General features: G+C 42.0%; 1 protein-coding gene across 1 annotated transcript; it reads right to left on the reverse strand.

Annotated features, from left to right (window-relative positions):
• Positions 1-11,750: 11,750 nt before the first annotated feature.
• ELOVL7 (ELOVL fatty acid elongase 7) lies at positions 11,751-29,539 on the reverse strand. The gene is made up of 7 exons (XM_065406713.1): positions 29,476-29,539; positions 24,608-24,798; positions 21,489-21,569; positions 20,628-20,684; positions 17,183-17,288; positions 13,559-13,695; positions 11,751-11,960 (listed from the first exon to the last, which is right to left on the reverse strand). Exons 1-7 carry the CDS (start codon positions 29,537-29,539, stop codon positions 11,751-11,753), a joined length of 846 nt encoding a protein of 281 aa, XP_065262785.1.
• Positions 29,540-72,089: the final 42,550 nt, after the last annotated feature.

The raw sequence follows: 72,089 nt of genomic DNA on the forward strand, positions 1-72,089 counted from the left end.
CTGAGGAAATGATAAAGCTTGCCAGAAGTGTAAATGCCATTCTGACTTGTGAACCTCTCACAGTTGACAAGGTGCTGGAAATCTATGGGAAGATCATAGCAATCAATGCCAGTTTAGCAAAATCTGATATGTAGATTGCACATACTGATACTGAATCTCATGGACAAGGTGTAATGTTAGAAAAATCTGAGATCCAAGCTAACAGCCTCAGCGTACCCCAATTTCTGTAAACTGGTTCAGTTAGCTCTTCTGTCTGTTGGCTAAGTCAAGTCTCAAACATCCTTCTCAGCAATGCAGCGAATTAAAACATACTTGAGAACAGTGAGCCAGAAAAGGTTTTCAGCTTTGGCTATCCTGAACATTGAATCTGACATCACTAAAAACATTGATTCTTCAGAAGCTGTGAAAATGTATGCTTCCAAGGGAAACAGACAACTTCTACTGGAATCAGAAGGTAAGAGCAAGGTTTTTATTTGTGTTCTTGCTGAATGTGTTTTATTACCGATGTAAGTGGACTAACACAAGATAAATAGATTGGCCACTGGGTTGTGATCTAATGTTGTATACAGTAAACAAGCAATGTTTCTATTTGCAGCTTGAATATAATACACTATTATCAGGGCCGGCTCCAGCATTTCTGCTGCCCCAAGCAAAAAAAAAAAAAAAAAAAAGCCGCGATTGGCGGCGGCAGTTCGGCGGCAGGTCCTTCGCTCCTAGAGGGAGTGAGGGACCTGCCGCCCCCGAATTGCCGCACGTGCCGCCCCTCTCCCTTGGCCGCCCCAAGCACCTGCTTGTTAAGCTGGTGCCTGGAGCCGGCCCTGACTATTATACACCAAAACCACTGCTGTTTGAATCACACAATTCTGAATGTCACATGTTCCTGAGCACAGTTGCTATTAAGTTTCATTCAGTTCCCCCAAAGAACATTTTCACCAGTCACCTATGCTGGCTGGAATGTGAGACTTTGTTCTCCTCTCCCCACCAAGTTTCCTTCCCCCCACCCCCCTTATTTCTTCTTCTATCTTATCCCTCTCCTTTTTCCTTCTGTCTAATAAAAGTCTGGCTCAGCCAGCCAGCACTACATATTTTAAAATACTGCTGTGAGCCTGTGACCAGAAAGCCAAGCAAAACATTGCTCTACACAGCCCCATGCTGGAACAAGTTTGCCAGGTTTTGGAGAGGCTGATAAGGCTGAAAGGCTGTGCCTGTGTTTTTCCAGCAGAGAGGTTGCAAGTGAAAGTCAACACCAGAGACGAAAGCTTCATTTGCTAGGTTTACTGTTCTTTTCTTTCCCCTTTTGTATGTGTTTGTCCTGTTTTGTCTTCTAGGAAGAAACAGCTTCAGCCAGGGCCGGCTCCAGGGTTTTGGCCGCCCCAAGCAGCCAAAAAAAGTGCGCCGCGATCGTGATCTGCGGCGGCAATTTGGCGGAAGGTCCTTCACTCCGAGCGGGAGTGAGGGACCGTCCGCCGAATTGCAGCTGAATAGCTGGACCTGCCGCCTCTCTCTGGAGTGGCCGCCCCAAGCACCTGCTTGCCAAGCTGGTGCCTGGAGCCGGCCCTGGCTTCAGCCCATGTTAACTCTTTCCCCCAGTTATTACCTGTGATGTACTGCTAAATTTTAATAGTACAGGAGCCCTGCAGAAATGATCTCACACTGGTAATTCTGTGACACGAGAGAGAGATTTTTGGAAACTATCTTGTGTGTGACATCACCATAAAGTACCCATATTCAAAACTTAACATTTTACCAGTACATTTTATCTAACTGAAAATCTGTGCCACAGCAATTATGAGACTTCACACGTTAGTAATACATACACATCTCATCAATATAAAAAACACACAACTCAGCTTTTATATACTAAACAGTTAACTAAGTAGCAAGGCACTTCCAAAGCACATGTGCATTTAGTCAAAAAGCTCTTTGGCGACACATGTAATATACTGGTTTTACAATATTAATATTCTCTACAAACTTCAAATAAAGCATTTAAGTTTCCAAAAGAGTAATTTACACTGATCTCAAACTTTACATGGATTTTAAGTTTCGAGTCTGCAAATTTGAAATGGTATCAGGTGATTTACTTTATGATTAAAGATGATACACTTCTCTCCTAGAGCAGGATTATGAACAAAGGTGCACAGTGAGACGTTTTCAGTCTGCTTAATGTCAGAGAGCTAATAATGAGAATTATCACTTTTCCTTAATTAATTTCACAAATGTTCATGGGCCTCTGCCATGTGAGTTTATGCTCAAATGGCTGAATTTTAAAAAGGTTCTCACCCAAGTCCTTGAGTCACCATCGTGTTACTTCAGTTTCAAGTTGGTGTAACTCTATTAGAACTAAATGAATGGAGTTACACCCCTGTGAAAGGAGAGTAATTCAACAGAGAATCAGAACCCAAAATTTATATCTGAACCCAAAATTTTGCCCTTGGAAAAACTTGTAATTTGAGCACAAACAGCATTTGTTTGTCATTCCCCAGTCATGTAGCTGGGCACCAAATGCAAACAAGTGGTCATCACAAATATATATCCTGTTTTTGAAAATGTGCTCTGTGTCACAGAAATCAGACACTAGGATCCATATTGCCATGCAATTTAAAAAAAAAAAAAAAAACAACTAACAACTAACCAAAAAACCAAAAGTTCCACGGTCGAACCTTACTTTATGCTTAATCAGTCTGAATTGTTCATGGAATGCTGAGAGAACTAGGAACACTTGTATTTGGTTTAAATTAGGGCTGTCAATTAATTGCAGTTAACTCACACGGTTAACTCAAAAAAATTAATCGCTATTAATCACACGTGTAACAATAGAATACCAATTGAAATTTATTAAATTTTTTGGAAGGTATTTACGTGCCAGATATGCTAAACATTCGTATGCCCCTTCCATGCTTCGGCCACCATTCCAGAGGACATGCTTCCATGCTGATGATGCTCGTTAAAAAAAAATGCGTTAATTAAATTTGTGACTGTAGTCCTTGGGGGGAGAATTGTATGTCTCCTGCTCTGTTTTATCTGCATATATTTCGTGTTATAGCCATCTTGGATGAAGACCCAGCACATGTTCATTTTAAAAACACTTTCACAGCAGATTTGACAAAAACGCAAAGAAGGTACTGATGAGAGATTTCTAAAAAATAGCTACAGCACTTAACCCAAGGTTTAAGAATCTGAAGTGCCATCCAAAATTTGAGAGGGACAAGGTGTGGAGCACGCTTTTAGAAGTCTTAAAAGAGTAACACACTGATGCGGAAGCTACAGAACCCAAACCACCAAGAAAGAACAGCAACCTTCTGCTGGTGACATCTGACTCAGATGATGAAAATGAGTCAGTCCACACTGATTTGGATCGTTATCAAGCAGAACCCATCATCAGCATGGAAGCATGTCCTCTGGAATGGTGGTTGAAGCATGAAGGGACATATGAATCTTTAGCACATCTGGCACGTAAATAACTTGCCACGCCAGCTACAACAGTGCCATGCAAACGCCTGGTCTCACTTTCAGGTGTCATTGTAAACAAGCAGCAGACAGCATCATCTCCTGCAAATTGTAACCAACCTTGTTTGTCTGAGTGATTGGCTGACCAAGAAGTAGGACTGAGTGGACTTGCAGGCTCTAAAGTTTTACATTGTTTTATGTTTGAAAGCAGGTTTTTTTTTACATAAGTCTACATTTGTAAGTTCAACTTTCATGATAAAGAGATTGCACTACAGTACTTTTATGAGGTGAACTGAAAAATAATTTTTTTTTGTTCTTTACTGTGCAAATATTTGTAATCAAAAATATAAAGTGAGCACTGTACACTTTGTATTCTGTGTTGTAATTTAAATTAATATATTTGAAAATGTAGTAAAGATCCAAAAATATTTAAAATAAATGGTATTCTATTGTTAACAGCACAATTAATCGCAATTAATTTTTTTATCACTTGACAGCCATAGTTTAAATGTGTCATATTTTCATCATTTTTAGATAGACCTTTGCCTCCTATGGTGCATCTCAGGAGAACAGAGGGTTGTGAGCCCTTAGCATCAGGAAGTCTTTTCTGTGCCTGCTACGAAGCAGCTCCCGGAATCCACCAGCCTCTGGCAACACAAGCACTACCTTGCAGACCTCCACAAGCCTTGTTCTCTCTGTACAGGTTGCAATGGGCACACACCAACCTCCAAGACTTACAAGCTTCCCTATGGAGTGCCCCACTCCTGCTTCATTGAATACTCAGATCTACTACTCCTGAAGGAATAGTGCCCCCTGCTTGCAAGATTCAACTCAGGATCCCCAGTCTACTTAATACACACCAGTTAGAGAGGCCCACTAGCAGCTTATCACACATTGAAGCGTGTACCTCTATACCCCTTAATTTATACCCACAAAGGTTCATTGTCCTTATTTCAAACAGGGCTCTCCCTTGTTTTCTTCTTGTCAATTTCCTCTCTTTGAGGATTTCACAATCCTTCATTACCAATCCACTCAAATGCTAAATAGCTGCCCCTTCTGAACCATACAATACCTAATTTACATGGAAACAGACAGATGGATAAACATTTGTTGCCTGAAAGAAAGCCTGCTTTTTTTAAACTTATCTGATGATCAGTCCCTAGTCACAGAATTTAAGAACCTAATTTTCAGTAGTGTGACAAAGCTCTGTCCTTGTCTCCGTGGGTCCTACATTTCCTGGTGGATTTCGCTAGCCTCAGAGGCCCACTATGACCCTCCACTTAACCCTTCTCTCTCTCTAGAGACAAGGGTCATAGTCTACTGAGCCATTTTCATCATAAGCCAGCAAGGAAGGTGAGGAGAAGCTATCCTCCTTTGCACAGTCTCAGTTGTCTCCCAGTCTCAGTGATTAATCAGGGGGCAAAGAGGGGGGGGGGGAGAAGAGCCCAGGCCCACCCTCTACTCCAGGTTCCAGCCCAGGGACCCTAATAGTATCAGCTATGGTAGCTGACCTTTTAGGAACAGGACACATACAATTCCCTGGGCTACTTCCCCACAGCAGCCCCCACTTCCTCAAGCGCCACTTCACCCTTACCTCAGGGCCTCCTTCCTTGTGCCTAGTATGGTGTGTACAGCTCAGTCTCTCCAACAGCACAGCTTCCTCTCACACCTCCTGACATGCACACCCACCTGACTCACTGGGAGGCTTTTAACTAGTTTCAGCCAGCCCCTGATTGGCTTCAGGCTACAGGTGTCCCAATCAACCTAGCATCCTCCCTGCCATCTGGAAAGCTCTTAACTGGCCCCAGGTGTCTTAATTGACCTGGAGCAGCTGCCATTTACTTATCCTGGTACCAGGGATTTGTTTAACCAGGGGCTAATATATCTATCTCCCACTACTATTCTATAGCCATCTGGCCTTGCCCTGTCACAGTAGATATACATAATTCCTTACACAATACCCATACATATATTTTGCAGTGATTATGATGACAGGTGTGACACAGACTTTAAGTAGAGACCTTACAAGATGTTCCTTTGGTGAACTCAGGGGATCCCTGTACCCCTATCTACCCCTGTGCCCTCTACCACTTGGCATTCAGAAGTTCTTGGCTCACATGTCCCAAATCTATTCATTTTAATTATCCAGTCAATTTGTAATTAGACACCACATCTTCCATTCTGTAGATACTGGGCTGAAGAGGTTTAAGTTCTTTGAAATGTAGCACAAACTTCTGGCCATGCCAAAGGTAAAGTATTGAAATCAATTCTTTTTTTCATGGCACCAATAAAAGTACATGTTTTCTTGCTCTGTTGAGTGTTTCATTCCCTAAAGCTAGCATCTGTGCAGGATTCTTACTCCGGGATCCTAATAGTAAGACTAGTGGAACTCTCCTAGTTTGCTGCCTCCCCCAGACCCAGAGGCTGCCCTACCTATAGGCAGTTGAACAGGGTAGCAGATTTCTGGGAGAAGGGGCACTGCAGATGGGGGTGTGAATTGCAGAGCACTCTAACATGTAGTACTCTACAGATGCTGTGTAGACCCTGCTGGCATGAACTAAAAGGTACCTTTGTGTGTGGGTTGATACAGTCCTTCACCTGTGGTTAGAACCAGCAGCCTAGAGAAGTGTCTTTATCTAAAAGAAGTAGTTACAGAAAGAGGCCAGGCTCTGAGGCACCTAGAGTTCATGAGAGGTATTTACAATGCTGGTTCTAGCTAGAACTAGCATTGTAAATATCACTATCACTGCCAAGCTTCGTGCAGCTCCATGTGACATTTTATGCAAATGATTTGCAAATATGCAAATTGGCTCATCATCAAATTTGTATAGGATCATAAACTTCAGCTTCAAGTCAATACACTTTTCTCCAAGCAGGGCCAGGGGTAGGGCAAGGAACAGCACAAAATGTGGCAGCTGCTGTTGGTGAGTGAGTGCCAAAGGGTATTTTAGGAGCAGCTGCAAGGCTATCAAGGGCAAGAACCAGGGTAGCTGGGTTTGGGGGAGTGTCTGAGTAGAACTAATGATAACTGAGGGATGGTGGAGGGGCTGGCAGAGGATAGGTAAGGGAAACCAAGGGGAAAAGATGTGGAGGGATATGGAGATATGTGGGTGTAGGAGTATGTCCATAGGTGGTTAGCTGAATGGCTGTGTATAGCTGTTGCTTCTACTTTCTACTGGTTGCTGTCTCCAGGCCATCTGCTTAGCAAGCCCTACCTAACATGTGAATCATTTGCAGGAACCTGGAAACTTGCCTCCAGTGAAGGCTAACCCCAGTAAGGCCCAGATCCACAGAGGTACCTACACTCCTAAGTCCCAGTTTTAGGCACCACTGTGATCCACAAAACACCATGCAGCTGCTGCCTACCACTATAGATGCGTAAACTCACTCAGCACCTAAATTTCTACTGTAAAAGTTCCCTAGGTGCCTATGGCTACATCTACACAGCAAGCAGAAAACCTGAGCAGCGAGTCTCAGAGCCTAGGTCTACGGACTTGGGCTTGAAGGGCTCACGCTATGGCACTCAAAATAGCTGTGTAGATGTTCAGGCTCAGAAGCCTCAGATGGGGATGGAGTTCACAGCCTGAGCTCAAACCTCCACACAGCCATTTTTAGCACCATAGCATGAGCCAAGTCTGTAGACCTGGTCGATGAGACTCTACCATCGTTTTTTGATTGCTGTGTTGAGATACCCTAGGTTTCTGCCCCTGGGCATGTGCACTGCTTACTCATTCTGGGCATCCAGATGTCTATCTCACACCTAAGTCCTTGTGTTATCCACGAACCCAGGCAAGATAGGCCAAGGAGCACCTAGCTCGCCTGTGAGACCCAGTGCAGTAGGTGTGCTCAGGAAGCTGCTTTCAGGCCTGGGTCTCAATCAGAAGCTGGCTGCCAGAGGAGGCAGAGGTGCTACTGCCATCTCTCTTATAACTTTTAGCTCAGTGGTTAGAGCAGTCGTCTGGATTGTAGGAGACCCAGGTTCAATTTCCCCCTCTGCCTGCTACTGGGGAGAAAGGGTTTGAACATGGGTCTCCCACACATCTCAGTTGAGTGCTCTAATCACTGAACTATGGGCTGTTCTGATGCACAGCTCCCACAGCGTCCCCTGTTGAAGCTGTTCCCATGTGTATAACTAAATCGAGTCACTGGACTAGGGGGACTGGACCTGGCCTGTATCACCTTCTGCCAGGAGTTATTCTCTCTGACACAATGACTACTTAAATATTTATACAGGAGTGCTCCTTGATACTATTTTTCCTCACTCAGTAATGCTGACAAACAGGAAATTTTACTGACATTTTAGTTACTACAATATTTGTACCTTCAAGTAGTACATGTCCAAATCTCATTGGTAACAGCAGTATATGTCTGTGAAGAAAGGGTAGTATATGGCTCTAATGTTATAGGCATGGCTTACGGACCAAAATTTAAAATTGAATTTGGCTCTCACAAGGGAATGACTTATAGACTAGTGCCTGCGGGGGCTTTTTTGTTTGTTTTCCCAGCCAGAAGAGTAGTAACTTTTTTCTTAATGATACATTAAAATTCTCTGCTGCTACTTTAAGAAAATTAATGGGTGCACACACCCTAGAGCCACTTTTGAGCTACCGCTGCTGCACTCTATATTAGAGAATTTTCAGTCTTGTGAAAAGTTTGCTACATCTGATAATCTTGGCAATGGGAAACTGATTGTTTAAGGATAACATGGCATCTACAAATTCTTGCTGATTTCTCCCCCGCCCATCTTTTCAATCAAATATTTTTCTTGGTCACTTTTTCCTAACACTTCTATTACAAGTAGCCAGCTCTGGCATCCCAGACATCCACCTTTCTACCCCAGAGCTGTCCAAAATAATTTCCCCTCACCAGCCATTCAAACTCCTTTCAATGATTTTCTCCCCATTGTCTGAGTCATATTTAAACTAGGCCTAATTTACTGCCCTCTATGCCTTCACCCTCTCTTCTAAATTGCTCTCAGTAACACCTTTCTTCCAGGAGGCCAATAAACCCTAAAACTTGCCTTGCTTAGCTTCACTAATGAACAGTATTGTTTTACTTGTTCTCTCTCTCTCACTTCCCTATTTGGATGTTATCTAGATAAGTTTGTAAACGCTTCAGCATCGGAGCTTGATCTTCATATGTCTCGAAAGCGCCCTTCCCAATAAAACATTAATCCTGCTTTGTGAACTGATTTTAGCCACTATTTTATAAAGTGAAGGTGTCATGTACACTATGTAATACAGACAGTGAGCACTGAGTTTTCAGGAAACTCCTAAAGTTAGAGTTTCATCCAGCAGAGGGCTCTAATACCTCAGCTAAACCTCTGAAACGAGACTCAAACCAATTTCCCTCAGTATCCGTAGACACCCATTCATACGGATTGTTCCATTTTCTCTACCCACTTATTCTGACCTAAAACATAAGAGAGAGTGGGTCTGAGTTTTTCCAAGCATGGTTTGGGCACAGAGACAAACGGATTCATTTTATACAAAAATGTATTGGCCTTAGGGAGAAGCCTCTAGTTATTAAAGAGGAGTGACTAAAAGTGCTACATTAGGCTCTGTGGTTTTGAGTGGCCAAAGGGTTTTGTGCAAGGTAGTGAATTTGAGAATAATTTGGAGGTACTTAAACTATTACAACATACTACACATGCATACAAACCCTACAGGATGAATCAGGACCACCCCTCTGAAAGGATAAGTTCCCCCTCAACTGTTACCAACTCAGATGTTTACTTTCAACAACCTTGAGGTGGAGAGAAGTAGGTCAAAGGACTTGGGAAACTAAAGTTGCTCCTTCTCTTGCCTGGGGGTGAGTCAGGCGTGTATACTATGATGGAGATAAAACAATTCTATACATCACTACTCACCTTTAAGAAAAGAGTGTTGCTGACCTGTTTCTGGATGTCTACCTATTCTTTTGTTTGCTGGTTAAATAAGGCTTCATGGGGCAAAGAGGGCTGACTACAAAGTCTGGCCTGGCCACATAAGATGTGGAAAAATAATCCAGTATGTGAATAAGGAATTACTGAAGTAGGGAATGTTTGCTCTTCAGGGGTCTGTTAGAACAGCAGTGCTTTTACAGTAAGAAAACTAAGCAGTAGCAGCCTCTCCTCAGCACACCTACACAGAAGGAAAACGTAGCTTTATTTCCCTTTCCCCACCTCCATCACCTCCCGAAAATGTTTTCTAGAAATTACCAGGCATGAGGAGTAATTTTTGGAAACCTAGTATTCCATGTAAATAGTGACTGTACATACATTACTCTCATAGAAAGATGGGCAGTGCTAGCACAAGTGTGTATCTTGGTCTTCTCCAAGATTTGTTTGCCAATTCATCTAAAAAAAAAAAAAAAATCCACCAAAACAGTAAATCAAACTTCACTCACCCAGCAAGTTTGGAAATACGAGTTATAAAACACTCATTTAAGAGATTAATAATTACATTCTGGAAGATAGGTATAAATCTTAGTTCTTTAATATCTTATTACAGTATTTCAAAACAACTTCGATGGAGTTTTTTCATCATGTTATTAAAAAACAACTCATTGGGGGTATTCAGTCCTTTACACAGATTAAGATAAAATTAATAAAGAAATTCAAACTAAGCATTGCAGCATTGTGATCTATTTTGTTACAAGAAAACAGTATTAGAAATATATGTCTAATAGTCTTCAAGTAGCAACTAAGTCCCCATATACCACTTTAACATTTAACAAGGCAGAAAAACAAGAATCAAATCTATGTTTATTTGTTCAATAAGGAAGACTCAGATATGTTATTTTATAAGAAGTCACTTGCAACACTATTCTGGTAATCCTGTACATATAACAACAAAACATGCCTTTTTGGAGTTCTTCAACCACTAATACAAACAGGTGGGTCAGAAGACACATTTTAGAGAACATCACAACTCCAGCAGATCAGAGCAGAGTACAAGATAGATTTCAGCCCATCACTAGTGAGAGTTGTCACAAAAACAAAATCAATCAATGCTGTATGGTGTGCATCTCAAGGCAGAATATAATTTAGCTTAGTTCTGCATAATAGTCATCCCTTGACCATCTCACAGAAGTAGAGGGACACTATCTGCATATAGCTCTAGGTCCTATAAATTGCTACTAAGCCAGCTGACATGTCCCTTTGACCAGTCCCTTATCAGTTCATTCTGCATAGTTTGGAGTTAACTAGTACACAATCATCTGCCCCTTCTCCGTCTCCATAAATCTGTGTAGTCTGCAATCTCTTTGAACAGTTCATTTAGTACCTCGAGGCAAAAACGAGGCACTTCTGCTATTAACAGAGAAACTTAGCCATGAATTTTACAAAACAATTTCTCATTAGGCACCATTCATTTCCACAGGCAGTGGAAAGGAGAAAGAATACAGCAAAATAAAGTAATGAAACTGCCATTTGTATTTTACACAAAACCTATTCTAAAAATGTAATACGGTTTTGGCTGTTGAATTGCATGATATTTTTTCCAGTAAACATTCCTGTTTGCTGATATCAAAATACAGCTACAGACAATTTTGAATAGTATGAGGTAAGATTGTTATTCTACTTCAATGAATCAATCACTTTTTTTTTGACTGTATGTTAAATCAAAAGAGTTTTTATGTTCAATTAAGTAAAAACAAACATTTTAAAAAGTTCATTAACTTAAATCATTTTAGTAAAAGACTTTATAATCCAAAAATCTATCTTTTTTTTTTAAAAAACACACTAATCTGCCAAGGTTTTATTTAACTTACATTCTTTAATATGGTACAGTTTGTACAAAAAATATGAATGTTTACAGGTATTAACTATATTAACAATGTGTTTTAGTCTCTATAAATTATGCATGTAACAATGATTTTTCATGGTTATTTCAATAAAATTAAACTACAGTTTCAACAGCTTATGATATCAGTTAAAATGAATGCTCTTTATACCTTTTCTTAGTGCTCAAAGTATTCTGTACTTATCATACACATTTTCTTAAAGAAGATCTTTTTATTTATATGCATCTCACCTGTAAGAATGCAATTAAATATTCATTTCTTCTAGGCAAAAAGAGAAAATTTCTCTAGATATGTGCAGCAAGTCACTGAAAACCTGCAAATCTTTAATCAGAAAATTACCCCTCCCCCCACCCCGCAACATCAGAAACCCAAATAACTTATTGTAAAAATACAAGCTCTGTTTTGGAAAAACATGTAAAATGTACACAGTGTAGTGCGCACCTAAATATCTTGATTGTCAAGTAGTACAAGTTACTGGTCTGAGATGTACACATTTATATAGATGAGACATGGCTTCAGTGATCTTTGCTTTTGCTGATTCCGTTTTTCATAGTCTTTGGTGGTCTCTGCCCTCTGGTGTAAGCATGATACCAGAAGTGGAGAAACAGGAGTAAAAACATAGAGCCATAGAGCCAAATAATGAATATAAAAACTGGATACTGGTATGGACAATCATCCATAAAGTAGATTTGTCCTATGTGAACTGTAACCATAAGAAATTGAACCTGGAGGAAACAGACAAGGAAAAATATGCTCAGTTATGCATTATGATTTTTTAAAAATGTAAAAAGATCACAGAATATCAGGGTTGGAAGGGACCTCAGGAGGTCATCTAGTCCAACCCCCTGCTCAAAGCAGGACCAATTCCCAACTAAATCATCCCAGCCAGGGCTTTGTCAAGCCTGACCTTAAAAACCTCTAAGGAAGGAGATTCCACCACCTCCCTAGGTAACCCATTCCAGTGCTTCACCACCCTCCTAGTGAAAACGTTTTTCCTAATATCCAATAAAGATATACTAGAGAGAAGTTTAAATAGCTGTCAGCATAACGTGCGCACACACAAAAAGAGAAGGTTGATGAGAAATAGAATTTGTGTAGTCCTGCAAAACTCCACTCTCCTACTTGGCCAGGGAGAGGTGTTTTTTTTTTATGAAGTAACTTTTTTTTGTTTTAAAGTTATAAACATCATCATGGTACAAGGATAGGGGAGCAGATCTATATCAGGGAGACCAGGGAAGGAACTCTTCCTACCAGTCAGAAGGAAAGGCCTGGCTGGAGCTATTTTCAAGGTGGCACATTCTCAGAGGGATTGATTTTGCCACCCCTTAAAGTTGACTAGTCCCATTGACTACTTGCATAATAATGTGGTAAACTAGAAGTATTAGGCCATTGAGCAGAGGCATAAACAAACTTCTCTTCCTATAGAAGATTTTAATAGTTAGGGATTACATCTGATTAGTTTAAAGAGGAAACAAAAATGGTAGCATGTCTAAAGCATATAAAATGGAACAGAAGGTCACAGGGGTACTCTTGTTTAGTGCAAGAACAAAATGGCAGCCAAAGAAATTTAAAAGGTAATCAAGTTGATAATGGTAAAAAAAAAAAAAAAAGTTTCTTTTGTTTCCCCTTTCCACACTATGATTTATTTGGAGAACTCAGGGCCACACAATATTGAGGCACAGAATTTAGAAGGGTTTTTTAAGAAAGATTGTCAGATGAAAATCGTAATGCTCAATTACAATAGCTATGATAAAAATGCTTCAGACAATTCAGTTATTTCTTAATAAGGCCAAATCCAAATTAAAGAGATATCATCAACTTCTGTAGACCCAAATGTTTACCTTACTTTAAAGGAAGATAAATCCTAAGAAATAGTCCTTGTAACCTTCCTTTTTAAAAAAATGTAAATTGTTAGCCTATTTAATATTGTTTTGCAAATTTCTTTAAAAACAAAAAACAAAAAACAACAACACACTTTGTTCCTAGTGAGAGTTCATACTCCAACAGTTCTTAAATGGACAAATAGTTCTTTATCAATACACTTAGAGTGCAAAGCAATTAAATACACTGAGTACCTACAACTCCCACTGACTTCAAAGATAACTGTGGGTTCTCAGAACCTCCGGAAATCAGGTCAACAGATTTTATTTACACAGTTGACTGGTCTCAGGATTTCTGCTGAACTCAGTTGAAAAGTGAAGGTAAAACTCTTTTGTGCCATTGTAAAAATAATTCTTAACCACGTTCATAGAAGTGACATTAAGAACTCACTCACATACAACTTGACTGACTGCAAAAAGTCTGGCTCAGACACAATACTCACAAGCTGTATAGATGTCATGTGTTTTTTCCACCACAAGTATTTATAATAGGCTGGTCCCAGTGAACAGAGTCCATAGTAGCTGTACATGATGACGTGCACAACACAGTTTAACAGAGCATGGAATGTTCCTAACCCACCTGTAGAACAATAAAAATAGTCCAAGATTGTTACACCAGCAATCCTAAAAAAACAATCCTGTGTCTAGCTACCAAGCAAGGTTTTTGCCTTGTGTTAGTTAAGTAGAAAACTAGATAAAAGCATGAGGCTCTGTGTGGAGGGGTCTCAGACTTTCACTAGCACATAAAACACAAAGATTCAAGTTAAGCTCTGTAGTCACCAACTCTGAAAGATTTCAGCAGTTTCCTTTCTTCTCAGCAAATGCTTATGTAACTATTTTAGCCAATACAAACATTGCAGCATTTTACTAGGGTAAGTCAATTTTCCAAAGCTGTAATAAAAGTGTAATTAGTCTAACTGAATGCAAATAAGTTTTTTGTTAGTGTGTTACATGAAGGGGGCTCAAACACCTCTGCGACATCACCCCTCCTGCTCTACCTCTTTTCTAGATCCCTTGATTGGCTTTTCATAAGTCCAGGGGCTGAAACCATATAGCAATCCTAGCTCTATAGAGGTTCCCAGTAAAGGTACTACAGCTCAAGGCTCTACTCTCTATTCTTTTGAGTCACTCTCTGGGGACAGCTCCAGAGGATCCATGTTCCCAGGACCAGGGAAGACCCAAGGGGCAGAGGTGTGGGACCTCAAGATATGTGACCTCAGCTGCCCATGCAACCCTCAAGTTTGGGACCAAACCCATTAAATGGAATGATAATGAAGGAACTCGTCATTGAGGGGATCCATGCAGATATTTCCTTCTCCAGAACCCTCTCTCCTGCTCAGTTTCCAAAAGGGTTAAATTATCTTGGCCATAGTAGTAATATTTAAGAAGTGAATTGAGTTTTAAATATAGCTGGTCAAAAAATGGTTTATAGAGAGACTGAGAGAAAAGCATTTTGATTATTTGGTGGAAATTCAAATACAAAACATTCTACATTTCCAGGTGAGAAATCCATGAAAAAACTTTTAGCAAAAAAATAATTTGGTTGAAAGCCCAATTATGTATCAAAAACAGTTTCAACTAGCCCTAATTTTAAAAATAAATGTTTCCTTTATTAATGATTAGAGAAGTTAGTGGAGCTTTCCCCCTACACAGATGACCATCATCAGTTTTAATTGAAAATTCTCTCTGAAATGTTGTGTTTCTAGGTCACATATTCCCAAACAATTTGACTGCTTTTCTGAGACTAAATTGATTTACTTTTTTAGGCTGCATAGTGAAAATTCATGGAAGAAGCCTCAAAATGAGTTACCGTACATTAGAAAAAAGCTACCAAGGCAACATTACAAAAATACTGTTACAGAAGAAAGTCGCTGCACTGCATAAAAATGGTTTTCAATTCGCTTTGTCAGGTCATAAGAAGGAGAAGATCCTCATCTCGTCAAAAAATCATTTGGATGATTTGGACTAAGAACAAGGTCAGAGGGCTGGGCAGTAGACAGCATAATGCTATTATTTAAAGGAAAGAAACAACTAGGAAATGAAATACAAGATAAACATCAGTTGTACTGAAATTCTTGGAAATTATTTTAAGGCATCAAAGAGAACATTTGGAAAGATTAGTTTAAAAGATAGGCAATAAAGCTTTGAGAAAGAAACAATATTCCAAAGATTACATAAGGGAATATTACTGACAAGTCAAAATGGATCTCTCACGCTTTGTGGAAAGCATTTGCCAGATTACCACATAGGAGATTTAAGTCTGAGATGCCTTGTCATGGAACAAGTGCACAGCTGGTATACCATTCTGAAGTCCAGCCAGTATGGGTAATGTAATCTTTTTTGGGGGGGGTACTGTTAAGTGCAGGGCATACCAGATTAATGTGTTTTATATTAACAGATCTAAAATGGTCTGATTTGTAAACGGAGGAAGGTAACTCCAATTTTAGTACTACAGTACCACTGATTTGGGGAAAAGGATGCAGTTCAAAACATGAGAGTTTCTTTATATATTAGAAATTGGACTCAAACACAGTGAAAATATAGCAGTGTCCTTCATTAGCTAACTGCACATTAGACAACTTTCCATGGAATCCACGCAAAGCTTTTGTACCTCTTTCAGGACATATTTTTGTATGCATGCAACTAATATACACAGGAGGGATTAGGTAGGCAAAGGTTCTCTCCTTCAATTAAGCATCAAAGCTGTGGAAAAAAACAATGTCAAGGAAGATGGGTGAAATGTTACAGAAAAGGAAACTATGCCCAGACAAGTACTTCTGTTGTCTCCACTGATTTTTCAACTAGTAACCCCTTCCAGACACACCACCCCTAGGAATAAAATCCCCCACCAGGGGTTCCAACGGGCTTGCATTCTCTCTGCAGGTTTCAAGCTGTATGCTCTTTTTAGGCTATGTCTATACTACAAGCAAGGGCTATGATTCCCCAGCTCACGTACACATTTGCAGTAGCTTGATGAGAGCTGGCATGAGTATAAATAGTAGCATCACTGTGGTACAATGGGCAGCAGCACAACTTAGCTAGTATGTACCTACTATTTTCAGGATGCTTATACTCTTCATGGCAAGCCATGCCCGACACTGCATGTCTGGCCATAGTAAGGTTACTATTTATATGTGCACTAGCGCTCATCAAGCTACTGCAGGTATACGTATGTGAGCTGGAGAATCATGCTTCTAGCTCAAGATGCAGCCTTAAGTCTGTTACACTGTAAAGCCCCAGGTTAGAAAGACCATGTATTCTACAAGTTTCTGATGCAAGGATCGCTGGATTTTTGTCATTTCTGCTCTGTGGAGAGACTGTTGAGGCGAGCGGACGGATTTATAAGGTTAGGGTAACAAGAGAGTATAAAGACCGAGTGTGAGGGAAAAACAGCAGGTGGTTTTCCCAGTTCCCAAACATTTGGATGCTATCTGGCTGAATTTCCAAATCTTTTAAGTTGCTGGCCCTCCACAAACAGATATCACTGTATCTAACTAGCTCTGGAAAAGTTACAGCCTTATCTTTGGCTACAGTTCTGCTCCCAAAGGCCAGTCAGAAATAGTTGCAACAAAAACTAGAATAATTTCTAAATAAAATTAAGGCTATAGAGAGAAAGAATGATGAGAAAACACTCTCCCCTCTGATTAGATTTGTGTGTTCCAAGGGACAATGTCAACATGAAATCTACTCAATTATTTTTTTAAATAGTTTCAATAATAAAGTACCTGCCCCATAATTCCCCCGCTGGGTTTTACAAACCACAACCTCCCCATTGGTATGCCACCCCTTCTGCCCCTAGCTGCCCCCCACCTCCACCCCCAGCAACAGGGGGAAATGACTATACACAATGTGTTGTCAAATGAGCCAACTGGAAGATTTCTCCCTCCCTTATAATCTAGTTCAGGTACAGTAATCATTGGGCATTGCTTGTAACTCTAGTAGATACAAATTATGACCAAGTAATTTTTTTTTTTAATTGACAGTGTCCATTTGAACATGTTTTTCATTTATAGAGTATGGAGGTTTTACTACGACACATATAGCATAATTTTAGCTCTCTTGACTACCTGCAGCAAATTTGACTCCGAACCACCAGGTCCACGGCATGATTGAGTGATGCAAGACATGCAGGAATGTAATTTGGCCCTCTTTCTTTCGCAGAACAAAAAAGATCTGAAATAGTTTTAAGAATAAGAGATTAGAAAAGTAACACGTAAAAGTAGTTTGCAGTTGTACGCACAGACGTAGGTTGCTCAACACAGTACATTAAAATTCTTTGCACTTATGCTCATTTTATGTATGTGGAAATTGAGTGACAGACTGAGGGGCTGATTTTCAAAGGCACTGAATAATCTAAACTTCTATTACAAATAATGCTGCAGAAGATCAGCATTTCTGATCAGTTCAGATGTCTCAACTCCTAGCTCCATGCTCAAGCCACTAGACCACAACCACCTCTCCTTCTAGGACTCTTCATCCACAGTACAGTAACTCCACACTTAAAGTCGTCCCGGTTAACGTTGTTACGTTGCTAAACAATTAAGAAACACGCTCATTTAAAGTTGTGCAATGCTCCACTATTACGTTGTTTGGCTGCCTGCTTTCTCCACAGCTGGCAGCCTCCCTACGATATTCCCCTCCCCACCCCCGCACGCCTCCCACCCCCCACCCCCGGCAGACCCCGCAGATCAGTGCCTTCCCCCTCCTCCCCGCACCTCCTGCCCGCGGCAATCAGCTGGCTTGTGGCATTTAGGAGGCAGGAGGGAGGGGGGAGGAGTGAGGACTCGGCACGCAGGTTCTCCCTCCCTCCCTTGCCTCCTGAACACCGCAAGCCAGCTGATTGCCCCGAGCAGGAGGCATGCGGGGGAGGGGGGGGGAGCCTTGCGCGCCAAGTCCTAGCTTCTCCCACCTCCCTCCTGCCTCCTAAACGCTGCAAGCCAGCTGATTGCCCCAGGCAGGAGCGAGGACTCGGTGCGCCTCCCCCCTCCCTCCCCTGCCTCCTGCCTGCGACAATCAGCTGGCAAGCTGGCTTGCAGCGTTCAGAAATGAGAGGAGGGAGGGGGGGGAGGAGCAAGGATGTAATGTGCGAAGTAAAGGGGGAGGAGGTGGGAGGAGAGAAGAGGCGGGTCCAGGGTGGGAGCTTGGGGGAAGGGGTGGAGTGGATGGGCTGAGGGTTGAGCCTCCTGCTCCCGGCAAAGTCAGTGCCTGTGCTTGCAAGAACAGCAAGAGGAGCAGCCGGACAATCCATCCTCTTCCACTCTCTGACTCCACCACCTCAACCAAGCTTCATACTCAGCAGTGATGATTGTAGTATTAAATTGTTCCTTTAAAATAGTTTAAAACTTATACAGTACCTGTATTAAATTGCTTGTTTAAAATGGTTTAAAATGCCTTTTGTCTGGCAAAAAAAAAAAAAAAAAAGTTTCCCTGGAACCTAGCACCCCCTATTTACATTAATTCTTATGGGGAAATTGGATTTGCTTAACATAGTTTCACTTAAATTCGCATTTTTCAGGAACATAACTATAACATTAAGTGAGGAGTTACTGTATTACAAAACTGTCTATATAAGATATTGCAAAAAAAAATATTCATACTGGTTCAGTGTTTCGTCATTGTAGTGAGGGTCTGGAAAATCAGGCCCGGGTACCCCTCCATGCTTCAATTTCTGATATGTATAAGGGTTATAATGGTACTTCACCTTTTTAAAGCTCTTGAGATCTATGACTAAAACATTAAGTCAAAATTGAACTGATGTGAAGCACGTAGGCAAGGTTTAGAAAGAATTGAAAGCAAGAGAAGTGTGGTTTTCAACATATTTAGTGAGGAAGTCAATTCCAGATGCAGCAATCTAAATGAAAGTGACACCCATTTTATGGTGGCCAATTACTGAGAAGTAACTTAAGAGGCGAAGACCGGAGAATGAGAGTGTGCAGGATGAAGAGGTGGATATGAAATCAGAGGGTTGAATGAAATAAATCCACAGAGTCCTGAAAGCCAGAAAGGCACTTTTAATACATTCAGGGATGGCTATGAAGCCAGTGAAAGTAATGGAGGATGCAGGAAAGATGGCCCCAATTCTAGGACTGAACTGTCCAGCCAGAGTATTTTAGACCTCTTGAAGTTCTGAGTATAACAAGTTGAGAAGAGTATCGGAGGCAAATGAAAAGACAGGATTTTTTAAAGATCTGACTTTAAGGCACAGAAGAGGTACACAGAAGGCAGAAAAGATTAGTTACACAATGGTTCTGATTCAAAGACAGACTATCTAGCACTTGACATGTTAAGAGCACTGCAGAGACAATAACTGCCCAAAGATGTGAAAAGGAAGGTGGGATAATATTGAGAGGGTTGAATGTGGATATTCTCTATGGACATAGTGCTGCCATAGTAAATGTCCATCAATCTGCCAAGGAAAACTGTTAAGGGAGCAAAGGGCAAAAACATTCTAAAAGTAGAATACAATAGATGGGAATGAATGAAGAAAGAAAGAAAGAAAGAAAGAAAGAAAGAAAGAAAGAAAGAAAGAAAGAAAGAAAGAAAGAAAGAAAGAAAGAAAGAAAGAAAGAAAGAAAGAAAGAAAGAAAGAAAGAAAGAAAGAAAGTAGAGTCGGATGGCAAGAGCAGGTAGAAGATGGCACCCAGAAAGAGGAGAATAGAGTGGTCAGATGTGACAGAGAAAACATACATACAAGACTGTTTTCATAAGGCTAGAAATAGTAAAGTAAGCAGCACAATAGTAACACATTAGTATGTTGCCAAAGTTTCAAGCAATTAAACTTTCACAATCAAACTAAAAAGAAGCGAAGATATAGATACCTAAATAAACGAGAAGGCACAAGGGCAAGTATACAACTAGAAGGATTCAGATGAAGAAAATAACTTTTCAGGTCCAGGACTAATTCAAGATCACCAGTCAGTAGATAGAGAAGAGAGGGAGGTCACTCAACTTCCATTTCCAGCATTCCTGGTCCCTCCAACAGGAGATCTGAGCTCTAGTTAGTTGGGCCTTAGAAACAGTCCAGAGTGTCAGGTTAACATTGTGTTACTACACATGACTGCCAGGATGGGTACTTTAAATTGAGGCAGGTGGGTACAGTTGGCTGTGCCAGACCCCCAACTGCCAATGTTTGCGAAACGTGAGGGAAAGTTGTTGGGGAGGAAGTGGAGGAAGACTTAAAGCATAACCAGCTCTTGTTTCCAGCCCATCTACCCTAACGGAGTACTTCCCAGGACAGTTTAAAAGAGCCATACCATGCTATCATTTTTAGAGACTTCCCATTGTAACTAATGAGGAGATAGGCTTAAAAGTTTATGGTACAGAAATGCCTGAAATGTTTCTCCACTCTCACTGTTATTCTTTACTAACAGATTCTGTTGATTGAATATATGAGGTCTGATTAGTGAGCAAACAGAGTACAGCTACTGTACGATCCAACTGCTATAAACTCCAATGTCCTTTTTTCTCTATGGAGATCACAGTATTTACCAGGTTGTGTCACTACATACTTACAGTGTCTAATAATTCAATGAATTTGGAGAAGTAGTACAGCCAACAAGTCCGAACCATCTAAAAAAATCCAAAAAATACACAGGGTCAAGTCTACTGAAGTCATTAGAACATCAGTATAATTTTTGTTGGTTTTCTTTAAAAACAAGGAAGCAAAACAAATGCCTTTTCAGCCTCAGGGAACTTTAAAATGTTGAACTAAATAAGCAAACACTGGATAAATTATTTAATTTTTTTTAAAAAAAATAAACCATTTTAATGAAATCTGAATATCACATAAGATATGTCAAGTCTACACTTTATATAATTTCTTAAAACATTTGAATAAAAAATAAATACGCTGAATCCATGAGTCTCTATCAAAACCTTTGAGTTAAAAGCTGCTTTTCCATAAAAAGAAACAATCTGGGGGAAAACATTTGATTTTGAGGTCAAGCTTTATAAATATAGCACAATATATCACGTATTGTATTAAGGGCTTGTTTGGTTTACAAACATATGTACTCCTAGGTAGAAAAAGATATACCAAATCTAGCATAAAGGTTCTATCTATTTAGTTGTAAATCAACGTTTGAAGGGCTATATGAAGCAATGAAAATGTACCTTTCTTTAGAAAAGAACTGAAGAACAAATAGAAAAGTTGATTAATATTGAAGATTTAAATCAAGGTTTCCACTTGGTGATTTGAGTCACTGATTTAGATCAATCCACCCTGCTAGCACATGTTGCCTCCAACATCCCTTTCATCACCCTTTATAGTCACTTATGTGCTCTTCATTATGCATCAAGGCATTTTCATTAAAAGCATTCCAAAAATATAAAAAGTTAATGTAGCATAACAATTAGCTTCATTTGGTTACTTACTCTCAGAGCTGTAGGTGACCTGGAGTAGTCAACAAGGTCACATCGGAATGAATAACCTGTGGCCCAACCAGACATAAGAAACTGTAACAAGGAGAAGGGGGAAAGGAAAGATTTACTTTATCACTTGAGAAAATTCATTAATTTCAGTTGACCTTAATAATCACATAATGATTAAAAAAGCCTGTGCAGTCAGTCAGCTTGTCAGCTGTTATCTACCTCAAATGTGGGATGGCAACACTATTAAACTCGGCTGCTGTAGCACTGTAGAGATTTGAATCTCATAACTTGACAATATGGATGAGAACCCCAACTATACCCACGTCAGTGTACCTAAGCCTCAGTGCCACAAGAGAAGAAATAGCTGCTCCCCCGAACAGACATTAGATCAGTGTCTCTCTTCTCACTAGGGGAAGCAGGTGATTGAAACAAATAAACCATCCCCCAAAAAAGTGAGTATTGGTATTGAATCCAGGCATTTTGATACATAAGATACTTTTAAAGAGTCAAGTACTAACACAGAACCACATTTTTATTATTTAGAAGTTAAGTAACTCAATTCTTCACAGATTTTCTACAAATGGAAATACAGTACATGCAGGACCAGGGAATTCAGCTAATTAAGTCTTTGTATTACAATGTAGCCTGTTCAGCATGTATTTGTGACTGGCCAACAGTGTAATAAAATAATATCACACCATGATGAGGAAATCCTAGTAACAAGAATTAACATCCAAAAGTTACTATGTCCACATAGAATTGGAACTGCAATTTGTACATTTGTCAGATGTCCCCTATGCACTTAATGATTTTGGCCAATTCACATGCTAGGTTGAACTGCACATAGTTTCATAGATCTATTTGCAAAAAGTCCATAATAGGGGACCCAAAAAAAAAAAAAAAAAATCCAAAAAAAGTTTTTACCAAAGTAAATAATGTTCTGCCATGGGTTCCCCTCTCCCCCCCCCATTTACAACATCCAGCTGAACTTCAGTTTATACACATACAACCTGTTTCAGCAACTGTTTTAGTGAGTTTGGTTGTCTGTAGCCAACAGAAGGGGTTTGAGGCTAGAGAAGAATCAGCACTGGACTTCTTTTATTTGGTACCACAAGTATCTCGAGTTCTTGTCAAAAATATTTACTTTGTGATACAAGTTAGACTATAACGGTCAGAAGATATGGGGAGCTGTCTTGAGATCACATGCAGATGTACAGTATCAATGTAACAGGTGTCGCATCTAATACTCCTTCTATTATTATATTAAAACTCAGCCAAGAGCAACACTGTAAATATTACACTTTGTGTCTTCTCTCTTCCTCACCCCCTGAATCCCAGCCAATACTATAAAAACTCCACTTGTGTTGAATGAATATTCATTAATTAATCATAATTATCCATGCATGTATGTATAATAGGAAACCAAGTTTTCCTGGTAGGTGAAGAGTTGTAGTTTCAATCAAACATCACTTGAATAAGATAAGTAAAAGATTACCCATTTAACAAAGCAGACACTGAAACCAACAGAATTTCAAACATTGTAAGTGAACTGAATACCAAACACACCCACAAATGGCTTATAGCCAATGAGGAAAAGAATTAATTATATCTGGCATACGGTATCTATGCATTCTTTTGTGACATTTTAAATAAAGGCTTAATGATAGGCAAATCAAATATCACGTTAGCGTCAAAAGTGAAAGAGGCAAGTGTTTATTTTTTTAATACTCCTAAAAACAGCACAACCCTAACAAGATCTGTGGAAGCAGGAAATGCAAAAGGAAAGCATGCTTTTCAACCTTCTTTGCATTTATGGTATTTGGCACAACAATTATTAGCCAACGTATCCGTTTTTTTTAAAAGACAAATGTAAAGACTTTGGAGCACTGTTTTTAAAAGCAAAAGCTCAGTCTAACACATTATGAAGGTTATGGGAACTGGGTTAACTGAAGTACAGCCAATTTGGCAGCAATATCTGAAAAATTCCCTAACCAGTATGCCAAAGATGAAAATAGCTACCACAATAGTGTTGTTTCAGCTGGCCAGTTGTAGAAAACTATCAGGCAGCTGCTTGTAGTATTGCTGTACTAGTAGCCACACTGTTTATTGTCCCAATTTAGTCTCTTTAAACTAGCATTTCTTTAAGTGTGTAAGAGTTAACTCTAAATGATTATTTGTAGGTGCACACCATGCACATACAGAAATTTATTTTCTTGGTCATTAAACCCAATGCATCTCACTTGATCACGGTCTAGTAAAAATGTTCTTTTCTCCTAAAAAGCCTAGCTTTTTGTTGAGCCACAAGTCAAATACCCCAGAACTCTTCTAGGAAAGGTTTTATTAATTATTCTAGAAACCTTGTTTTATATGGATTGAGACCCTAGACTAAATTTTGTAAATAAAAGGATCATTTACAACATTACAAAAGTGCGATTGTGCAATTTAAAAACCAAAAACTAATTGAAGAGGATTTTGCACTTAAACATTCCCTGTGCGGTGTGGAAAATCTCAACTTATTCTATCATGTGGCAGCCACAAAAAGTAAAAGACTATAAACAAAGCATGCAACCTGCCAGTCTAGTTTAACCTTCCTCGCCCAAAGAAGTTCAAAAACTAAAAATCTAAATATTTTCCAGGTTTTAAAGCAGGGGTTCTCAAACTGGGGGTTCAGGACCCCTCGGGGGTCACGAGGTTATTACATGGGGGGTCGTGAGATGTCAGCCTCCACTCCAAACCCTGCTTTGCCTCCAGCATTTATATTGGTGTTAAATATATTTTTTTAAGTGTTTTTAATTTATAAAGGGGGGGTATCACACTCACAGGCTTGCTATGTAAACGGGGTTACCAGTACAAAAGTTTGAGGACCACTGTTTTAAAGTGTTCTATTATGGTCTAATATAAAATATACAATCACCCTCTTGACTGTGTTTAACTTTCATTTACAGTCATTGTTAAATTTCTATACTTTGTCCTAAGAAAAATGCCAAATGATTTTTCTCGGGGAGGTTCTCTCTCATCAATTATGCTAATTGTCACAATTACGGTATCCAAAAAAATTACATAATAGTAGCTGAGCTAGCTGAAGAAAAAAGTTAAACAAGTAATTATAAAGAAATACTTACTTCATAAGTCATATACACTGAAAGGGCTACCACACCAAAATTGTAAAATGCCATTATCTGCCTGAGTTCAAAAGGTTTTCGGTTTTCCATGAGTTTTGGTCCCAAAGAAGTGACAAAATAAATATAGGCTCCAATGATAATAGTCTGTGGCACAGGTGAAGACATGAGTAGGAAGCCTTCCACTCTTGGATCTAGAAGAGAGAAAAAAAAATCCACAGGTTTTTCATAATGCTTTTTACATCTACATTAACTTAACAATGAGGATATTCTTTTGTTAAATTCTTGATTAAATTCTTTTCTTAAATTGTTTCTGCTTTCACTGCTCAGGTTTTAGAATCACTTATTAGCTTTGGGTTTTTATAACTTGCTTTAACAAGATTTAGTACCTCCAGGGTTGTTAGCCTCTTCATAAACCAATATTGGTCCTTGCCAGATTCTTTGGAATACCAATCAAGGTAAGTGATTAAAGCCACTGCTGCCCTTGACCACATAATCTCTGCAGACCAGAGGTCAGTTTCTTTCCATTCATCACCTGGCAGTGATTTATTCTCAGTTTAAGTCTTCACATTTAAGTCAAATTAAAAAGGCCATTTTATTGGCAATGTAGAGAAAAACGTTAATATATACTCAGCTATACTAATACACCTCTACCCTGATATAACGCTGTCCTCGGGAGCCAAAAAAATCTTACCGCGTTATAGGTGAAACCACATTATATCGAACTTGCTTTGATCCACCAGAGCGCGCAGCCCCGCCCCCCGGAGCGCTGCTTTACCGCGTTATATCCGAATTCGTGTTATATCAGGTCGTGTTATATTGGGGTAGAGGTATACTATAAATTGCACCACTAACCAGGCACAAAAATCTTACATTTAAAGTTACACATGTGCTTGCTTTTATTGCACACCACATCATCCTCAGGTACAATTGGCTGTTCTGTCCCACACACAAATAGTACAAATAGTCATTAAAGGATATTGCCTAATTCCCCACTTCCAATCTCATATGCACTGTCAGGCAATTCTCTGTCCACACCTTGAAGAAAATTCTGGGCATGCTGGCTAAGCAAACCTTTCCCGACAGACTCATATGTAATTCTAAAGCTATTTGCCCAGATAGAGTCATCCTTCACATACTCCTCCCTCGCCATGATAAAAACCAACAGAAATCTATTAACAGGTATACTTTGCAGATTTATTCATCCATAGATGGTAAGGAGAGTTCACGCTCCCTCTCCCCCTTGGTCTATGGCAGGGGTCGGCAACGTTTGGCACGCGGCTCGCCAGGGTAAGCACCCTAGCGGGCCGGGCCAGTTTATTTACCTGCTGACGCGGCAGGTTCGGCCGATCGCGGCCCCCACTGGCCGCGGTTCGCCGTCCCGGGCCAATGGGGGCGGCGGGAAGCCGCGGCCAGCACATCCCTCGCCTGCGCCGCTTCTCGCCGCCCCCATTGGCCCGGGACGGCGAACCGCGGCCAGTGGGGGCCGCGATCGGCCGAACCTGCCGCGTCAGCAGGTAAATAAACTGGCCCGGCCCGCCAGGGTGCTTACCCTGGCAAGCCGCGTGCCAAATGTTGCCGACCCCTGGTTTATGGAGTTTGTTTCACTCAAATTACCCCTTAAACTCATCTGGCACTGAGAGTTAGGTCCGCTGCACATACGATGACATTTGTAGCGTTCCTCCTAAGACATTTTTGATGCCCACTATTGGTGCGACTGAGTCTTCCCAGCAAAGGTTTTGGTTAGTGGGAGTCTGCAGGGCTTCCAATTAATCTGGCTATGGAGTGACTTTCAAGGTTGTTTGCTGGATGTCTTTGGGATGAAAACTCCAGTTATTGGATGCCGTCAATTGGAGCCCAAGTTTTGACAAAAACTTTGGAAGCAGGGTTTCCACACTGAGAAAAGTGTGTGTCACATCATCACTCTCCTCCAACATCCATTCACACACATGTCCTAGATTGGATCTGACTCCCACCCCTTGCATCAATCTCCACTCCATGGAAAGTATGCATTGTCACAAGACAACGTAGTTCAAAAGCAAAAAGAGGAAGAGGTCTTGCAAGCAACTGATCCAGGCTGCGTATGAGTGACATTAAACTCTTTTGGGAAAATGTGAATATTCTTAAAGAACTTCAAATTGTAAATTGGGAAAAGCCCCTATTTTTAAGAACTTTGTCCTTTCTTGTGTTTAATCATACTTGGTTTACTAGTTTGGAGAATGGCTTTAAACCTGGAAGTTTTAACCAGATGATTTGACCCACTACCTACCACCTGTAGAGCCATAACACAGTGCCTGTTAAATCTTGCAATTCCTGAAAGTTGTCCCCACCCCTCTCTCAGAAATATCTGGTTTTGTGCAGGGATTGGTAGGTCCAGAGTTGAGTCGGCACGGTAAACAGGGAGAATTCACATTAAAATTATCCATATGGAGAAAATGCTGTGAATCCCTCCCCATGTAGCTTACAAAAGGTGTTAAGTACTGTGTCTAAAGTTGCTCATTACAAGTCCCGTTTCCCTCATTGACATCGGTTGGAGCTACATTCAAGCTTTTGACAGTGACATCATCATCTTTTTTAATTCTGGATCATCATGGGGATCTGGAAGGCTTGACTATTTCTTCTTCACTGGGAAGTATAGTGACCTGATTAGTTGTTTTGGACCCCTGCTTTTACCAATTACCTTTTGGGGGGGTTGTTAGGTTTTTGAACAATACCAACATGGCTTTTGAATTAGTATTCTGCTGCTTTTGTGGCTTGCTGTCATATTACTGGGGTGAAGTCATGAATCCAGTCCTTCAACTTACTGTTGCAATGTTTTAAAAGAACTGCTCAATTCTCTAATTTATTTGCTCACATTTACAAAGCATTAGTCAAGTGCTCTAGGCACTATAAACAAACAAACACACACACACACACACACACACACCCACACACACACACACACACGGCAAGTAATCAGAACTGTAAGAGGATCGCCACGCCCTCACAACAAGCCACTCCCTTTCACCGACTCCATCAGCTCCTTCCCAATAATCCCTCTGCCTGTGCCTGGGAGAACAAATGTCTTCATCACATCATGATGCAAGACACCATATCCAAGCTCTGGCAGGCTATGGGGTGAGCAACTCAATTCCAGAGTCAAGGATTCTTCAGCAAGAGTGCCCTACCACCAGATCCATTCCATTTTAACCGAAGAGCTGTTATCTTGAGTACTTATCTGATCCTAACTGCTATGATGCTGCTCAAGGAGAGAAGTGGCTTTCAGGTAATCTGTCCAAAACCCAACTGTAGTGTGTTTATGGGTCAAAAATAGCACCTCAATTAAATGCAACTCCTCCTGGGATCAATTAACTCCTTAGTGTACCCCTATTCCAGTGATGGGCAGCAGAACAAAACCCTAACACAAGCAGCATACAACATTAGCATGGAGACCCTGTCTCTCATCTCCTTCTGGGACCCATACAACCACTTGTTAAATGGCTCAAGTTTTAATTCAAGTATTTTATTTGTCTTGTTGCCTAACAAAGCAGTTTTAAATTTCAATACACACAATCAGAACCTGATAAACCGTATACACTCTTAAAACCTTACTACTCAAAAGAGAATTAGAAGTCTCCACTAACCCACCCAAAATCCTGCATAAGGCTGCCATCTTAACACTGCAGAAGTCAGAGTGTTAGATGAGAAGCTTCCATGTTAGTTTACGAGGCTATTAGGTTCTCTTGGTGCAGTATTTGCATCTTCACTTCATGGTGTATTTTTAGGCTGAAGAAGAACTCACTATGACACCCCTGGCTCCAAATGAAGTTTCTCCCACTCCAGGTCTGTAGTCTTACAGCTGCTCTGCCTACATTGTCCTTATCAACTTCTTGTTCTCATCCTCATCATCTGCTTCTGGAGATTCATCCTCCTCCTCTGGTCCATCAGAGTTATCCTCTGGGCTAGCACCTCCATTCACTTTCAGCTTGCCCCCTGGCACCAGCTGTGCCCAATTCCCACTGATGATGGGGAAAAAGCTTTCAGCTATGGTACTAATCTGAACTCATTCGTCCCAGTCCCAGATATACAGCATCTTTCAGCCATTCATATTTACAGTGAATTTCTGTTCAGATTTCGCCTTATTTGTCCAGTTCAAGGCAACATATGCTCTACAGCCATGGTATTTTCCATTGCCTGCATCTAATTCCATAGCTATAGAATTATGAAAAGCCAGGACATTCAACACATACAAGTTCAGAAATGGAACTAAGCAAATATACAGCACTATAAAACATTCACGGTAAACCACAGAATGATTTATATACTTATTCCTGAACTTTGAGAGAGTATGAATACTCCCTTTCAAAACAGGAACTTGATGCAGTGAATCACTTACAGGAGTTTTCAACATACAACGATAAATTATCAAGGTTTACATTTTCTTTCACTTGCTACTTTAGTACCAGGAAGAGCAAAATACATCACTTTGTAACAGAATACTTTAAAATCGGTTAACTAAGAAAATGTAACTCCATTTATAATTAAATAAAATTAAAGTTTTAGACTGTCCCAGTACAATTTCAAAATGTAAAGTGCAATTCTGCTGATAGTAGAGATTTTTTTAGGAAAGCCATTCTGTACACACACTGTCTGAAGTTTTAAATCCTTAGCAAATCAACTTTTGTAATTGCGAAAGTTACACCTCTAAAGTCTGCATGACATTATACTACTTTTCTTTACAGTTAGACATGTGAACATTTAGCTTGACAACTTAGGTGTAATTAGAGAAAGACAATGCTATTTTAAGTTAGCAATACAAAATTATGCTTAACACAACTCCACATCTGTTAAAAAGCCTTAAAGTTAGTGGACATTAGGATTTAATGACTCACCAGCATGTTTAATCCATTCATCATAAAGCAGTGCAGCTTTTGATGTCAAATTGCTAAAGGCCATTTTCACTGGGATAAGTGGATATTAGGACTTCTCCTGCAAAAACACAAACAAAAACTTTTTTTTAAATCTATCGAGTATTCTTGGTGGAAGATTTTCAAAAGCAGCCCTGAAAAGAATATAACAGGGAAGGTCAGCAGTACACTGAATATTAATTAGACTAGTAAGCATAATAACTGTATTATATTCTGCTTGATGCAACTTGTAACCTAGGGTTACCATATTTTGAGTGTCCAAAAAGAGGACACTCCACGGGGCCCCGGCCCCGCCCCCGCCCATGCCCCAACTCCACCCCTTCCCCAAAGTCCCCGCCCCAACTCCGCCCCCTCCCCTGCTTCCCGCGAATATTTGATTCGCAGGAAGCCTGAAGCAGGCAGCAGGTAAGCTGGGGGGGGGAGGGAGGAGGCGCGGCCCAGTCTGGCCCCCCCAACCGAGCGGCTCCCTCCGGCGGCCGGCCCCGACGTCTCCAGCCTGGCTCGGCTCGGGCCCTGGAGTGCCGGCCCCGGGCCAGCCCCCGGCCGAGCACCCCCGGGCCAGCACCCCCGGCCCGGCCCCCGGCTGAGCACCCCCAGGCCAGCACCCCCGGCCCAGCACTGCCGGCCCCCGGGCCCAGCACCCCCGGGCCCCGGGCCAGCCCCTGGCCGAGCACCGCCGGCCCCTCCCTATTTTCCCGGACATGTTCGGCTTTTTGGGATTTCCCCCCGGACGGGGATTTGAGGCCCAAAGAGCCGGACATGTCCGGGAAAATCCAGACGTATGGTAACCCTATGTAACCTATTCAGCTAGTACAACCATATTATTTGTTAATCTCCACATACCGAAGTGTTACAATACCACAAGGCTCTACAGTTGAAGAAGCCATGTGGTGGTTAATCATTACAGGTAAGAGAATAATAAGGAGCAGGTGATCTTACTCACACTTATCACAGTCTTCATTTTAAAATCCAACACAATGATGCTATGAGAGCAGAGTTGCAAAATTACTCCCATACATTTGCCAGCTGGAAAATGAAGATGTAAGACATGGCAGGAGAGGAGCTCGTACCTCCCCACACTTCATTTAGATGTGCATTTATAACTAGTATGTAAATTACAGTCTGCCAATGCAGATTTAATCACTGTTTTTACTGCAAAATTCTGTCCTGGGATTAGCACCATTAAAACATGCTACTTACCCAGTCAGAATGAGGCAGGAGGATCATTCACACACAAACTATATTAATTTAAAATGTTAGACTATAGATAGATTTCTACACAGCTGGAGAAAGGCAGTGTGCAAATACCCATCCAAACCAGGGTACATGAAAATTATATATATATATATATATATCAATGATTTTTTTTCTGGGCGGGGAGGAAAAGGAATCTGATTTTATTTAAAATTGGAGTTTTTTTATTCTGTTAGTTAAATTATAAAAAGTGTTCCTTTAAAAAAAATAAACCTGTTTAAAAAGAAATCTGAATTTACTACAAAATATGCTAAGACCTAAATTTATAAGCAGCTCTTAAAACATTTAAATAAAAATAAATATGCTGAATCCATAAGCCTCTAACAAAATACTGAATTAAAGACTGCTTTTCTATATAAAGAAATAATCAGGGGAAAAACATCTAACTTCAGAGGTCAAATTTTCTAAATATGGTACTATAGATCATATACTGTATTAAGGGCTTGATCCTGTGGGGGATCTAGGGGCTGTGTATTGGGTGCAACAGTCTGGCAAATTCATCACAGTTGTTGGAACCAGGCCTCTGCTTCCAGAAGATACCATCAGCTATCTCATCAGGATCATCTATTGAGCCCACCTGGGTAGGATGACCACGTTTTCAAAATGCAAGAACAGGACACATGCAGGAGCCCTGCCCCCATCTGTGATCCCACTCCTGTTTCTCCTTCTTCCCCCTGGGGGAAGGAGGAGGAGCAGGAGGTGGGGCCTCTTGTCTAGGCGTGCTAAGGCCCATCTCAACCCCCCTGACCAGGAAGAGATTGCTGCCACCCCGAGCACGGGCAGGCGCAGAGCGGTGCCAAAGGGAATCCAAGACAAATGCTATTCTGGAGTCATTCAGCCTGAGACCAGGACTTTAAATGTACATTTTGGAACTGTCCCACCCAATTAGGGATGGGTGGTCACCCTACACCTGGGTGGTCTCATACCCCTATTCTCTAGCTTCTTCCTACAGGAGCTCTGATTGGCACAGTTCTGAAATTATGAATATTTATGAATCCATCCACTATGGAAACTTACTCTCCAGCTCATGGGAAAAAACAATGATCTGTCCAGTAACTACCAGCTCTTGCTTTTGGATGGTTCTGGGCACTTCAGGTAAATGGCCTTGCTCTGTCTCCTTGCATGTATACACAGACAGATACAAACAAACAGAAATCCATTAGTTTCTGAACTGCTTCCCTCTGTCTCCAAACAAATAAAATACTGCAGTGCAAAAGGCTTGTGGGTTACATGGGCAGAAGTCTTGCATTGTTGTAAGGTCTTTTGTTTTTCTGGGGGTTGAGTTCTGTAACAAGGGAGAAGGAGCAGAGCATGCAACCAGAAAGGAGCAATACTGGTATCAAAGCAGAGCACTATGGGAAGAAGGGACAACATTTTTCAGAGTGCAATGTGTAGGTTTGATTTCAACACTTGGGAACTGGAGAAAAAACTGGTTTCAGCTCATAAAAAGACCCTATTTGGGAATAATTTTCAAGAAATTGCTATACCTCTGGTAAAAATGGAACGCGTGCCAAATATAAACAATGTAAAGAGATGCAAGGCCTGATTGTCAGAATGAAACATTACATAAAGTGCTCCTCAGAAGGCAATGTTTTTCATGATGATGTGAACATGTCTGAACAATGTGGATCAAATGGTTAGTAAAATTATTTTCCCACCATTCTTATGGACTGACTACCATGTCCTATTATGCTAATTATGATCACTTAGATTGTCATCAATCTGTGTTTTGGGTGGTTTACTTATGAATTTCAAAATATAATTGGTATGTTAGTTTGTTGTGGGAGTACACCTCTACCCAGATATAACCCGGTCCTTGGGAGCCAAAAAAAATCTCACTGCCTTATAGGTGAGACCGTGTTATATCGGGTTCGGTCCGGTCCGGTGTACCGGCAAGAGCCGGTATGCCATACTGGACTGAACCAGCTTCCCCGGCGGTGATTTAAAGGGCCCGGTGCTCCAGCCACTGCGGGGAGCCCCGGGCCCTTTAAATCACCACCGGAGCTCTGGCAGCGGGGCTCAGGCGGGTATTTAAAGGGCCCGGGGCTCCCCGCAGTGGCCAGAGCCTCTGGCCCTTTAAATCACTGCCTGAGCCCGACTGCCAGAGCCCTGGGGCTCCGGCAGCCAGGCTCGGGCGGTGATTCAAAGGGCCCGGGGCTCCACACGAATTCGGATATAACGCGGTAAAGCAGCGGGGCTTGGGTGGCGCTTTAAAGGGCCCGGGGCTCCCCGCTGCTTTACCGCGTTATATCCGAATTTGTGTTATATCGGGTCATGTTCTATCGGGATAGAGGTGTATTTATCAATTATATTTTTACTACTTGTGCTGGACTTCTGTCAATTTTTTATTGACCAATATAATAAAACATTCTAGGCAAAGATTTCCTGTTTAAAAGTAAAGTTTAATTACACATTTACAAATTTTAAATATTTTTTTAAAAAATTTCCAAGCTATATGTTGCTAAAGATAAGCATTTAAATAGATTCAGATAATCCTATATTCCCTATAAAACTGGGTTTAGAATAAATTATATCATTTCAACAGTGGTACAATGAGCTGCAGGAGGAGGAATCTTTCATTTAGAATCTTTTTTTTTTTTTTAAAGCAGTGCATTGAATAATACTTGACTTTTTTTTAAAACCATTTTGTTTCAGGGTCCAGTTTAGGCATCAGGGGTTATCAAGGTCCAGCTGCAACATCTACAACTTCAGAATCATCTGCTGGTACCACCAGCAGTGCTGCAACTCAACATACCTCAGATCACAGGCACTGACTTTCATTTTTCTGGGTGGGTGCTCCACCCAGAGGCCTCGCCCCCACTCCACCTCTTCCCCTGAGACCCTGCCCTCACTCTCTCTCTCTCTCCTCCCACCCCTACTCCAACCCCTCTCTCCCCCTCCCCCCGCCTCCTGCCAGCTGCCAAACAGCTGTGGCAATATTTTTTCCCATGGATGCTCCAGCCCTAGAGCATCCACAGAGTCGGCGCCTATGCCTTAGATAGTAAGTTACCTGAACAATGAAATAAATAATAAATAATAATAAATAGTAATAAGACTTTCTTCATCATCCAATAAAACCATGGAGGAGTTCGTAATCAGGACCAGCAAATTCCAGCAAGACTCCATAGATGAAAAGATTGCAATAAACTCTCCCTTTCATGTTCTTCAGAACAAACGTTTTAATGACATTGTTCAATCATTACAACCAGATTACATTCCACCCAGCGAAGCAGACGTTGCTGGAAGGTTGCTGGATACAGTGTCTGATAAGGAAATTGAACAGTGTACACAAAAAAACAGTGATAGAAATTCATTAATAGGAGTCTTGATGGGTGGAGCAATGTACACAAGAATCCAATAATAAGTGCTTGTGTAACAGCAGAAGATGGGGTTGTCTATCTTACAGAAACAATTGATACATCTGGGGATGCCCATACAGAATACTTAAAAGTAGCAGTAGTAAAAGCTATAACAAACTAAACAAAAATTCAAGTGTCAAGTGTGTAGCTTTGTCACAGACAATGCTGCAAATGTAGCAAAGACGAGAAGACATCTAGAATGAGGTAACAAAGGGAAACCTGAAACTTACAACATATGGGCACAGTGCTCATTTGATGCATATTTTAGCCAAAGACATCTTAAGTACAACTCCAGGAATAAAGAAAAATGTTGAAATTGCTAAATACTTCTGGTAACAACCACTTTGCTTCAACTTCACTGTATAGAACAGGGGGATGCAAACTAATTCTCTTCCAAAGATGTATGATGGAATTCAGTGGCTGACCATTTTGAGCTACTTATTAAAAACTGGCCTATTTTGATGATAAGCTGTGAAAAAAATCGTGACAAAACAGATGGAATTATCACAGCTAAAGTAGTCAACACTGGAGTAAAGAGAAATGTAGAAGATACAATGAATATACTGAAACCTATTTCCATAGCCTTGGACAAACTGCAGAAAGATTACTGCTGTTGCTGCTGAAATTTCAAAAGAATTGCCAGACCATTCAAGAGTTACCCAACAACAACATTAAATTGCAGGCAGTTAAGCAGCAGATGGATCAAGCACATACTCCACCTCATTTTCTCACTATTCTCAACCCAAAGTACCAGAATAGATGCCTCATTGTTACAGAAGATGCTGCTATGACATGGGAATCTAATAATCACCCATCAATCATAATACATTTCAGGACTGGAAGTGAACCATTCAAGCAGTATATGTTTGCTGATGTTGTTTTAAAGAAAGTCACATCCCTGAACCGATGGAAATCACTAGCTAAGCACCTGGAACCAGAGTTTGTTAGATGGCTAAACCAGCTTTTGACAGAAGTAACCTCTTCTGAAGGCACAGAAAGATGATTTTCTTCTTTTGGACTAATTCATTCAAAGTTGAGAAATTGACTGGAAGTTGAAAAAGCAGCAAAACTTACATTTAAGCAATTATCTAATAGTTATAGTACACCTGCCTACTTAGCAAAAAGATGTACCAAATCTTGTAGAACGGCTTTATTTAGTTGTAAATCAACATGTTTTAATGGTTATATCAACCAATGCGAATGCACCTTGCTTTCAGAAAATAATTGAAATACAAAGAGAAAAGTTTATTAAAATTCTCCAGACTATGCTGAGTGCCACTTCTGAAAGTAATTTCTCTGCCATCACTCTGACCCAATCTCAAATCACTCTTTACTGGTTTCCTCTCGTACCTCTGCCCCCTCCTTCAATGTCCTACAAAATGTCACTTCCGTCTACATCTCTGCTTTAATTTTCCTCCCACTTCCTCATATCCTATATTGATTTTTGAGCACCTGGAAGCATGCTAGGTTCTTCATCACAGGAAGCAGAACTGACACATCCCTTCCCCCAGAGACCTTACAACATACCTTCCTCTCAACTCTTCTCTTACTGCTGGCTTACTCTTCTTTGCACTTCCAGCTTTGTATCTTCTATCACATTGCTTCCTATGCCTAAAACTACCTCAAATTTCTTGTTTAGCAAGAATTCTCCCTTTGCAAATTTCTCCTCAAAAGCCCAGAAATACCCCCTCTGCCTTCTCCTCCTCCCCAAATCTCTCCATAATCTACCCTTTCCAGAATCACTGACCAATATCACATCTTATCTTTTTCTTGTCCATGTTCTTTAGTGTCATCTTTGGTGCAGGGATTATTTTAATCTAGCTTTTTAAAGTGCCATGTTTATTTACAGTCACATAAGTAACATTTAATAAAAAATGTCTAAAAATAAGTGTAATGATATTTAATTATGTAAATGCTTTATTTATTCATAGCGGCTATCTGAAAGGGTACGTCTATGCAGTAGAAGCTGCGCATGGGCTAGCCTACCCAAGCTAGCTTGAATGCAGGTAGCACAGGTAATGATAGCAGCAAAGACAGCACAGCGTGGACTTCAGAGTGGGCTAGACAGTTGAATATGCACCCAGAATCCATGCCAGGCTTGTATGACCTGCACTGAAGCTATTGTACCCCACGCTAGATTCAAGCTAGCTCGAACAGGCTAGCTGCGCACAGCTTTCACTGTGCGGACAGGCTCTAAAGACATTATACATTAGATATTTCTTGCACCTTAAAGAGCCTGCAAGCTTATTCTTGGATGCATCTGTAACATGAATGCTGACCCAACAAGACTGTTGTCACTGGCAACAGAGATTATCAGTCTAATATTGAGATCACTTTAAAGAAGACATGGTGAAGATATTTTTCCTTCTCATTTCTAGACAAACCAACAAAAATAGTTATCAGGGTAAAAGTTCTGCATATTGCTGTAAACTATGTACTGTACTGAGCCACTGAACATCATAATTATAGTTAGACTGACTCCCCACTGCTCACCCCAAAAAAGCAAAACAAAAAAGACACACACAGCGAGACTACAAAGCAGAGGATTGTCTCACAAATCCCTAGGAAAGGCTGTTCATCATACTGCTGAGTTCACAAAAGTAGCTTTCTATTGTAGTGCTGAACTGGTCTCCCAGGCAAATAACTTGTACATGGAGAACTGCAGAGATAGTTCAGAGCGTGTAAATCTTTTAAACTCAAGACTCATCTCACTGAACACCACCAAATGTCACTGTTTTGCTTTTGTCTGCATGTGTAGATGAACCAATTATTAGGTAAATTCTACCACCACCATTGATCTCTTCTAGGCTTTTAATATTTATACGAACACTATAGTGCACTGTGACTCTACGCATATTGCTCCACTTATGTAAATATGGTTTGCTTATGTGGACAAAACAGTACAAAGCCCTAACCAAAAAATATATGTGATATACAGCAGGGGATAGAACCAAGTCAAGATTCCCCTTATTACATTACAGGTCAGGCATAAGCATCTGTTGCTCTCAGCAAACTACTATATGTACATCCTCCACAATTGTAGCTGCTCTCACCAAGCCCCAACTGCTGCATTCATTCACATGCACATACATCTATACACATAATCAGGTTTGAGTTCATCTTACCTATAATTCTATCATGTCCAACACACTTGTAAAGTGCATATATTTTCAGATCAGTATGCTCTGTTCTCTTAATCTTTTAAGAAGTACGATGTTTTACAAAGCATTCTATATTATAAAGGTGACCATTATGAGAAGGATAGGGCCATGAAAGTGGTGAAGAGTAAAAGCCATCTTCTTCCTACTCCTCACAAAGGAGGAAGAACAATAGTTTCTTCCTCTTTGGCACTGGCTACCCAGGCGAGGGAACAGAATTTTCCTACCACAGACGCATTACAAAACGTGAACATCTCTGTGTCTGTAGTTTTGCTGGGTACAGCAACACCCAACACAAACCCTATCTCTTCTGAAGCACTGAGCTCACTACAAAATTCTTAAAGACTCCAGTAAGACACAAATGTCTCAATCAATCAATCAATGACACTCTCTCGCTCTCATCAGAGGGAGGTAAGAGAGAAGAATTTCAAAGACTAAAAACAAAGTATTTTATACTATTTACATTAATTAAAATTATTAAAAAGCTTAACTGAATACTCATCCATTTCCATTTTATATGAGCACTATATTAATAGGCAAGTGAAGGATACCTGCGTTAGTAATATGGCAGATAACTATTTGTGCTTCTATTAAACCAAATGCTATCATCTTTTTTGGTACCCAATGAACATGGTTTAAACAAACCTAAAAATATGTTGCTCAAAATCACGTTACATTTAAATTTTGCAATGCCTTAAAAAAAAAAAAAAAAAGTCACTCATGCATACTGAATTCATAGCATATCCATAGGCTAGCTGACACAATGGAAATAGAAACTTTATTGCAATACAGATTCACTGACAGTCATTAATTCATATAACATTTTAGTAAATTAACAAAGATTTCAATTACTTTAAATGGGAACTTAAAAAGCCATAGCACTTGGGAAACAGCTACTGCTGCCGAAGTGGTTGCCATTTATACAGTATTATTTTTGCACTAATACAAACACCTCTCGTTCCAACAATTGCATTGTAAGTGCACACATCATTTATATTCATCTTGTCAACACTGTTTTAGTTATGTGTTGGGAGCTAGTGAAATAGTGTGTCTAGATTTAAATGGTCTTTTATATGCCTGCTAAACATTGCAGCCAAGAGCAAGGGGTTTTGTTTTGTTTTTTAACCTGGAAACATCAACCTCGGAGTACTTTTAATATATACCCTCTCACCTACACAATGAACCTGCAGTGGATGAAAACATTTCTTTCCCACCCTCTTCAGTCCATTCCAATGGCAAGTGTCTCTTTCCTGGCCCTGGCCCTCCCGCAATGCTGGATTGAACTCTGTCCTTCCCTCTGTTCCATAATTAAAAACACTTGGGTAGAACTCAACGCTGCTGGGATCCCTGTGGGAGAGACTGAAGCAGGGGCTCTTCTCCTTCAAAGTCCACTTTGTTTCTAGCCTAGCAAACAGGCAGGGATGTGACTCCAGAGCAGCTGCTTAGCTATTTGGAGGGCAGCAGCCTGACAATTCAACTACTCTCCAGAAGTGAAAGAGAGGCCAGTTGGAGAGCAGCCAACTGCCCAGAGGGTGGGCTCAGCTCCAGAGCAGAAGAAAGGAAGAAACTGTTCAGTAGCAGGTGGGTGAGCTGCTAATGGTTGAGCAACTAGGGTTGACCCAGATGTCGAGAAATGGTAATGGGCTGAGTTTAAGACGTCATATCACATGAAAAATTGGAACAAAATATAACATTGGGACTGAAACAGAGTTACGTTTTCCTTAACGATTCAAACAAGGTCAGCAAACCACCTTGCAGGTTAAAGGGCTAAAGCAACTCGATTTTATCAGATCATAATCACCTACCCAGATTCAAGGGATTTTCTGTAGTATTACAAGGTCGAGGGAAAGGAAATCATTGTCTGCCCAGGCTACTAGTGGTCACTTATTGTTGGAGGAGTTGAAACACAGTGAATTTCATATAACGATAGCAATGAAACCAAGACTGTGAATTAAAATTACATGGCAGAAATGGGTTTGAATGGAAGTTGGATTGCAATGTGGATTCAACATCAAGACGAACTATGAATAGGTCAGGGAGAGAGAGAGAACGAACACACCTGGCAGCCGTGCAACAGGTTTAGAGCTCCAAAAACATACAAATATTCTTTTGCTTAAATCTAGCAAGGCTTTTAGGTAGACCTTAGATTTCATAATGCGTAGCTTTGATTTCTCTCTAGATTTTTTAAATAAGGTAATGGTTATTTTAAAGGTGACTTTGGAGCTAGGCAGTAACTAGAGATAACCAATGAGAGTAATGGTAAAAAAAAAAAAAAAAAAAAAAAAAAAACACCAATAGGTAAATCAACTTCTGACCTTTAGTAAGGAACAGAAGTTTGGGCAAGAAGTACCTGGCCTGAATCTCCTGGTCAAAGGCACAGGCCAGTATAATACCCATTCCCAAAACGTGATGCTAGGACAAGAGGTGAGATAATTTGGGTGCACAGGAAAAGCCTAGCAATCATCAGGAATAATAGGACTGGGAATCTGAAGGTCAGATCAAGTAGCAGGAGATTGGAGCAAAATCTTTCAGTGTTATAGACTTCAAAGCAAAGCTGAAGAAGTTTTACCCAGCAGTAAACTTAAAATTGCTGCAACAGGTAGGAGATATTACAAAGAGATGCTACAGTATGAGGCAGAAAAAATACATTAACACTATATTCAAAAGACTAAATCTTCACCGAAAAATCAGCAAGTCGTCCATTGGCAGCTTAGAAGTGATACATACATGCAAACTAAGTGTTGAATGAATATATGAAAAAAACCCTCAGATTACTGCCTCTTCAGTTTTTTTAATAGTCTGTGTCCAATTTTGGAGTGGTAGCCGTGTTAGTCTGTATCAGCAAAAAGAACGAGGAGTCCTTGTGGCACCTTAGGCCTTGGCTACACTTGCAGATGTACAGCGCTGTGAGTTAAACCTGACTTCGTGAAGCTGAGTAGGGAAAGCGCTCCAGTCTGTCCACACTGACAGCTGCCCAGCGCACTGTTGTGGCCACATTTGTGGCAATTGCAGCGCTATTGGGAGCGGTGCATTATGGGCAGCTATCCCACAGAGCACCTCTTCCCATTCTGGCGCCGTGGGTTGTGGGAAGGGGGCGTAGATGCGGGGCATTCTGGGTCCTGTCCCAACGCCCCGTGATGCATCACTTCGCATCCCAGAAATCCCTTTGTTTCCGTCCAACTTTGGCGCCATCTTTCAACGGTTTCTGTGCAGCGTGATCTGTCTGCGGGAAATGGAGCCCGAACTGCTGAGGCGTATGCTGACGAGTCTCGCCAGCACGTCACGTTTGGCTGTCGAACTATTCCTTAAGATCCAAAGTGACAGTGACAGTGAGGAGTCCGACGATGCTATCGAGCCGCGTAACGCGTACGACAACAAATTGCTTGTGGCATTCACGGACATGCTCAGCACTGTGGAACGCCGCTTTTGGGCTCGGGAAACAAGCACCGAGTGGTGGGATCACATCGTCATGGAAGTCTGGGATGATGAGCAGTGGCTGCAGAACTTTCGGATGAGAAAAGCCACTTTCATGGGACTGTGTGAGGAGCTTGCCCCCACCCTGCAGCACAAGGACACAAGACTGAGAGCTGCCCTGCCAGTGGAGAAGTGAGTGGCAATTGCAATCTGGAAGCTGGCAACTCCAGACAGCTACCGGTCGGTCGCAAACCAGTTTGGAGTGGGAAAGTTGACCGTTGGAATCGTGTTGATGCAAGTTTGCAAGGCCATTAATCGCATCCTACTCAGAAGAACCATGACTCTGGGTAATGTGCAGGAAATAGTGGATGGCTTTGCACAAATGGGGTTCCCTAACTGTGGAGGGGCGATAGATGGGACGCACATTCCTATTCTGGCACCACCCCACCTAGGATCCGAGTACGTTAATCGGAAGGGGTATTTCTCTATGGTTCTCCAGGCGCTTGTGGATCACCGTGACCGTTTCATTGACATTAACACAGGCTGGCCCGGAAAGGTGCATGACGCACGCATCTTTCGGAACACTTGGCTGTTCAGGAAGATGCAGGCCGGGACTTTTTTCCCAGAGCAGAAGATCACGGTAGGGGAAGTTGAAATGCCCATTGTGATCCCGCTTACCCGTTAATGCCGTGGCTCATGAAACCCTACACAGGGAGCCTTGACAGCAGCAAGGAACGGTTCAACTACAGGCTGAGCCGGTGCAGAATGACTGTGGAGTGTGCCTTTGGCCGTTTAAAGGGCCGCTGGCGATCTCTGTATGGGAAGCTGGACTTGGCCGAAAACAGCATCCCCGCGGTTATATCCACGTGCTGTCCCCTCCATAATATTTGTGAAGGACCTCCGAGGTTCAACACCTGGAGGCTGAATTTGCACAGCCAGACAGCAGGGCTATTACAGGGGCCCAGCACGGGGCTGCAAGGATTAGGGATGCCTTGAGGGAGCAATTTGAGGCTGAAAACCAGCAGTGATATCTGGTGCCCTGCACGGAAGTGAAGTGCAGTAGTTCCAATCTTTAGGAATCAGTGTCTGCTTAGCAGACAAGCAGACTTGCAGTGCCTGTTTATTTCCCTGGGCTAAGGAGTCTTTTACTTTATGCAATAATAAAGAATGTTTTCAAAGCCAAAGAATCCGTTTATTGAAAAGAAACAAGGGGGTGGAGTGGGGAACAGTACAATCATAGATTCGTGTATGTCCTGTCTGGTGTGCTGTGCAGTGAGTGCTGCACTTCAGGATAGCTATACTGCATGGTGATGGGGGTTGAGTGCAGAGGGTAAGGGTCATGGTTTTCAGGGCTGGGTGGTGAAGATACTGGTGTTGGAGGCAGCGGGTGGCGTGAAGAACACGGAAGTTGGGGAAAGTGGGTTGAAGGTGACAGTGGGGCACAACGCAAAGAGTTTTGGGACGAGGGCTGTAGGGGGAGGTGGCGTTTGCGGTACTGCTCCTCTTTCTGCATGGCGACCAGCTCCTGGATAGCATCTGCTTGGCGCTCCAGGATGCTTATGAGTCTATCAGTGCTTTGCTGCCGGTGCGCGGTGCTTTGCTGCCGGCGCGCTGCGTTTTCCTGGCAGATCCTGCTTTCTCTCTCCCTCCAGTTCTGTGCTTTCTCATTCTCTTTAATAGATTGCCGCATCACTTCTTGCAGCATGTCTTCTTTGCTTTTTCGCGGTCTCTTCCTGAGTCTTTGCAGTCTGAGCAGGCGATAAGAGGGACGGCTGAGGTCTCAAGGCTGATGCAGCTGTATAGGCAAAATGCAACATTTAACAGAGGCAGCATTGTTTATACCAGACAGAGTAATGATTCCCCCCGCACTTAAGGAGTAGATATCACACAGGGTCTACACAATAGCATAATTTTCCCGTCCGAAACAGAGCACACATATCCCACGGGAGCCTCAAAATGGTGAGTAAGGGGGACTGATTGTTTCAGGGCTGCACTCTCCTCTGGGTTTCTGTGCCTTGGGGAGAGCCAACAGCTTCAGGGGGCACCTACACTGAACACTGTCCCAACATTTTCCACAGGAGTTCGTCCTGGACGATATCTCACTGCTGAGGGTGACCTGGGAAGCAAGGGAGGGTCTTCTACTGCAATGCGTCTTCCGCCCTGGCCCATATGCAGCTTGCCTGTGTGCAGGAATGGTCCCCCCGCCCCTCACGGCACAGTGGCGCGGACACGGTGGCTCTCCAGATAAACCTGCGCAAGCGCATTGCACATGTTCTGGATGAGACATTCGAGGAGATTACCAAGGCCAATTACCGCGATGTGATAAACCACATCAATGCACTATTCCGCATCTAGGCATGCATGCCTAACCCTCCTCTCCCAAAGAGTCCGCACCGAAAAAATTCCTTCCCGGAAAAAAAAAAAAAAAAACGCTTACCGGGAACCTGCTCTTCTGTTTGTCCTCCACCAAGTACCGGCCGCTGCGACTGGCTACCTTCCTCCTCGCTCGAGAAGAGCTCCTGGCTGCATGGCTCCAGGGATTCCAGGGTGTCTCCATCCGGCCCACCACCCTCACTCCCGTTTTCCTCCTCCTCCCCCCCCCCCCCCCCCCCCCACTGGCTCTGAAGTGTCCATGGTGGTGCTCGGAGTGGAGATGGGGTTAACCCCAAGTATCGCATCCAGCTCTTTATAGAATCGGCAGGTCGCGGGGGGAGCACCCGAGCGGCTGTTTGCGTCGCGGGCTTTACGGTAGGCACTCTGCAGCTCCTTCACTTTAATCCTGCACTGCAGGGCGTCCCGGTCATGGCCCCTTTCCATCATGTCCTTTGATACCTTCCCGAAGGTATCGTAATTCCTACAGCTGAAGCGCAGCTGGGACTGTACAGCTTCCTCCCCCCCAAACACTGATGAGGTCCAGCAACTCGCCATTGCTCCATGCTGGGGCTCGCTTGGCGCGTGGAGGCATAGTCACCTGGAAAGATTCGCTGATAGCACTCCATGCCACGCCGGGCTGAGCAAACAGGAAGGGGATTTTTAAAATTCCTGGGGAATGTAAAGGGTCGGTCACATGGTTGGTTACCTGAGGCCAGGGCAGTAGAGTTTGAACTGATGACCAGAGTGGCTAGAACAGGCATTGTGGGATACTGCCGAATAATTCTGGAGGCCATTCACAGCGCATTGGGTGGCCACACTGGCGCCGCAGCGCTGCAGCAGCAGCGCAATACTTGCTATTCCTCTCGGAGAGGTGGAGTACATGCAGCGCTGCAACCACAGAGATACAGCGCTGCAAATGCCTTGCCAGTGTGGATGGGGAGTGAGTTACAGCGCTGCGGGAGCCTTTACAATGCTGTAACTCGCAAGTGTAGCCAAGGCCTAAAGCTTCTTATGTAGAAATTGCACTCCCTGCCTGATACTACAAAGACTGCTAGCATGACACCACCTTTTTATTATTGAGCCTTATGTGGCACGAACATGCCTTGTCTTTTCTATTTAAAAAGTTATTCAAGGTAACCAGCTCTTTATCCCATCCAGGGGTTGACCTCAACTTTAGTTTTACTACATGTAAAGTGCCTAGTCTTTGCTGAGTCTTTACCTCAGGATAGCTCAGGCCCATTAGTTACCCCAAGGTAATAAAACATTTTTTTTTTTTTAGCAGTGAAGATGAGGCTTGTGTAACATTAGTGCTCCGTGTTACTATCACAGACAGCAGAAATCATACATGTGCACAATAGCCCTATGACAGCAGCCTGCATATGCAGCATGAAGGGTACTGAGATAGTAGTCAGTGCCTTATACAGTAGAACCTGTGTGTTATGAACACCTCGGGAATGGAAGTTTAGTGTTGTTCTTTCAAAAGTTTACAACTGAACATTGACTTCATACAGCTTTGAAACTTTGCTATGCAGAAGAAAAATGCTTTTAGCCATCTTAATTTAAATGAAACAAGCACAGAAACAATTCTCTTACCTTGTCAATTTTTTTTTTTTAACTTTTCCCTTTATTTTCTTAGTAGTTTACATTTAACACAATACTGTACTTGCTGCTTTGGGAGGAGAGAAGATGTCTCTGCTGCTGCCTGATTGCGTACTTCCAGTTCCAAATGAGGTGTGTGGTTGACCGGTCAGTTCATAACTGTGTTCATAACTGAGATTCTACTGTAAAAAAATTTTGTAACCTACTCTCTGCATTCAATAATTGATCCTTGAATTACAACATGTGATGATCATAAAACTGATCCAGAGAACATCAACAGTTTTTACTGCAATCAAAATTTGTATTTCCATTTCACCAGAGTATATCATATTTGGGTATACCCTAAAATAAAGCTATTCATTCTGTCTAGTCCGTGTTCTGCCCCAGTCACATTAACCTTTGCAGTTTGGCAGCTTAACAAAGAGAGAGAGCATCTGTGCATTCCAGAGTCCAAAAAGAGAGATGATAATGACAACTCCATCTCCTACTTCTTAAGAGTGTAATACAGCTTGAAAAAAGTGTCCCTCATCATTTGAGATCAGTAATCACCAAACTAGGTCACAAGTAGGGTCACCAACATTGTATTTTAAAAAGAGGACTGTTATTCTCAGCACCCTTACCCCACCCTCCTCATGATATTATTAATTATTATTTTCATCATCAATCAGCAGCAGCAGCATTATTATTAACACTGATAAATAGTAATAAGAAGTCATTCTCCATGGGAGGCAGGTGAAATGCCAGCTAGGGGAGGCTAGCGCCCAGCCCCGCCCTTCCGCCCGAGGACCCGCCCCTTCTGCCCTCCCCTGCCTGAGCCCAGGGTCAACCACCCCCTGCCCCAAGCTAGCACCCCTCCAGCCCTACCCCACCCCCCAGTGCCAGGAGCACTGGCAGCACAGCCCCAGCCCAAGCCGGGGCCACCGCACAGGGGAGCCACATAAGGGACCTGGGGGCAGAGTGTGGGCATGGCCACGCATGGTTGTTTGGGGAGGCACAGCCTCCCCCAGCCTATGCTACCCGCCACTCATGCCACCTACATTTGCCAGGAGCATTTCTTGCTGCTTTTTGCAGCACTCAGCGACTCCCAATCTTGTTGTACAGAGATGAAAAAAATAAAGAGATGTCTCTTGTAATAAGGGACTCTTGACAACCCTAGCACAAGTCATCTCACCAGATTCTCTCTTCAGCTTCATTCAGACTTCTCCCTAATTTGCTCACTTAGATACTAATGTGTAAGTAAAGAGATTCATTTAAAGGCACACCATCAGTTGGGCCCACATATCACCTTAAACAACTACACGCAGAAGCATCTTAATTTGAGTATTAATATTATATCTACATATTGGTATTTGCTACACCAGCATTCTCTCCAAAAGGTATAGAGAGACTTTGCAAGAAGCAAATCATGTGCATAATTACTATAATATAAGTGTGACTTATATTACCTTTTATAAGTTATCTTTTACAACTTATGCCATAGATATAAACCTTATATCTTGATCTCAAAATATAAGTTTATTTTTAATAAGGCTATTTAATAAATTGATAATTGGATCTATTCTACACTTTAAAAGGGGCTAATTACATCAGAACTTACTAATGAATTTTAGGAATAGGAGTAATGTCTGTACAGTGCTTTAGAAGAAAGGATAAAATAATTACTTTAAAAATTAAAGCATTGGGTGTTTTATTTAAATTGATTTTTCTGTATATGTTGCTAGTTCTTCACTTCCACCCCATTTTCAGTTCAAAATTACTGAAGAGTATGTCTTGTACTTGTTTACTACTTGTTAGCAGAACTGCAATTTTTACACAGAGATTTGAAAATTCAATATATCACAAGGTGGTATTGGTTGCAAATATAGCACGAGCTATTTGCTTATCAGATTTGTGTATTATGTTCTTCTAGTAAGAATATTAATAAGGCCTTGGGTTTGCCTTGTTAAGCATAGATTAGTATCTTAAGTGTGAAACACCTTTACAAAAAAAAAAAAAAATCTCTGTGGATAATATGATCACAGTTGTTCAAACCAGTAAGTAAAATGTACATACATGACCTGAACAACCTACAAATAGCAAAGCAAACCTTAGTTAGGAGGTCATCTTCTGATGGAAGTTCCCATGTAAGTTCAATTATTATAGTTCAATTAGCATGATGAAACTTAGTGAAGATTACTGTAATTAGAATCATTGGCATGCATAGATTGCTCCCTTTTTAAAAAGCATTCGCTAAGAATTTCTGACATTCTTTGCTTAAACAACCCACGTGAAAAATATTTGTCATTCTTTATCCTCTTTTATTTCTCCTACATAACATTTAGTGTAAAAGGGCTACTAAAAATATATCTTTTTTGAAATAAATTAAAAATACCCCACCAAGGCAATTTAAACACAAATATTTGCATCCCCATGATAAATGTTTGGGGTTTTTTACAATCCAATTGTTTGGGGGGGGGAAATTCCTCTGCCGTTGAGTGAAAGATCCACACAAGCAGCAAAACTTACTATACAAAGCAGACACACACTTTTATCATCATCTCTTTCAATGTCAAATATTTGTATTACCATAGTGTTTAAAGGCCCTAACAAGGACCAATGTGTTCAATGCCATACAAAATTAAAGATGCTTTCTCTATTCTCGAGAATTTAGAATCCGAGGCCCTGATCCTGCAGACCCATATCTGCCCAGATAGAGCCCAACAGAATTCAATGGATTTTGCAAAACCACAAGGGTCTACCCATGTTGATTACAAGATCAGGGCCTAAGGGCAGCAATAATACTTAAGTGTTAGGACACAGGTGCAAATTCTGATGTTGATAGTGTCACTTCAACGAAAGAGCATAGTCATAGTTGTGTGCAAAGGACAAAGGTCAAAAGGCAATTAAATCTAGAAACTTCAAACATTCTCAGCATTACCCAGAAAATATTAACTTCACCCTTTCTGTCTTACAAGGTCAAGTAGTAACACTATTTTTAACTGCATCATCACCTCACGTCACAGAGCACACAAATGCAGATCATCTGCAATAGGTAGACTAGCCGTATTATTTGTACTATAACTGGTTCTAAATTTCAATTGGGTGCTGGCTGGAGCTGCTGGTTTTATTGAGAGGAGTTCAGTTTTCCCTCTGATCATCTTTTTTCTAAATCTGGAATATTTCAACTCTTGGCCAAGTTGGCTAGTGTCTCTTCAGTTATATTTTTTAGTTCTGGTTAGCTTTACTTTTTCTACACTTAACTAAGTTAAGAGAGAATTTGTTGCTGTCTTTCCTATCTCAGTGCTTCCATGGCCTCCCCCCACTAGTGTAGCCAAGCACTCAGGAGAACTGAAGAACTCCCGGATTACTTCTAAATTAAATGGTTTGCAATTAAGAGTCATAACTAGAGCGGGTCAGGATTTTTCCCAGAACAGTTTTTCATCTGAAAATGCCAATTCATCAAAACCAGAGTGTTTCAGTGTGGTTTCAACGAACTCTAAATGAAATACAGAGTGCTTTGACAGAAACCTGCATGGTTTCCCACCAGCTTACCGGCCGGGCCACTGGAGACCCCAGGGCTTCCAGCTCCCTGCCACAGAGCCAGGAGACTGGAAGCTCTAGCTTTAAAAGGGGCTGTCAGGATCTAGGCTCCCCAGCAGAGAGCCTGGTAGCTCTGAAAGCTGCAGCTCGAGATGGGACTCTCGGGGCTTCTAGGCTCTGTGCTCCACAGTGGGGGCCTCCTCTGACTCCTGGAGTCTGGGGAATCCCCAGGAGCCAGAAGCAGCCAGCTGCTCTGTTTCATTTGGTGGCAGAGGAGAATAAATCTAAAATGTTTGATTTTTCTGAAATGAAATATTTTCAGAATTTCCTTTCTGCATGTATTAAAAAAAATTTTTTTTGCTCCGAATCAGAAAGATAACTTGTTTGAAATGCTAGATTTGCCTTAGAATTTAATATTGCTAACAGTTTAAGCTAAACGCTAACATGTTATTATTCAGTGGGCTATTTCAAAGTTGTCATTAATTGTAATATTTCACTCAAGAAGTGATTATCCTATTGTTAAGGTGGCTGTTTGGGATCATTGTATTCACCACTGGTCACAGCTCCCAAAAGGGAAGAGCCATAGGTACCAAATCCAGTCAGCCTTGCTGAGTACTCTGTGGTGCACACGGGACTGTAGCTCTGGGCCTAGTATGAGAGTGGGAGAATCACAGGGTTCCACCCTAGGAAGGCAAAGGAAAGAAGACCCATATCTGAAGGGTATGCACTCAGAAGAAACCATACGGGAAAGAGGTGCAGCTAGCTCTGAATTGTGATACAAGGTAACGGATTTAATAGAACAGATGGTGCTGGGCTGTTACATTACCCTTATTTATTTTAGAAAATAATTTGCTACAGTATCCCATGACAGCCCAAGAGTGGCAAATCCAATATCACAGTGGATGGAGGAAGGGAGAGGGAACAGTATACAAGTAAGGAGCATTATGCAAACGTTCTGCACATTAGCTGCATCTTTACAACTGATAGTGAATAGCACATCTAAAATTTTACACCAGCAATAACCTTCCAGGTTCCTGTGGCCTTGCAAACAGGTGAGTTTTCCATCAGTTCATTGCTATCTTGGATCAACTTTCAAAGATATATCAAAAGCTAGTCCATTTAGAGCTCTTATTCATTGTAGTGCATCAACAATATTTCACCTAAAGGAGATATCCTATCTCCTAGAACTGGAAGGGACCTTGAAAGGTCATTGAGTCCAGCCCCCTGCCTTCACTAGCAGGACCAAGTACTAATTTTGCCCCTGATCCCTAGATGGCCCCCTCAAGGATTGAACTCACAACCCTGGGTTTAGCAGGCCCATGCTCAAACCACTGAGCTATCCCTCCACCCCGAACAAGGTAAAGAACATTCTGCAGTAGCTGGAGTTGGAGGCAGAGTAGCAAATATTCACAATGAGCAGATGTTGCTAAAAAGTTTTGTTACACTAGGGCAGTGTTTCAGTAATGGTGTTGGGAACAGCCTCCTTTCCTTGCCAATATCCTCTGTTGCTGGTACTCAAGAGACCTGATGCTTAGCAGGTACATATAGTACACAGCAGCTGGTTGTTCAAGTTGACTGTAGTTAGATTTGTTGAAATATACACAGAAAAGCAATAAACAAGGAGGCATTTTTCCTGCAAGCACCTAATCTGTCACTTACATTAATACGTAAAGCAGCGGTAAATGGCAGAAATAGCCAACACATACTTCATTTTAGTCACACTTGATTATTCACTCTGGTTCTCTGCAAATCCAATGGATTTTATGTTCTTGTGCCACCTGGGATGTGAGGAGATCGGCTCATGGTCCCCTCGCTCCCTGCCTATAAAGTCAATTGTTAACAAGATCAATATTTAAGTTATCTTTCAGAGGCAGTCCAATACCCCACTGATGTAAAGTGGTAGGGGTAGGCTGAGAAAAGCTGAGTTCACACATTTTATGAGTACTGTTTCAGGTTCTCTAGCTACAGCAGATGCAGCACTAGTTTTCACTCAGTTCCTATGTAGAAGGTTTTCTTCACAACCACAGGGGATAAAAATCTTTAATTTTAAATTAAAAGCTTAGGGGACTCATCATCAGCATCTGCAGAATCTATGTCTGAGAAACAGCAAAGTATGAAGCAGAACAATATGTCTGCATCTACACTGGCCAACTCGGTGAATTAAATTCACCATCAAGTACAGCTTTGTTGGTGGTAGGCATGATATAAACTCTACTCTATACAGGACTGGACCTTTTTTACTGTGAAGTTTGCTAGCACTGACAGTCTAAATGAATGAAAAGCTAGCGAAACATGTGAAGAGTTTATAAGAATGGTCAGAATTAAATAACTTATTTAATTTAAGTTAATTTAATTTATTTTAAATAATTAAAGTGAAAGTACAAAATGAGAACCCACTGGCTAGACTGGAACCACCAACAAACAGGACTATCTGATTTAGCACACAGACATAATACTCTTTGTATACTCCTATGAGAGTAAACATAGTGAAGGACTTCACCAAAGTATGAATGTTCTTATTGGTCTCAGTATTGTTGTAGTCATGTCAGTCCCAAGGTATTACAGAGACAAGGGGGTTCAAAAGCTTGTCTCTCAGACCCTACAAAAGATATTCCCTCACACATCTTGTCTCTCTTATGGTCTCAGTATTTCTGGGGCTGTTGGCAATATATGAAAACACGATCAATGACTGGTATTTCTAGCCTGCACACATCACTAATATTTAAGCAAAGCACCAGTCTGATACTGTACTCAATTCAGGGGGCAAATGTAAAAGCTGGACTGAAAGACAACATGAACTGTTTATGTCAAAACACAGTTGTTGACCACTATACTCATAGGAGGACACTGGTTTTATACTTATGAAGTACAAACATTTTAATCCATAAACAGGTTACATACTGTAAAGAGGATACCAAAAAAAGCTCTAGATGATAATGGGGATAATGCATTTTACAAGAAGGTCAATATCATTAAGAGCTACTGGTGAACAATGCTTATATTTGGGGGCAATAAAAGCCATATTTAATTGGACATTTTGGTAGGACACTGAGAGTCAACCATTTCCCTGCTGGGCACTTCTTTTGGGGAAGCATGTAGAATGAACACGAGGATATCAATCCACACCACCTTTCACAGGTTTCTTCATACATTCTGGCTATAAGCATACTATGAGAAAACCAGAGATTAAGCCAGGGACAGCCATTACCACCAAGACTCAAGTAAGCTTTAGAATTCTCATTACCTCCTTCTAGCGTATCATTAAACCCATTCTATTTTATCTGTCTTTTAAAGAATTTCTAAATTGGTCAGTCTTGGAACAGACTCCGCTTCTTTGTACCAATGCTGTAAGCAACATGGCAGCTAAACACTGCACTGGTGTGAGAACTTGTGGAAAGAAACTAAACGACTGCCTAATATCATCCCAAAATGGGCAGCAGAGCTGTGATTCTGAGACTAGAGGTCCTGAATATGATTGCTTCACTGGCTAGTTGTTTGGACAGATCAATCAGAGACTGGCCTTTTCTATTCTCCATCTCTTCCTCCTGTAGGAGTTTAATCGCATCTGACCTCAGAGGCTGATTCATTTTAAAACTAAATTGTGGGTCAACAGTTAACAAGCTCTCTCTTTTCTTCCCCCCCCCCACACTTATCCAAGAAGCACATTTGGTATTATCCAGAGGCTATGGGAAAATCCAGATAGAGAAACACTCAATGCAAAAGAGGAAGGAATTTCTCCAAAATTGATATTCCTTTAACTTTTGATTTCCAGGTATTTTTGTCATAATTGCTTTTATTTAGAGCATGTTTAATAATTTTTAGAGGATATTTTTGATTGGCTGCTTATAAGTGAACAAAAGTCCATTAAAAAAAACTTCCACCTAAAATTATTAAGTGTTGTGGTAGTAAATAGGTGACTAATTACATCTTTGAGTTCCACATCCAATCAATACAACAGTAAGAACTGTTTGTTATTGAGAACAGGCGGAATCCTTAGTTTCTGTTTACTCATCATTTAGCAGAAGAATGAAAGAGATAGTCTTCAAGTTGTTACTACAAAGGTGCTGCATTCCTTACAAGCCAAACAGTGAGAGATATGCAAACCTGGGATACACCTATGGGCAGAGATTACTTATCAATGATTCCTATGATGGGGTAAAGACTAGTGGCTTAATTTTCAAAACTATTTTGTACCCACAAATTTCACTAATGTCAATGTGATCTCTGGGTACTCAGCACTTCTGAAAATCATGCCATAAATCTTCATAAACTGGTTTGGGGGAAGGTTATGTAATGTGTAAGAACTCTTCCTAGCTGCCAAGATATAGGATGAGTAGCAGCTGTAGGGAGAACAAAAAAAAAAATACAATTGCCATAAAAACCACAGAATTATATCTTGGGATGGAGAAGGCAGATGCAGAGTCAGAAACAGATGCCAACACCCATGTGAGAGGAATTAAAAGTGACTTTATGTTAAGGCCTTGTCTGCACTGTGGATTTGACCCACTTACAACCATTGGTGGCCAGCAACCATTGCAGCTTCACAGTCTAAACCGAATGTAAACAGGGTAAAGCGTTATAAGCTATGATTTGCGCCAATTCAGCTTATGCGGACTTCAACTTGGGTTAAGCAGCAGCGCAAATTAACAGCTTAGTTTGTCTACACTGGGGCCTAGGCCATTGCATCAGTGCAGCTACACTGGTAGCTGGACAGAGATGGCTGAGATCAAAACAAGTTCTTTATAGGATTTTGAGAAAGTGCAACACTAGCAACTTTCTAGCCCATCTGGTGATATTTATTAATATTAGTCTATGGCATGTTTATGCTCGTCTCTATTTTCTTCTAATAAAAAAACAATTAAGAAACTGAGCAGGACTCTGCTGAGTTAAACTAGAGTTCACCATTGCTAGACCTTCCTGAAAGAACAAAACTCACTTCTCATCTTTGGGAAGGTGAAATGTCAGTAAGGCATAGTCACTGAAGACCCATTACACCACTGCTCAAAGAGTTCTGTGAAGATGCTGGGAGTTGGTTACAGGGAGCACAGAACTGGAACACCAAAAGTTGAAATTGAGATCAAGATTGCCTTGACATGATTGGTACATCTAGTCACCCTGAAGTCTATGGGCCCTCAGCCAGTTATCTCTACTAAATCCTCCCCCCTAGCCACATTTGACATGCATTATCACTACATCTCACAATCAGATCAAGTTGGGCATAGAGCTGTATGTCTAGTAAATGCACTGTAACTAAAATAGAATCAATTGGGAAAAAAAACCTAAACAAATGCAATCTCATGGCTGATGTTATAGTCACAGAAGGTAAACTTTAAGTTATATTTCCCAGCTAGAAAATTCAGATTGAGTTCCTGGTTCTATTCAAACATTCCTTGACCATTATTTTCCCCAGGCACTCAACTTCCTTGAACAATTCTTTTGGGGCTGAAATTTTCCACATTTGGCTTCACTCCAAATGATTTTTTTCCATGCAAGTTTGAACAGAACGCACTTTGCCCATATGTTCCAGTCATAATGACATTCTGATCACTCCATTTGAATCTTCCACCTTACCTTGCTTTGTGATCTCATATACTGAAGTCCGCTCAAATGTGAATAAAATCAATTCAGTAGTTTTAAAGTTACAAATGTTTGAAGTACAGAATTGTGCATGCACATAAGTCTTTTTGCAGGAGAAATGAAGCAGAGGAATGTATTTTCAGGATCAGAATACACACAAGCTTACCATGAACTCAGGCATTATACAAGGTACCATATGTGCTCAAGGGAAAAAAGTTTTTGCTTCACAAAACAAAGCTGCAACCTGACTTGAGCGTGTAAAATGTAAAATATTACATTTTTAAAAACTGGTTGTCTGATACAAATTCAACTGTAAACAACAATGCCTGCTGTCATGGTCAATCAATACGCAGTGGTTAGTTTAAAGCAAAATGCAAAGTAGATGGTGTTGAGGAGGGGGAAGGGCTTTCTAGAGAACAACAAAAAGTAGGTGGACCAAAAGGGAAAAAAGAGATGCATGACTGTATACAACTGTTAATGTCCATTAATTTTCTAGGTCTAATCATCTAAAATGTCCCTGCTACAAAAAAAAAAAAAAAAAATGTGATTTAAAAAAAAAACAACCACTGTTATCTAGAACTAACAGGACAAACTATGCAGTAATAAAAATAGATATACACATTTAGTTTAGGTATGAGTCCATCGGAGAAAGGTATCTGATATTTCATAATACAATCCTCAAGAGCACAGTTGGAATTTAAATTTTTATGCTCTTGCTAAGCACTTAAATGCCACAAAGGACTGTGTCTATGTCTCCACAGTTTACACAGATCAATTTAGATTGACATAATACAAGGACAAACCTGGTAGATCTGGCCACACAGAAACATTGCATTTCCTAGGATATACTGCACTGTTATTTCCCTTCCCAATCCCCCAAGATGGACAAGTATAAATAGCTCAAGAAATTCATCCAAATAAAGTATACCAGGAGATGGATATGCCATGCTATCAGAACATTACAGTTGACTGCTATATTTCCAAAACACATATCCTTGATGAGAGGACACACTTAAGTTGGTATTGGGCATTGCAAAATAAGTCTATATTGTTGAAATCAAATACGTTCAGCGTTCAGTAAAAATATCAACGTGCTAGAAACAGACCCTGCTGGGCAAGTGTTTAAGTATGGTCTAATCCCATTGTTCCCAAATTTGTTACGACACTGCGACTCCACAACAGATATTTTAAATCTTGAGTGACGCCCTACAACCAAATACTTTTTTTTTTTTTTAAACCGACTCATGTCACTAGAGTCAAGAGTTCAGGACACTAGATTCAAGAAGGACACGAGTTTCTGACTATTCAATTACATGAAGTTGAATATTATAATATTCTATTTTATATATTCTAATCTAATCCAGGGTTTTAAACTATAATTTGAAAACATGGATTTTTTTGCATGTTCAGATACAGTCTAAGATTCTAGCGAGAAGAATGGGCCTGTTTCAAAATGTATAGTTTTGTAATGTTTGGTTGAATCTGATAGTGCTGGAGTTTAAGTTGTTTTCCCAAGTTTAAACCATTTTTATGTTTAGTTTTCACAGAAATCATTGCTGAAAAGCCAGACTCAGAATTGCTGGAAGCACACTGAAACAATGTGTATTCACTGCCTGAGATTTTATAACATTAACAACATCGAGGGCCTTATGTACTTCAGGATGCAATTTCTTTGATACCAAAGCTTAGCAATGAACCATGCAATGTTTCCAAATTGCTGCTGACTCTTTTCTTCACTCACGCTGCAACCCCATTGTTCTTTCAGGTCATGGTTACTGCCCCTACAGTGTGTAGCCCCAAATACGCACTATGAATTTATCAAGGATCTTGAATATTTCTTCACTGGCTGTTTGGACTCTGATTGCTTTGCCAAATAAAAGTGTTTCAGCGATTGTACCTTCTTTGACAAATATCAGGTAACACAGAAGCTGAGCCAGGTTGGCTATATCTGTGAAATCAAGCTGCAGTGCAAAATATTGACTCTCAACATGTTCTACTCATTTTCTGCAAGGTCAACAGTGCTCCTATTTGCCACAGGAATCGTTTTCAGTGCCATAGCTGCTCGTTTCCCAGTCATAATTCTACACGCCTATTGCCACTGAAATTAGGAGGATCTCATCAATAGTGAGGATTTGTTTGCCTTTTGCAATTTGCTTGACCACAACATAAGATGCTTTTAAGGCTTGCTGAGGAACAGTTGATTCTTTAGACATGACTTATTACCACTTTTAACTCTTTTTGTGTCTGAAGGAAAAACCATCACAGTTCTCATTTAAAAATTCCAGGTGTTTGGTTTGTAAATGTCACTGTAGTTTCCCTGGCCTCATACTTCACAAATGACATGTTGTGGCTGTGTATTTTCTGCAGTAGTATCAAGACACGAAAATCCACACATAATGAAACTACCACGTCTGCTAGTGCTGGTGCTTCCACTGTGACCATTCTTGTCCTTTCGCTCCAGCGGGGGGCGTTTAGCAGAAAGCCTTCCTGCTGAACGTTTCCCCCTGCAGGAAGTCTCTCTGCTGAACGTTTCCCTCTGCAGGAACAGAGGGCACAGAGAGGCTCCCAGCCCCAGCAGCAGCATAAGGCTCAGACCCATGGATAAGATGCAGGTGATTTTTAAGCCTAGTTTAATAGCCTCATATTTAGAATTTTTTTCCCCAGCCACTTGTGGCTCCCCCATGACCCCTTCAGAGCTCCCCAAGGGAGTTTAGGAAGCACTGGTCTAATCGCTGTGGAACAGGTGGGGCAAGGAGGCAAACACTAGAATCTTTCTAATACAGTGGAAGACAAAGAATTTGTCAAGATACTTTATTTTAATTATCATCAGGTTTTCACTATCTACCTCTTATATACAACTTTTTCATCCACAAATCTCAGTGCTTTACAAAAGGAGGTCAGTATCCTTATTTTACATGTGGGGAAACTGAGGCACAGAAAGTGACTTGCCCAGAGTCACTGAGCAAGTTAACCCAGGTTTCCCAAGTCCTCGTCCAGTGGTCTAACCACTAGGCAACACTGCCTCTCTACATGGGACTCTCTGAACCAAGAATGGCACTACTGTCTTCATCATGTTACTCCAATGTGAAGCTTCCGAGCATGGTAACAGCTATCCCTCTGGTCACTACATCACTGCAAGACAACTTCAGAGGAGGATACACCATTACTGTCAATTTTTAAATCAAGGCTGGATTTTAAGATATGCTCTAGTTCAAAAGGAATTACTTTGGGGAAGGTCTATGGCCTGTGTTATACAGGAGGTCGGACTAGATAATCACAATGGTCCCTTCTGGCCTTGGAATCTATTAATCTAAAGCATCAGAGGGGTAGCTGGGTTAGTCTGGATCTGTAAAAAGCGACAAAGAGGTGCCACAGGACTCTGTCGCTTTTTAATCTAAAGCATAAGCCCTTAAATATTAGCCATTGCAAAAAGGTGACTTCTGAACTACATCAGTGAAAAAACCATCCACCTACTGAAGTATCTGGAAGAAAATTTAAAAACAAAAAACCCACAATGACTCTCTTTCCCAAGACTGAGCAAAGTATTTTCAAGGCAAACATGAACAAGAGTCTCGTATCAATTCACAATTTGTAATAGATATTTTAACAACAACTAACTCTGACATCGTGCTTTTCATCAGTAGATCTCAAATCAGTTCACTGAGGTCCATATCATCATCTCCATTTTTTAAATAGGGAAACTGAGGTAGAGAGAGGTGAAGTGACTTGCTCAAGGTCACACAACAGGCAAGTGGCAGAGCCAGGAACAGAACCCAGGTCTCCTGAATCCCAGTCCAGTCTATCCATTCGGCTATACAGTACAACTGTCCAAGTAATTGCCAGTTTCTTCATCATCAAATCAAGGTAATAGAAACTGTACTGCTTTGCAAAGTACAGAAATTCTTATATTTTGGTATCTAAAATATGTAATCTCCATGCCTTCTCATTAAAAAAGGAACTGTGGCAACAAATTCATCTCTTCTGGCCTGAGTCTGACTCAGATCCAGAAAGATCTTCCCATTTTCAAGCAACATTGTTTGTGCAGCATGAGCATCTTTTTTATAGTAGAAAAAAATACTAAAAGAAAAAGAAAGCTTGTTGCACAGAGCTTACAGAGGCTCCTTCAGGATTCTAGATACTTTTAGAGAATGCCGACAATTGCTAGAGCCCATGTCATAATTGGTGTCCTACAGTATATATTTCACTTGCAAATTCAGTGAAATGGGATGTAAAAACTCCCCACATATACCGCTTCCCTGCAGCTGGCAAAGGGGATAGGGAGAAAGAAGACTGAAGTTTTTCCCTCCAACTAGAAAAACAGAGCTTCCCTCCAACTCTCAGGGAGGTAAGTTTGTCTTTATACACATATAATGTAACTGCAAAGCTATTCAACAATGTATCCCATGAAGACTGCTCTCCTCTGCAGGGCCGGCTCCAGGCACCAGCCGACCAAGCACGTGCTTGGGGCGGCCAATCTTGGGGTGGCGGGGCAGCGCTCGGGTTTTGGTTGGTTGGTTGGTTTTGGTTCGGTGGGGCGGCGCTCGGGGTGGGGTTGTTTTTGTTTTGGCAGGGCTGCGCTCGGGGGGGGGGGGTTATTACGGCGGGGCGGCGCTCCTCTGCCATTGACGTGCTAAGGGACTCCAGGTCACACAATTTCCCCATGTGTAAAATGGATATCTTCCCAATCTCAGAGGGTTGTTTTAACTTTTAATTCATTATTTAGCTAATGCTCTGGGTTCTTGAATGAAAGCTACTGTTGACATGCAAGTACATAGTTTAATGATGCAGAGAAAGTCTCCATTAGGAGGAACCAGGAGCAACAAATGGGAGGAATCCCATGCATCCAAAGGCAATTTTCCACTGGATAATTTTAAAGGTAGGTCAAAATTTGGGCCTGAGCTACTTATAGTTTTAACAATGCAGTAGTAGAACTCACAGGAATAATGTTGAGTTGAGAAGAATCCAAAGAACAAATTGGGGCAAAATTCATTTTCCTATTCACATTTTAGAAAGTGGTGGTGGGTTTTGTTTGGGGTTTTTGTTTGTTTGGTTTTTGTTTTTTTTAAAAAACACAACTTGTAAATAAATTCCTCAAATTGCTTGATGTCTAATTACAGCTCATGAGAAGCGGTGCGAGGTTAGGTTGAGGGATTTCCTCCCAGCCTGTAATGATTCTTTGCAAGGCTTTGAAGCGGGATATGGAAAGTTCCTACAACTTGTACATTTCAATTTTTCAGAGTTTATTTTTAAATGACTGCTACAATTTAAAAGTCATGATCATGACTGGATAAAGAACATGTCAAAGGAGTGGACTTATAATACACCAAAGATATACATTAAATGATTTCCAAGATTCTCCTACCAGTAGTTTTATTATGTCTCAAAGGGAAAAAAAAGTTTAATAAATTTTAACCTAAGCAGACTTCTTTTTAACTCCCTAGTTTTATATGGAATAAAAAGCTCTGTCTTGTTGGTACATCAATTTAAGTGACCTAAGGCATTAATTTCAGCAGAAGCAGGCTGAGAATACAATTTTTGGCCTCAATAATAAAAGAAAAATCTGTTAATTAAACTCACACAGGATCCAGCTCCAATGTGGTATCTAAAACCAACCAAAATTCCTTATTAACATGGTAAAAATCCAATGTACAGAACGTAACTTTGGCAATGAATTTTCAATCATTAATAGCTCCACAAGAGAATCTAAAGCAGCTTTATACCATTACTCAGAATATTTGCATAGAAGAGAGCAACATGCAGTCTTGTCAATCCTTAAGGCAGAATCATCCAATGATTAGAGTAAAGTGCACTTTAAAAGGAGTTCAACTTGAAAAATATTTTCAACATTCAACAATTTTCAATCTTCACCTTAAAAAAAAAAAAAAAAAATACACCATCACTGTTCTCACATGATTACTAATGACCTATTCACAGCACCCTCAGGATGAAACAAATACGTGTCAGACAGCATAAAAACTAGCAGGTCTTAACTGTAACCCCATATTTTGATGTTTGAGCTAACACCTTTCCAATAGGCAAAGCTTGTTTAAGAAAAACAGGAAAAATGGCATAGGTGATGGCTTACTAAGGGCTGTGTGAAGTGTATAAATGCACATTAGAGGGTTGAAAATGTATTTCAAATTTTAACAAAAAGTAGGGATAAGTTTTTCCACAAACTTTTTCATGAAAAATATCTCCCTCCTTTCCCTCCCAAAACCAGCTCCAATGGTAATAGTTCAAGATCTTTTTTTAATTGGGTGTCCTGTATTCCTATCAGTTACAAGTCACAAAGCATCAATTCTGGCCACTTATAAACACTTCCAGTTTTTCATTCTCCAAGTTCCATGACAAAAATAAATAAATAAATAAAATCTAAAAATTCACTTACATGAAGATTAATTCTTAAGAGAAAAAAAAATGAGCACACGTAAATGGAGGGTTCCAACATGGAATATATCCAAACCAAAAAAGAACACATTAAAATAGTAAATCAAATTAATCTGGCATTAGTTTAAGCCATTTTTGGATTTTCACTTTATAATCCAAGTTATTGCCAAGTCAACAATAAATCAATCCTTGGTGTTTCAGACTTTGCAATGGGGATTGCTTTCTCCTTTATTCTGTTAGAAGACAAGAGTAACAGGGAGGGAATTCTTCAGTGTAGCTGTGTTCTTGTCTTGGAGATATTCATAGAGTACAGTAAACAGTTATGGTAAAAGTAGTATTTTCTTAGGCCCTGGTCCTGCAAAGACTCACATATATACTTAATTGTATGCACTGTGAGTAGCCCTATTCACTTCAATGCAGGTGTTAAGCATATACATAAACCTTGCAAGATTATAACCTCACTCAACACATCTATTCTCTGTTTTTTCAGAATCATTTATTTTATAGTAGTGCCTAGGGATCTCTATCACGGATCAAGGTCTCATTTTATTAGGTAGTCTACACACATAAGAAAGACAGTGCCTGCCCCAATAATACACACCTATAAAACAAATGGACAAAATCAAGTGATTTGAAGACATAGCAAATTTGATGTAAAAATCAGTGTAAAAATCTATAGAGCCACTACAAAGAGCTCCTCTCAAGTACAGAGGGTAGAGGTGCCAGAGCAGGCGGGCGAGATGAGGGAGGGCTGGGGGGCCATGTCCCCATCAATTTTTTCCTGCCTTAAGGGTGAGCGACAGGGTGGGGCAGAGAGGAATGAGCAGTGGGCAGCGCTTGGGAGGGAAAAAGCAGAACAAGGGTGGGGGGGCCACGGTTCAGGCACCGGTGGGCCCCACACACACACTTCTCGCCCACCACACACTTCTCGGGAGCTTCCAGCACTCCTGACGGAGGGCAGCATCAGTGAAAGATAAGGCTGGTTGAGGGAAAGTTAAACTAATGTGCAGTAATGGTAGCATTGTTTCCGCAGAGGAGATAGGGGTTGTGTTTGTTTTTTTAACTAAAAGGTACATTTTTACTGCTTTGTAATTTTGTTAGCAATGCAGAGCTAATGCAGTTAAGAGGCATAGTTTTGATTCCACTCCGCCTTGTGAATCCTCAGAACAGTTCACCAAGTTCCGTTCACTGACACCTGAGTTTGAACAGTTATCGTAATGAGAACCATAGGTCTGCAAGGGATTAATCTGGCCTGGATAACCTTTATTATGAGTAATAGTGCATGAAAAGAGACCCTACCTTGTGTTTGCTTCAGTGGCATTTAAATGAATATCTTGGTGGGGATCCTCAGAGGAGCCTAAGCAAGTTAGGCACCCAAATCCCACTGAAATTCAACCCCTGTTGGTATTCTGAGCACATTTACATGGAAATCAAGATAACTGAAAATCAATGCTATTTTTACAGAGCTGCTTTTCAGAGCAGAACAAAACTAAGTTATGCTAGTTAAAGGCCTTAAGACATAATGGTCATTTTTCATAAAAAAAAACATTAATATCACTTAAAATGTGCATGTATCTTAGCCCACATTTGACCTTCATCTTCATAAACAGCCAAGATGTAGCTAACAAAGTTGCATCAGCGTATGAAACCAATAAAATCCCATTCCAGATATACTCCAGCAGTGCACACACAACAGCTTTTACTATATTAAACATGATTTTAGTGAAACAATACTACCTCTGCAGCAGGTAAAGTTATATTCTGAAACCAAAGAATGCTGAAACAAGAAGACAGCATTCAGACAGACTAGTGGCATGATCCGGATGAAAAACTGCAGATTTTGCATTATCTTAAATAATCTCTATTATTCTTGGATTTTACCTCAATTTTTCTCCGCCTTTGTTATTTAACTATTATATCATTCAGTTCCGTAAAGCACTTTGAGTACAGCATGCATGACAGAGAATATGCAAAATAAAGTTGTCTTGTATTACCTTTCTTGGCTACTATTTTCTTGCTCAAAAGAAACATGAGTTTTACAAAATAAATTCTCTTATTTGTTTTAATAATCCAATAATACTAAAAAATTAAAGTTTACTTTTCACCATTAATGTTGCATTTACCTTTTTTATCACACTCAAGTTTGGACAATAAAAGTAAGTTGGCTGGTCAATTTCACTTTCCCCTTCTCATGCACAAGTACAATGATGTCACGTTCTGATTTCCAGGGCTGTAAGGGAATAAATAGTAACTTAGTTTTTAAGTGACATGAAATAATTTTATTTAAAAAACTTAATAGAAAACTATTAACATTAAATGTAAAAATAATAATGAGGCTTTGACATATTTTAGATCTGTTTCATGAGAACAGTATCAGAGGGGTAGCCGTGTTAGTCTGGATCTGTAAAAAGCGACAAAGAGTCCTGTGGCACCTTATAGACTAACAGACGTATTGGAGCATAAGCTTTCGTGGGTGAATACCCACTTCGTCTGACAAAGTGGGTATTCACCCATGAAAGCTTATGCTCCAATATGTCTGTTAGTCTATAAGGTGCCACAGGACTCTTGGTCGCTTTTCATAACAACAATCATTCTTTACCCTTAAAAACACTTTCTACCAGTATTAAGATTCTGATCCTTGTGGTTGCAAAGAAAAATTTCCAAATTCAAACTTATTAGTCTCCTCCTGAATTTGCAGACAGACATAACAGAGCTTCTGTAAACTACAGCAAAGTGAAAACTGTTCAGTGTTGTCAGTTTTCACTGTTTTTCAGATCCCCACAGTAGTGAAATTGAGAAATTTTATATCAATTCTACTCTGCTGCGGCTTTAAAACAAAAAGAGAGAGGACTTCCAGTAATAGCAGACTAGAGCAGCTGTTAAAGCTGAGTGGGAAAGGTAGAGTAGCAGACCCTCCCTTCTCATTGCAGTATCCAGGAGGAGGTGCAGGACAGTGAAAAACCCCACCCCCAAATCATTTAATGGGGGAAACCTTATGAGACACCTTGGTCCTTCTCCCGTTTTTTGTAGCCAGCTAGAGTTGAATAGAGAGGCTGTAAATTTATCAGGCACCTACTAGCTCTGGAGGTTGATATGAAAGTTAGAGTACCCAAGCAAAGTCCAGGGTAAGGATCCCAGCACTCTGCTGCTTCCTACACATGGAAAGCACATGGAAAGGGCATCGGAGCTGACTTCATTCCTGCTGTTTCCCCTCCCCACCCACCAACCACACACACACTTTGTATCAATCTATGGCTGATAGAGTTAGTTCTCTGGGTTTTAGGCAAATTTCAAAATCCTATGTGTGAGTGCACAAATGGAGATGAGCAGGAGTGATAAGGTAAGTTAGAGAAAGGAAGTGGTGCACAGAAAGAGGGTTTGAAAGAAGAAAAGAAAGATAAGAGATGAAAAAAATATAGTAATGGAGCAAGGGAAAAAAAGAGGAAAGACACTGAAGACAACTCACAAAAGCATATACAATAGATTACTGTAGCAAAAAGAGTAGAGTGAAGCCAAGAAGGAAAAGGTGATAAGAAAAAAAAAAATATCGGGGAAATGTACTAAGTAGAGCTGGTCACATAGTGCTTAGAAAAATCTATTTAGTTACTTTTACTGATACTTGTTAACTACTTTGATTAATACTTTGTGGTATGCAGGTACCTTACTTGCTGACTAGCATTTAACCAGCTAGAATTAGTAGATTAATACCAATGGAATTTTTGAAATACATTCCATGCATTTCCTGCTATTCAACCTGCCCTACTGTACTAATAAAATTTAAGAAGCATTTAATAGAAGGTTGATTGACAATGGTACAATGAAATAACATACAATTGTTTTATTCCTTTCTGTTGCAATGGGTGCAGCCTTGGAGGAGCATAGCAGGCACAGGTTTCAGTTTTAGACCCTGGATTTGTCTATACAGGGACACTCAGGAAAGTTAATACAAATAAACTAAAGGTGCAAAGTTAGCTGTCAAAAGTTTAAAGTGCATTAAACTCCCATGTGCGCACTAATTCAGAAGTGAAATAGCATTAGTTTGATGTAGCTTAGGTCTGGTATACACTAGAAAAATAAGTCAGTTTAACTATGTAGCTCAGGGATGTGAAAAATCCATAGCTCTGAGCAGCCTAGTTAAGCTAACCTAACACCTAGTGCTGACACTATGCCAACAGAAGAATTCTTCCATCAACCTAGCTACCGCCTCTCAAGTACTCTGATGGGAGAACCCCTCCTGTTGGTGTAGGTAGTGTCTATGCTGAAGCGGTGCAGATATGCTGTTGTAACATTTTAAGTTATGGGAGGGATAGCTCAGTGGTTTGAGCAGTGGCCTGCTAAACTCAAGGTTGTGAGTTCAATTCTTGAGGGGTCCACTTAGGGATCTGGGGCAAAAATCAGTACTTGGTCCTGCTAGTGAAGGCAGGGGGCTGGACTCAATGACCTTTCAGGGTCCCTTCCAGTTCTATGAGATAGGTATATCTCATAGAATATATATATTTAATATATACCTATATATATTAAAAAGTGTAGACATAGCCTTAATCTTCCTTGGATTAAGGCCATTTCACTTCTTTAATGTATGCCAATTAACTTCACACCTTTAGTTAATTCATTTTAACTCCCCCATATAGAGAAGTCTGGTCTAGCTAATAGGTAGAGTCCTCAGTCTAGTAAGTGTCAAGTATATTTTTCAAGCCCTGAGCTAGTTAGTTCTACGTTAGTGCAGGGGAAAGCGAGGCACAGAGAAACTAAGCGATTTGTCCAACAGCATCAGACAAAGTCTACAGCGAATCCAAGTGTACAGACTCTCAGTACCTTAACCATCCCAGCCATCCTCTTCCTCCCTCCCCCTATTTTTAGCCTATTGAGGAGTCTTGGATCTACAGTTCCTCCCTTGAGTCTCTCTCTTTGGGCGGGGTGTGGAGTTTGTAGAAGCCAACCACACATTTCCCAGCAGATAAAGCCACTGATGTAGTCTCTTGCACAATACAAACGTGTTCCATTCCCCTCTCCCATCTTCGGCATGACTTGTTCTGCAAGTTGGGCTTATTATCTCAATGCATGCAGCAGTTTGGAGGGAAGAGAATGAGTTAGGGATATTATCAAGCAAGCCCAACCCACAGTTTAAACCAGCTTCATGAGCACAAGTGCCGTAGGAGCGTGGGGGGAATGGAAAGAGAGATGAAGAATTCAGACCAGTTCCGGGTAGGAATGGGACAGATTCACTCAGGAAAAAGCTCTGCTCATTTCCAGTGAAAGTCATACATTACTCAGCGGGCGGAGGGTTTACGACCTGAAACTGAACCGTGAACAAACACACACCCCGCACCTGTCTCTCCCTCTCCTGCCCTCCCGGACAGCCAAACAAGCGCGCATTCCCCGGGCAGGCGATGTTAGCTGCAGGCAGCCATGCTGCCGCGGCTTTGTAGGTCAGCCTAGAAACACCTTTTTGTCCCTTACATTCAGCCTGTAGCGGCTGAGGCTTTAATCCCATCAGTCAGCAACCATTTGTTAGAGCGGGGCCCAGGCAACAAGCACAGAGTCAGCTGGGTGGCTGCAGCGCACCCGCCCCTCTTCCCGGAGCCGGACGTGGGTCTCACCTCGCCCAAAGCCTGAAGGGGGATGGGAAACGAGCAGCGTCTTCCCTAAATCCACCTCCTATTAGACCTGCCACCCACTGCAGCCCCAACTCCCCCTCCCACCGCAGCCCCTAAGATCTCCCCATTCCTACCGCCCCCTTCCCCAGCCTCCCTCCTCCGCACCCTGCCTGTCCCCCAGCCCGCCCCGCACTGCAGGTGACTGGGAGCCACGTTCCCCCGCCCTTGGCGACCCAACCTCACTCCCCGGCCCGAAAGTTTCCGGGAAGTTGCCCGGAGCCCCCGCGGCCACTCACCAGCGCCGAGACCCGAGCGCGGACCGCACCTGCCCGGCAGCCAGCAAGTGCGCTAGTGGCAGCGGCCACACACACGCTCCCCACTGGGAGGGGAGGGGGAGCCCTGAGTCACCTTCCCCCCGCCCATGTGACCGGCTGGGCTGAGCTGCACCCTGCTGGGCCAGCCCAGTGCCCGCCCCTCCGGCTGAGCCGCACGGGCTGCGGCAGGTGGGGGCCGCCGCTCGCGGGCTGAGGGGCCCAGAGGGGCGAGCCGGGGCGCGGCCCCGTTCGGTGTGAGCGCAGATTCCCGAAGCCCCTAGGCAGCCACTCCGGCGCCCTCTGGCTGCGCCCTGCTCCCAGGAGCTCACCCATCCGTTCCTCTCCTTTGCACAGCCACGTCTTCAGCCCCCTCGCCCTTCCCTTTTATAGAAGCCCTGGGGGAAAACTTGTAAATGGCTGGACATGAACCGGTCGCCTCCCAAGGGCTTTCCGAAATCTCCTTCCTCTGAAGCATCAGGGATGGCCCTGGTTGGAGATGGGACATTGGACCCAGAGAGCCAGAGCCCTGCTGTGGCATGGAGCACCCCTCCCCTCCTCCCCCCTCTTTCAGGTGTTTGGTTCAACCCTCACAGGCTCAGGCTCTAACCAGGGCTGCCCAGAGGATTCTGGGGGCCTGGGGCAAAGCAATTTCAGGGGCCCCTTCCATAAAAAAAAGTTGTAATACTATAGAATACTATATTCTCATGGGGGCCCCTGCGAGGCCTGGGGCAAATTGCCCCACTTGCCCCCCCGGATCTAACTGCTGGCCAGATGTTGGGTCAGAAGGAATTTTCTCCCAGCTCAGATTGGCAGTGACCACAGGGTTTTTTACAACTTCCTCTGCAGCATGCAGGTCACTTGCCAGGATTATCTGGGTGTATCTCACTTAATCATTTCCTGCCATTATGGGTCTCTCAGGCACTGGCGCACTGGTCCAGGCTAGTCTCTTCCTGTGGCACATAATAGTCAAGCTGTAATATCGTGTTCTAGTTGGGGTTAGCTGTCAATAAACCCTCAGCGTTGTCAGGTATGACACCCATGGGACTGCACATTAGGGTTACCAGAAGCAGTGCTACTGGGATTCTCCAAGCATGAGCTACCAGAATTCAGTTTGCTAGGAGGATCATTAGCTTTCCAGGACTGTGCTAGGTACTGACAGGAGATATGATGAGAATGTTGATTCATTGCCACCCAGAGTATCGTATCATATGCCAGTATGGAGTCACTTAGCACACACCAGATTTGTTGACGTGAAACTCAACCATGCAAGTCATCACAAGAACTCTCTGACCAACTCATCTTCCATGGTTTCCAGTTCTGAGCCACATTGCTCCCCCTTACATCAGTAGGGAAACTGCAGCTGGCAAGCTGTGTGAGAAGCTGTGTGCCATACCAAGCTTGCCCTTATTCAGTTACACGTCTTTCATCATGACACCCACTGTGGTTGAGGATGCCACCAGGACATGACAGTGCAGTCCTTGTGGCAGGAAGACTGGTGCTTAACATCAACCACCAATCAGTTCCTTGTCACAGACCCTACTGCTCACCTGCCCAGCTTCAACCTGCCACATCATCAGTGGGCCCTTCTTAACCAATTCCGGCCCCTCACTGTTGGGGTCTTTGAGACAATCCAAGCTGCAGCACAGATCAAACAATGATACACATTGTCGAGGAGTGTCCGCTATCCAAATTCAGCAGTGGACTCCGAGAGCTCTACCTGGACACTGAGAATGCTATTGCTTGGCTCAGTGAATATGCAAATGCTAAATAAAATTAATTGGGGTTGTGCGGTTTAGTGTGCAGGTGGTGTTGGTGCCCTGTGATATACAGAGGTCAGATTAGATGATCTGGCAGTTCCTACTAGCCTTAATCTCTTTGACTATCACTTTACCGAGAATAAACAAGAAATGGACACTTTTTCTGGGACAAAGAGAAGTGGATCTTTTCTTTGAGCATGTGCTTGCTGGGTGGATAGCTGTGTCCAAAGGGGTTGTTAGCATAGCCAGAAAGAATAAGCACTGACAAGGACAACATATATATTAATAATTGGGCAAAGGGAACCTAGGTCTTTTCAGGTGCAAGTAGGTCAGGCATGGAGGTGCAGTGTAAAAGATAGTAGGCCCAGGGGGAGATAGTTCCCACTTAGCCTTCCATAGAGTGCTAAGTCATCCACTACAGCTTAGAAAAGAGCAGGGAACACATAGACTGCAAGAGTAAGAAGATGTGAGGGTACAGTTGCAAGGAGTGGGAAGAGGGGGCAGGAGAGGTTTGGTGCATTGTTAGACCAGAGAAAAGGTTGTAATCATGGATAGGGTTCGATAATCAGCCTCCAGCCACCCCAAGGAGAGAACAGAAGGTTTAAACCCAACAAATAAGCAGTTAAATCAACTGATTGTACTCTAAATATATCAAGCAATGTATTTTATGAAAGCTTTAATATTCTGACTTTGATGCTCACTATGAAATATCCATACAGACTATGGTTATGAATTTTTGTATATAGAAAACGTGGCTCATAATCTGTGGGTCAACTTCAACTACACCTCACAATAGAGTGGTCAAGCAGGCAGGGGCACTTCCCAAGCCAGTTGTTCAGAAGAAACTTGCTTCAAATAATTATCCATTGTCCAACCCAGGAAAGGACAATGGTGGGAAAATTAAGGCGACAGGTAACTTGTCTGAAAAAAGGAATTTTATCTAATTTGAAAGTATAAAGCCTGAAGTTGCGTCTATGTTTGTTTTCTGTGTAATTTGGGTATGTTTGCTTCCTTTACTATTTCATCTTTGACTCTATGTTTTTTCTGTTAAATAAACATTTTGTTTATTTTCATCCCAAGCAGTTCGCTGCAAACTGTATCGAGCGTATATGCCAATGTAAGCTGGTATCTGCGGGACTGGTGCCATGCCTTTAGGGGTAATGAAGCAGAGCAGAGCAGAACGGTCCACGTGTCTGGTAGTTAGGAACTCAGGGAGGATGTATTTGGGGACACTCAGGACTGGAAGGGCTGTTGGTGTCACTATACAAGGAGTAACTAAGCTGATGAGAACTAGGGTGAAACCTTATGCTTGGGGGCAGGCTACAGCATCAGGGATCTGCACCATAGCTGCACAGCACAAAGCTCCCCAATGTCACAAGGTAGGTGGTGATCTGGAGAGGAAAAGATGCTCGAGGAGGAGAGATGAATGGATGGAGCTGGAGCCTGACGTCACAGTGAGGGGGCAGACAGTGGCGTAGCCAGGTTCTAAGAGCAGGGGGAGCAAACATTAAAAAGGCATCCCCCCCTTGGCTCCTCCTCTGGCCGCTCCACGCCCCCCCTTGGCTGGCTCCTCCGGCCGCGCTGCGCTGCGCCCCACCATGGCTCTTCTGGCCATGGCATGCCGCCCCCGTGGCCCCCCCCATGGCTCCTCGGGCCATGCCGTGCCACCCTCATGGCCCCCCCCATGGCTCCTCCAGCCATGCCGTGCCGCCCCCACGGCGCCCCCCATGGCTCCTCTGGCTGCGCCGCCCCCCCATGGCTCCTCCGGCCGTCCCCTTGCCTGCACGAGCCCAGCTCCGGTGTAATGACACAAACAGCTCCTGCTCCCAATTCCCTACTTTGGGTGTACTGAGCATGCTAAACCGAACTGGGCATGCCCAGCAACCTTCGCTGTTGCCACTGCCCTCTCTCTGCTGGCCCCACAGGCCAAGCTTCAGAGCAGAGCGAGGGCCCCGCCCGCTGGCACCATGGTAACCCCTAACTAAAGCGCCGCTTTTGGAAAATGTGCTGAGGGCTTCCCCTGCACCACCCTTAGCTACGCTACTGGGGGCAGAGCTGGTGCAACAAAAAGCTTGCCGAGCAGGAGGAACACAGGCAGCTTGAACAGAAGAGGGTCAAGGCAGGCCCAGGGACCCAGGAAGGAAGGACATAAGGATATGCCTGATCAAGAGCTAGCAGACAAACAGATGTGGATGCGGTGGACCCCCTTGCTCAGTCTGTAGCCTGAGTCATTATGGACTCTGAGATTCTGACGGTGGTAATGTGGGAAGTTATTTTTCTTGACGTGTTATTTCCTGTAATAATATAACAGGATTAAACCCTGAGGACTGAGGCCTGGTCTACACTACGAGTTTAGGTCGACTTTAGCAGAGTTAAATTGAATTAAGCCTGGACACGTTCACACGACAAAGCCCTTTCTTTCGACTTAAAGGGCCCTTTAAACCGGTTTCTTTACTCCACCGCCGACGAGGGGATTAGCGATAAAATCAGCCTTAGCGAGTCGGAATTGGGGTAGTGTGGACGGAATTCGACGTTATTGGCCTCCGGGAGCTATCCCACAGTGCTTCATTGTGACCGCTCTGGACAGCACTCTCAACTCAGATGCACTGGCCAGGTAGACAGGAAAAGCCCCGCGAACGTTTGAATTTCATTTCCTGTTTGCTCAGCGTGGAGAGCACAGGTGACCACGCAGAGCTCATCAGCACAGGTAACCATGATGGAGTCCCAGGATCGCAAAAGAGCTCCATCATGGACCGAACGGGAGGTATGGGATCTGCTCGCCATATGGGGAGTTGAATCAGTGCTAGCTGAACTCCGTAGCAGTAAACGAAATGGCAAAATATTAGAAAAGGTCTCCAAGGCCATGAAGGACAGATGCCATAACAGGGACGCACAGCAGCGCCGCGTGAAAATTAAGGAGCTACGGCAAGCCTACCACAAAGCCAGAGATGCAAACGGAAGGTCCGGGGCAGAGCCGCAAACATGCCGCTTCTACGCGGAGCTGCATGCCATTCTAGGGGGTGCAGCCACCACTACCCCAACCGTGTGCTATGACTCCCTCACTGGAGAAACACACAGGGAAGCGGGTTCGGGGTATGAGGAAGATGAGGATGAAGATAATGTAGATAGCTCACAGCAGCAAGGAAGCAGAGAAACCGGTTTTCCCAACAGCCAGGATATGTTTATCACCCTGGACCTGGAACCAGTAACCCCCGAACTCACCCAAGGCGTGCTCCCAGACCCTGAGGGCACACAGGGGACCTCTGGTGAGTGTACCTTTGTAAATATTACACATGGTTTAAAAGCAAGCGTGTTTAATGATTAATGATTAATTTGCCCTGGCAATCGCGGCCAGTACAGCTACTGGAAAAGTCTGTTAACGTGTATGGGGATGGAGCGGAAATCCTCCAGGGACATCTCCAGAAAACTCTCCTTCATGTACTCCCAAAGCCTTTGCAAAAGGTTTCTGGGGAGGGCTGCCTTATCCCGTCCGCCATGGTAGGACACTTTACCACGCCAGGCCAGTAGCACGTAGTCTGGAATCATTGCATAACAAAGCATGGCAGCGTATGGTCCCGGTGTTTGCTGGCATGCAGACAACATCCATTCCTTATCGCTCTTTGTTATCCTCAGGAGAGTGATATCATTCACAGTCACCTGGTTGAAATGGGGCGATTTTATTAAGGGGACATTCAGAGGTGCCCCTTCCTGCTCTGCTGAACAGAAATATTCCCCACTGTTAGCCACGCGGTGGGGGGGAGGGGTGAAGTGATCATCCCAGAGAATTGGGTGTGGGGGGGGGAGGGGAGTTAGTTGGGTTTGTGCTGCATGTTAACCCGGAAACCGCAGCCCCTCCTTTTACATTGCAAATCCATTTTAAATGGCCAACCCAACGGGTGCTTGGTATGGGAAATGAGAGTGCTACTGTTTGAAACCATTCCCACATGTTAAGAAGGTTAAAAAAGCCAAAAGACTGTGTCTTACCATGGCTGCCTGCAAGCCGAAATCTGTTGCCTGGCACTGCGTGAGTGATCTCTCACACCAAACCGGCAGGCCCTCAATATAGGAGGAAAAATGCGACCTTGTAACGAAAGCACATGTGCTGTGTAATGTGAACAGCAAAATTTAACGTGAAAGAGTGTACCTATTGTTCTCTAAAATGTGTCTTTTTTAACCACCTCTCCCTTCTCCTCCACCAGCTGCAAATGTTTCTCCTTCACAGAGGCTAGTGAAGATTAGAAGGAGAAAACGGAGGACGCGGGATGATATG

The sequence above is a fragment of the Emys orbicularis genome, chromosome 6, assembly GCF_028017835.1.
Source record: "Emys orbicularis isolate rEmyOrb1 chromosome 6, rEmyOrb1.hap1, whole genome shotgun sequence".
Lineage (NCBI taxonomy): Eukaryota > Metazoa > Chordata > Testudines > Emydidae > Emys > Emys orbicularis.

Excerpts from the sequence above, each read along its gene's own strand:
- ELOVL7 (XM_065406713.1), bottom strand. The coding sequence starts at position 29,539 with ATGGCCTTTAGCAATTTGACATCAAAAGCTGCACTGCTTTATGATGAA. Across the intron at positions 20,685-21,488 it reads GGTCACCTACAGCTCTGAGA|ATGGTTCGGACTTGTTGGCT; the intron begins GTAAGTAACCAA and ends GGATTTTTTTAG. Across the intron at positions 11,961-13,558 it reads ACATGACATCTATACAGCTT|GTTCAATTTCTTATGGTTAC; the intron begins GTGAGTATTGTG and ends TGTTTCCTCCAG.